The sequence below is a fragment of the Gossypium hirsutum genome, chromosome D07, assembly GCF_007990345.1.
Source record: "Gossypium hirsutum isolate 1008001.06 chromosome D07, Gossypium_hirsutum_v2.1, whole genome shotgun sequence".
NCBI classification, from domain to species: Eukaryota; Viridiplantae; Streptophyta; class Magnoliopsida; order Malvales; family Malvaceae; genus Gossypium; species Gossypium hirsutum.
Window position 1 is genome coordinate 54,950,895 of NC_053443.1, and position 69,541 is coordinate 55,020,435.

At 33.3% G+C, this 69,541-nt stretch overlaps 8 protein-coding genes across 16 annotated transcripts; 3 read left to right on the top strand and 5 right to left on the bottom strand.

The window, feature by feature from the left end:
* Positions 1-10,537: 10,537 nt before the first annotated feature.
* Positions 10,538-12,330, bottom strand: LOC107925714 (protein unc-80 homolog). Its single transcript, XM_016856434.2, has 3 exons — positions 11,144-12,330; positions 10,891-11,063; positions 10,538-10,804 (listed from the first exon to the last, which is right to left on the bottom strand). Exons 1-3 carry the CDS (start codon positions 12,005-12,007, stop codon positions 10,678-10,680), a joined length of 1,164 nt encoding a protein of 387 aa, XP_016711923.2. The 5' UTR covers positions 12,008-12,330; the 3' UTR covers positions 10,538-10,677.
* A 3,421-nt stretch (positions 12,331-15,751) lies between these two features.
* LOC107937643 (chloride conductance regulatory protein ICln) lies at positions 15,752-18,698 on the bottom strand. 3 transcript variants are annotated; one of them, XM_016870572.2, is made up of 8 exons: positions 18,439-18,698; positions 18,218-18,341; positions 17,424-17,544; positions 17,267-17,326; positions 17,100-17,162; positions 16,902-16,996; positions 16,579-16,661; positions 15,752-16,052 (listed from the first exon to the last, which is right to left on the bottom strand). In XM_016870572.2, exons 1-8 carry the CDS (start codon positions 18,603-18,605, stop codon positions 16,040-16,042), a joined length of 726 nt encoding a protein of 241 aa, XP_016726061.1. In that variant the 5' UTR covers positions 18,606-18,698; the 3' UTR covers positions 15,752-16,039. The 3 variants fall into 3 exon arrangements, with proteins under 3 accessions (XP_016726061.1, XP_016726059.1, XP_016726060.1); XM_016870570.2 differs by having other exon boundaries at positions 15,755-16,045; XM_016870571.2 differs by having other exon boundaries at positions 15,967-16,045; positions 16,902-16,993.
* Positions 18,699-23,497: 4,799 nt separating this feature from the next.
* LOC107937653 (homeobox-leucine zipper protein MERISTEM L1) lies at positions 23,498-26,579 on the top strand. Its single transcript, XM_041097930.1, has 10 exons — positions 23,498-23,579; positions 23,840-23,889; positions 24,014-24,493; positions 24,580-24,696; positions 24,782-24,982; positions 25,064-25,235; positions 25,322-25,560; positions 25,636-25,758; positions 25,853-26,183; positions 26,267-26,579. Exons 2-10 carry the CDS (start codon positions 23,875-23,877, stop codon positions 26,332-26,334), a joined length of 1,746 nt encoding a protein of 581 aa, XP_040953864.1. The 5' UTR covers positions 23,498-23,579; positions 23,840-23,874; the 3' UTR covers positions 26,335-26,579.
* Positions 26,580-30,757: 4,178 nt separating this feature from the next.
* LOC107937655 (cellulose synthase A catalytic subunit 4 [UDP-forming]) lies at positions 30,758-35,216 on the top strand. 2 transcript variants are annotated; one of them, XM_016870583.2, is made up of 12 exons: positions 30,758-30,892; positions 30,963-31,161; positions 31,262-31,362; positions 31,454-31,520; positions 31,599-31,761; positions 31,840-32,452; positions 32,564-32,701; positions 32,789-32,914; positions 33,022-33,234; positions 33,319-33,834; positions 33,912-34,262; positions 34,358-35,216. In XM_016870583.2, exons 1-12 carry the CDS (start codon positions 30,860-30,862, stop codon positions 34,937-34,939), a joined length of 3,102 nt encoding a protein of 1,033 aa, XP_016726072.1. In that variant the 5' UTR covers positions 30,758-30,859; the 3' UTR covers positions 34,940-35,216. The 2 variants fall into 2 exon arrangements, with proteins under 2 accessions (XP_016726072.1, XP_016712109.2); XM_016856620.2 differs by having other exon boundaries at positions 30,781-30,892; positions 30,984-31,161.
* A 123-nt stretch (positions 35,217-35,339) lies between these two features.
* Positions 35,340-39,459, bottom strand: LOC107937657 (homeobox-leucine zipper protein ROC7). Of its 3 annotated transcripts, XM_041097931.1 has the most exons (12): positions 38,384-39,457; positions 38,215-38,262; positions 37,907-37,969; positions 37,558-37,785; positions 37,384-37,476; positions 36,908-37,304; positions 36,554-36,822; positions 36,378-36,470; positions 36,014-36,280; positions 35,838-35,915; positions 35,676-35,756; positions 35,340-35,589 (listed from the first exon to the last, which is right to left on the bottom strand). In XM_041097931.1, exons 2-12 carry the CDS (start codon positions 38,230-38,232, stop codon positions 35,470-35,472), a joined length of 1,707 nt encoding a protein of 568 aa, XP_040953865.1. In that variant the 5' UTR covers positions 38,233-38,262; positions 38,384-39,457; the 3' UTR covers positions 35,340-35,469. The 3 variants fall into 3 exon arrangements, with proteins under 3 accessions (XP_040953865.1, XP_040953866.1, XP_040953867.1); XM_041097932.1 differs by lacking the exon at positions 35,838-35,915 and having other exon boundaries at positions 38,384-39,458; XM_041097933.1 differs by lacking the exon at positions 35,838-35,915 and having other exon boundaries at positions 35,434-35,589; positions 35,676-35,763; positions 38,384-39,459.
* A 1,114-nt stretch (positions 39,460-40,573) lies between these two features.
* LOC107937656 (glutathione gamma-glutamylcysteinyltransferase 3) lies at positions 40,574-43,919 on the bottom strand. Of its 3 annotated transcripts, none has more exons than XM_016870586.2 (8): positions 43,648-43,919; positions 43,403-43,559; positions 43,080-43,318; positions 42,795-42,958; positions 42,491-42,542; positions 41,805-42,032; positions 41,125-41,628; positions 40,574-40,813 (listed from the first exon to the last, which is right to left on the bottom strand). In XM_016870586.2, exons 1-8 carry the CDS (start codon positions 43,720-43,722, stop codon positions 40,745-40,747), a joined length of 1,488 nt encoding a protein of 495 aa, XP_016726075.1. In that variant the 5' UTR covers positions 43,723-43,919; the 3' UTR covers positions 40,574-40,744. The 3 variants fall into 3 exon arrangements, with proteins under 3 accessions (XP_016726075.1, XP_016726076.1, XP_040953868.1); XM_016870587.2 differs by having other exon boundaries at positions 40,574-40,829; positions 43,648-43,879; XM_041097934.1 differs by having other exon boundaries at positions 43,653-43,844.
* A 5,794-nt stretch (positions 43,920-49,713) lies between these two features.
* LOC107937662 (protein NRT1/ PTR FAMILY 5.2) lies at positions 49,714-54,067 on the top strand. The gene is made up of 4 exons (XM_016870597.2): positions 49,714-49,878; positions 49,958-50,175; positions 52,421-52,992; positions 53,071-54,067. Exons 1-4 carry the CDS (start codon positions 49,737-49,739, stop codon positions 53,966-53,968), a joined length of 1,830 nt encoding a protein of 609 aa, XP_016726086.1. The 5' UTR covers positions 49,714-49,736; the 3' UTR covers positions 53,969-54,067.
* LOC107925947 (BRCA1-associated RING domain protein 1) lies at positions 54,041-58,509 on the bottom strand. 2 transcript variants are annotated; one of them, XM_016856711.2, is made up of 12 exons: positions 58,117-58,509; positions 57,978-58,031; positions 57,819-57,886; positions 57,108-57,439; positions 56,567-56,899; positions 56,337-56,437; positions 55,955-56,141; positions 55,693-55,835; positions 55,367-55,457; positions 54,891-55,056; positions 54,651-54,769; positions 54,041-54,562 (listed from the first exon to the last, which is right to left on the bottom strand). In XM_016856711.2, exons 1-12 carry the CDS (start codon positions 58,209-58,211, stop codon positions 54,215-54,217), a joined length of 2,037 nt encoding a protein of 678 aa, XP_016712200.2. In that variant the 5' UTR covers positions 58,212-58,509; the 3' UTR covers positions 54,041-54,214. The 2 variants fall into 2 exon arrangements, with proteins under 2 accessions (XP_016712200.2, XP_016712201.2); XM_016856712.2 differs by lacking the exon at positions 57,978-58,031 and having other exon boundaries at positions 58,117-58,304.
* Between the last annotated feature and the right edge of the window lie 11,032 nt (positions 58,510-69,541).

Below are 69,541 nucleotides of genomic sequence, written 5' to 3' on the forward strand. Positions count from 1 at the left end.
TAATATTAAATTATTAAAATAATATTATTTTTGGACTAATTAATATGAAATCAAATTCTCCGGTAGAATTCCAGTAGGAGTGTAACTCTTCCACTGCTCAATCGCCGATGACCAATCGCTGCCGGCCACCGAGATGCCGTCGTCATAGCCGCCGACACTGTTGTGTCCGGTTATGCAGGTGTGACACCCTTACGGCACCCCGAGCTAGTTCGGTCCGAGTTAATGACGACCCGGTCGGTCTGATTTAGCCACCGATTGGACCGCTGGCTCAGTTTGATATACCGACTTCTTATTTTTTAATTGATCAACTATGGATAATCTCATACATATATATCAAAATTATTATATAACATAATATAAAAATTATAAAAAATTATAAAACAAATATATAAGGATATGTGTAATTAAAATAAAATTGTCAGCCAAGGTTCCCAGGGTTTTATTTTTAGAAAATAAATGAAAAAAAGTTACATAGTTTTCACCAAAAGGCATTCCTTGGGTCTCCAACCGTCATCACTCCATCTTCTCCTCGTTGTGAATTCCTTTTGGATAAATTACATTTAAGTCCTATGCCCGTTTCCAGCTCATAAGAATTTTATGAATTTAAAAATAGAAAATTGTATGACTTAACTGATATAGGAAATTGGTATGAAATTGAGTTGAATTATATTATATTATATGATAAATTGATGTTTAATTGAGAGCGATGGGATGTCAACTAACTATGTGATGAAATTGGAATTGGCTACTCTATTAACTGTAGAGGTTTATACTTCGGTATATTCGATGATGCACTTACGTGTCAGTATATTTACTTCGATTTATCTGATGATGCACTTATGTAACACCCTATACATGACCCAATTGTCAAGTTCGGGTAGCAGATGTCACACTTAAACCAAATTACTTAACAGTATAATTGACTTGACTTATTTACCAACTCATACAACGCCAAACTTAATCCATATTTATCACGTGACTTTATTCCAATCTCTTAGCTATCAATCATGTTTTATGAATAAACATCCAAAATAACTTCTTATTATACGAGTAGAAGAATAAGCTGATTTCGATTTTTACAATCGTTTTGTTTACCAAAATTATGTATATACATATTTATATTATGCATCCTGAACTTGAATGTTGCTAATTACACTTAATCCAATCCCCGAGGCGTAGCCTCTAAGGGCCCCTTATATATGTATAATACGACATCGAAGAAACCTATATGGATTCCACAAGGCCTGGCATGTCCCATCTCATAATATCCCTATCAGCCTTTGATCCTACAATCAAAGGAAACCCCTCATAAGTTCAAATGAACTTAGTGATATTTCTCACATTAATTATTAATGAATAACTCATGTTATCACAAGTATAAATATTTGATGCGCGTAAGTGAACTCCCTAAATTTCCTATAAGCTTCTGCAATTTAACTGGAATAGTTGATGTTTATACGATCTTCTTGAATGAATCGTGGAAGGATATAGTGGTGGTAGATTCAGAAGCAATCATACTCTTTCGGACAACCCTTGATTGACTTTATTGGTCAAGCTTCATCTCATACTTTTATTCTACATTGCTGCTTTAACTCTTCAAAAGATAGCCGCAAAAGCAGATACCTAGATTTTTTACTACTTTGGCAGACTTGTAGGCGTTCTGTTAAAAAGGCAGAACCTCAACCTGGTTTCACTTCGAATTCGGCATCAATCTATTACGTTATATAGACTTCCCCTTCCTTATAACTTAGCTTGTGCCTATACCTTTTTTTTTACAATAATACCCATTTACTGACATCCTCGTAGGTGGCCTTTGAATATAAGATTTGGTTGGTAGTTAAGCACCATTATTCCCTTACGGAATTGTATTTGTAAGATAATCTTACCGGGCTTTCCTAATTTAGACCATCCGAATAGATATTCCCAGCAACAGATAGTCCCTAACGGACTATCTCCTCATTAGATTGGATAAGGCAAACTTCCCATTTTTAAGATAGCCCTTAGTAGATTTCCCAACACTAGATAGTTCTAACAGACATCCTTTTTATTTGTTAGTCTTAGGCGGGCTTTATAGAACAGATAGTCCCTGATGGATATTCCACTTAAGATAGTCCTTGGCAAACGTTCCACTGAAGATAATCCTTAGCGGATTTCCCTTTTCTGGCAACCTCTTTGCCAATAAATACTTAGAACTAACATTTGGAGAAAAAATTCGTTTTTTCATAAACAAAGTTGGCTTTTCCGTTACCTCTGGCATACTCTCAATAGAAAATACATATTTGTAAATACTTTGAGAGAAAACCCCATTTCTCCACTTTTATTCGCGTACAAGATGCCTTCACACGTTCCTCTCGCCTTTGCATCTTGGCGGGGCCTCTTGTCCGCACATTTGTTGACGTTCCTTGATGCATCATAACTATTATGAAGAGCTTTTCATCATACGATTCGCATTGCGGTCTCCGCGAGTATGCCCTATCGGGCTTCCATATTTATTGTCCTGGCGAACTTCATTTTGCCAAAATGGAAAAATCTATCCTCAATTGAATCATACCATGGCTAGCCATTGACTTTCGAATCTGAGGAGTTAGTAAACCATTTCCATGGTGTCGCTCCGTAGAGCTAGTAGATCATTTTCATGATGTCTCTCCATAGAACCAATATATGTTTATATAAAGATGAAAGTGTTTTGGCATGAAATGGCAATAGATTAGGTCATGAATTGAATTTGAAATGAATGTATGCATTTGTTTAATTTGTTTTAAATTGACTTGAATCATAGAAATACCATTGAATGTTTCCACTTAGTGTACGATTTGTTTTCTCTTTGCGCAGGTGTAGTCGATCCTCGAAAGTACGAGTAGTAGATCCAACATTTAGAAGACGATCCCTGACTCAGCAAAGTTTGTATAATTTCATTTCGTTCTAAGTATGACATGTACCTAGGTTGAGTCAATTTTAGTATAATACTATGTTTATATATGCTTATGAATTAGAAATTTGATGTATGAAATTAGCCAATTAAATGAAATGTGGATATGAATTCCATATATGGTTTGAATGGTATTAAATAATACAAATGTCAATGGCTTTGGTGAATAGGTATATATGCTTAGGATTTTGAATGAATTATACTAGATAGTTAACTTATAAGTGATATGACATTGGAATGTTGTTGAATAAAGTGTTGTAGTTCATGAATGGATACTTGAAAATTTTTGCTTGAAATTATAAGTTGAATGTGAATAATGTTTGTTTTCTAAATTGCAAGTTGATGTTTATTTAACATTTTGCAAAAATAATGTGTCACATCGTAACGAGATCATGTTGCCATGCCACAACGTGACGCCGGGCTTAGGTCGTTGCAATGATACCTATTCAGTATGTTACGTCGTGATGAAGAACCTCCTAATGTCGCGATGTCAGCCCGACATTTTGAAATTCTTACAATTTTGTCCTATTTGACCTCGAGTTAGTATTAGAGCTTTCGTAAGCTCGTTTAAGACTTGAAAATAGTTATATATGGTATTATATGTATGTATTTATTGATTAAAATTAATCATTTAATGATATAATTTGATTTTAATTAGATCGTAATTACTCTGGCAACGAATGCGACAACCTGTAGCTTGAACCTGACGATCGGGTCAAATATGGGGTGTTACAAACTTTTCCTAAAAATAAATTCATTTTCTAAAATTTATTTTTCAAAAACTATTTTCAACTTAAGTTTAAGAAACAAAGATTTACATTTCATATGAATGATCCGATCCTATCCATATATTTACCTCCCGACTCCTCAGTTGAGTAGTCGTAACATGTATAATTTCAAAGCTTTGAAAATAAGTTCATTTAAATATATTTGTATGGTTCACTACAAAACATAATAATATTTACATAACATCATCACAAACCTATTCAATAATAATAGTAATAGTTGTTATGAATATCTTATTAAGTGGATGTCCATCATGATCAAGATAAAGTTTTAATGTACTTTAAATTCTAATAGTTATTAGAATTAGATCCCTACTTCTTTTATACTTCTTGTGCCTATAAATAGAGACTCTAATAAAACATTGTAATCATCCCTTTTGATCAATAAAGTACATCCTCTATTTCTTTCATATTTTCTTTATTCTCTATTCTCTCCATCTCTCTTTATTTTATAAACGTTATCAGCACAATGATTTTTTATTTTTTTCAAAATCTTTCAAAGTAGTCCCATAGATCAAATTCTTTTTCACCTTCAACTTTCACCATTACAACTTTATCTTCGGGATGTTGAAAGATTCAATCTCAAAATGGATTGTGGTTCTTATTCTCGATATTTGATTTATTGTACAAGCATGAGTAAAGTATAGCTTTGGTAAGAAATTTTTATATTTCGACCATATTTTATGTTTTAATTAAGGTATGACTACTATTAATTTTTATTTGACATAAATTTCACATTCTGATGGTATTTAATTTTTGCCTTTTTAGGTTAAAAGTTTTTTATATAAAAGACATAATTATTGATTAGACATGTTTGCTATTAATATGATATTATTTTTCTTTTTTTATTTTTTTAATTAAGTTATATTATGCGTAATATTTTTATGTTTAAATTTTTTTTCTTGTTATTTATTCTTGAAATTTTATTAAAATTATGGTGGAAAGTGTTATAAACCTATCATTGTTGATTAAAGGGAAATTTGATAGGATCTATTGAGTCTTATTAACTTGCTATTGTTGAATGATTGTACAATATCTTTTAAATTGAACTTATAGATATTTTATTAGCAAGAAAAGATTTTATAACATATATGTGGTATTGAAATTTGGTTCTATGTGTACCGGATAATTTTCAAGCATCGTACATGAAAATTTTGGTTATTTATTAAATGATTTTTACTATTAGATTATAAATGTTATTACGAAAACAAAATTGTTTTACTACTCGTAATAGTGCTCGTGATAATAGTCAAAGTGATGACAATGATGTTAAAAATCTTCAAGTATATTTTACTATGTTTTATTTATTATATCATGTTTATTATAATTGGAGACAAATCATGACAACATGAATAGATAAATTATGATTTGAAATCTTGCGCTTGTTTGCGATTGTGATTATGTAATAAAGAATCTATTGGGATGTTTATAAGTCCGTCCTACTAGATTTGTTGCATTCCCTGGAATGAATGTAAACCTAAATAAAATAAAAGATATATACTTATGGACCACTAAAAGTGGGAACATAGTAATAAATAAAATATCAGTGAGAGTTCTCAAGATAGCTTTTCAAAGGGTAAAGATAACTTATGTTATCAATATGATATGAAAGATTATTGGTCACGTATGTGGTGTATGCCCAAATATTTTGTTTCATATAAATCAAAAGAGTATTGGGTTATTTATATTCTGAATCGAACTCAAGACCTCTCGCACTTTAAGCAAGAATCATACCACTAGACCAAATGCCTTATGTTTGAAGATTTTGACATATTCCCTTAAGCGAATATTGCATATAATTGTTTGGAAATTTTTTTTTGTTGTTGTTGACTTAGTGACATTATAATATTCACATTGATTTAGACATTTCCAGTAGTAAATGTCACAATTGCACTTATATGTGGATACAAAGTTAAATGAATGATAGTAAAATTATTATTTTGTTACAATTTAGTACAATTGAAACATATGTTAAAGTAAACCAGAAGTTTACTGATACAAATGCATTTACTACTTGGCGTGACTAGTAAGACCATCTAGGATCATATATGATGCGAAAATTAATTAAGAATTCATATGGACATTCATTAAAGAACCAAGAGATTCTTTAATTTAAAAGAATTCTCATATGTTGCTTGTTCTCAATGAAAATTGATTATTAGAAACTCAATAGCTAAAGTTGAGATTTAATGTCTTGCATTTCTGAAACGAATATGGGTCCATTCATCCACCAAGTGGATGGTTTTGATACTATATGATTTTGGTAAATGCATCTACAAAATAATCACATATGTGTTATCAATTTGCAACATGTCTTTTGCAAGATTGCTTGTTTAAATAATTAATTTCAGATCATGCAATTAAGAAAATTCATCTTGCTAATATTGATGAGTTTATATCTCAATCTTTTATTGATTGAGTTTGAAAAACTTTTGTAAAAGTTTGTGCATAATGGTATAGAGAAATTATTGATTAAACACCTCTGATTAATGTCTAAACCATTACTTGTGAGAACTAAACTTCCTATTTCAACATGAGATTATGTTGATTTACGTGTTGTACACATCAAGCTAATAAGTTATAAAAACTCCCCATTACAATTGGTTTTTGATCAAGAGCTAAATATTTCTCATTTTTGAATTTTTGTATGTGCGTATATGTTCTAATTGCTCCACCACAATGCAAAAAGATGAGTGAATCCTCAAAGAAAGTTGGGAATATATATTAATTACAAGTTCCTTTATATTATTAGATGTTTTGAATGTATTCGAGATTCAATTATGACATGATTTGTAATTACAATTTTGATTTGATAGTTTTCTCGACATTAGGGGGAGAGAAATAATAACTTGTAATGAGTTAAGGGGAGAGTAATTTGAACCAAAAGTTCAATAATGATAACTCATTACAAGTTAACTGTTAGATGTATTTACAAACTTAATGAGAATAACCAAGTGTTATATACCATCTAATATTTTAATTTAAATCAAAGTCTAGTAGAACAATCAGTTAGAATAAATAATATATTGATCGGTTCCAAAGATGAAAATTCTTCTAGATGGTCATATAGTGGAGGTGGGTGCTCTAGAAGAGACCCAAGACATAACTAATAAGTAAAACTCTAGAAGAGATTCAGGAACCTAAAACTGAATTTTAAAATGATAAAAACAAGATATCTCGATAAGTCATGTCAATTCGAGAAAATGTGGAACCGAATAATAAAAGTGGTCAACAATGATTTTGCATGCAATATTATGATTGAAATAATGAAATAAAAGGAGAATCTTGAATAAATCTATTGAGAAATATAGATATGGAATAAATTGATCAAAATAGAAAGATGCAACTTAAGTACAATTAAATTCGTGGAGTTTTTGGATCAGTAGTCCAAATATCTAAAGGTATAAAGCCAGTGAGGGTGCAATTGAAGTAGTTTTGCAAAAGTGGAATAAAAATATGAAATTTTTCGCTAAGTCCTGGCATTGATTATAAAAAGATATAATATTCTTTTGTGGTGTATGCAATAACCTTTAGATATATTATTAAATTGACAATTCATAAAAGATTTAACTTGCGTCTAATGATTATTGTTACAACCTTTTATGAATCACTATAAAGTAAAGTTTATATTAAAATCCTTAAAGGGTTTAAGATGCCAGAAGCATTTTGAAATTCTCGAGAAATTGTTCATTTATATGAATTGAAATAATTTGAACATTGTGGTAAATTTGACTTAGTGAATAGTAGTTGAAGGATGATCATAAAATTATCCAAAATACCTATTTGTGTTTTTATAAAAGAATCATGATTAAAGTTTGTTATGATTATTGTTGAATCTCCTAAAGAGATCAAAATATATTTCCCCCAAATTTCCCTCACTCATGACTTTTAAAAGAATGGTAATATAAATGCTTATCAAATACATTCAAATAGTCATTTAAAAAACTAGTATTCAAGATTGAATACATAGAATATGAGAAAATACGTGATGCTTTCATGAGGGGGAGTAAATACGCGTAGCACTCTTTTTCCCTTAACCGAGGTTTTGTTCCATTGGGTTTTCCTAGTAAGGTTTTTAATGAGGTAACATATTATGCGTATTATAGATCGTGTACTTTTTTTCCTTCATTAGGTTTTTATCCCATAAGATTTTTCCTAATAAGGTTTTAACGAGGCACATTATCTACCAATGAACATTCAATGAGAAGTGTTATGAATATCTTATTAAGTGAATATCCATTATGATCAAGATAAAGCTTTGGTGTACTTTAAATTCTAGTAGTTATTAGAATTAGATCTCTACTTCTTTTATGCTTTTTATGTCTATAAATAGACGCTGATGAAGCATTGTAATCATCTCTTTTGGTTAATAAAGTACATTTTCTATTTCTTTCATATTTTCTTTGTTCTTTGTTCTTTATTCTCTCCATCTCTCTTTATTTTAAATTAATATATTCATTTTTTTACATTTATCCTACATGCATGCAGATATATATTTATTAGTCAAATCAAATCAATGAGCATTAATTTAAAGAGATTTTATTAAAGAGATTTTAATTTTCGAACAAAACAGATACTTATTTACTGTTGTCGGCAAAAGCCATCAACCATTAATTTTTTGTTTTTTAAAGAAATACTATCAATTTCTCTTCTTTTTCTCTTCCTCCCTCCTTCCCAAGTCTTTTTTATTTCTTTCAAGTGTCTTTGGTTTTCATTTTCTAAAACACGTAAACCATCATAAGTCTTCTTCTTTTTTTGCTTTCTCCTAGCCCCCCATTTAAATCATCCTTTTTCGAAAAACAATCAAAAAAAAATTTTTGGTGCCAATAGAGAGAAAATCATTTTTTTCTTATTTGCTTCTTTTGCTTAACGTTCTTTTAACTCATTTAAAACTTATTTTTCTCAAGACCATGTTAAAGATGAAAGTAGATTGTTGAGAAGACCATCACAAAAGGAAAAAGAGCAAGTTATTTTTTTTACTGGTCGACTACCGCAGTCGCGGCACCCCAAAAAAATTCAAAAATTTTGAAAATGGATGTCGGCCACCTGGTACACAACACCTAAAAAAATTTATTTTGTTATACTCGTATAACATGTAATTTAGAAAACACGTATGAAAAAAAATACACATAGATGCCGGCCATTGCACTACCGACACCAAATTTTTTTTTTATGTTTGTTCCAATCATTAACTAATGATTTGGGGAATTTTTATATGGGTGCCGACTATGGGGTGTCCAAAACCCCTAAACATTGTTCATTTCAGGTCATTCGATGATTGTTTTTAACCTAGATTATTATTGTAAATATTTTATTGTTTTCGGTTAATTTGGTAAAATAGCCCAGAAGCTCCTGTACCAATTCAGTCTGAATCTGATAAGGAATTTATTGTTTACAGTAATGCTTCACTTAATGGATTAGGTTACGTAGTAATACAAGAAGGCAAGGTTATTGCTTATGCTTGAAATCGCATGAAATAAATTATCGATCTTAAGTTAGCCGCTATTATTTTTTGCTATGAAGATTTGTTGACACTATCTTTGCGGTGAAAAATATCACGTGTTTACCGATCATAATCTTGAGATCCATGCTGCAAATTGTTAAGTTGCATTTCATTTATACCGCTAAAAATCCAAATATAAAGCACAAACAAAAACTCACCTTTAAGAAAAACATTTTGCAAGAAAGAAATCTTCTATTAATTCGATTGAATCAGAACTCAATCAAGTAGAACAGTTGATTAATTCTAGTATAAAGCTGCAATGGAATATGACATAAATGCACCCAAAAGGAAGCTTACCCATACTGAATTCCAAACTTTTTAGTCCTAGCTCCCATTTCTTAACCACAACTGGCTTACTTTGGATATGCCAAGGACTATTCTCTAGAACCTAATCCCTAGCCTCCAAAGATGAAAATTGAGCAATATTGACAAATCCAATTTCCCCCCGCCGGGTTAATTTTGACAAATCCAATTTCCCACCTATAACATGGATACCAATTTTTGCAAAGCTCCAAAATTAGGGTACTTGTCAGGAAATTGAACCACAGGAGAATTTTCTCATACCTGAGCACCAACGTTAGACACTTCTTTTGGTGGCTTCCAATGTAACCACACCATTGTTAATATAAGTAGGAAAATAATCCAATGTCTAACTTGTAGAAGGGGTAAAAAGCTTCCTTTAATTAAGCATTCTTCCCTCAATGTTCTCATCTTCATTTTCCAAACACATCCTCAATCAAACAATCCCACAAACAATAGTCCTCATAGAATCACAATCAATAGTTCAATCAAGAAAACAAAAAGAAATCAAGGTCGAAACAACAAATATCAGAAGAAAATATCCTAGAATCAGCACAATTCAAGAAAAAAGAAAAAGAAAAAATCAATCAAGACGCAAGAAAAATCTCAAATGTGATATTCTTGCTATCATACGCAGAGAGCTTCTTACTGAGCTCCTATTGTTATCTCTGCAATAGTTCCATCACAGAGCTAAAACTTTGATCCAAACTTGAAAGAAAAAAAAGTCACAAACGAGCAAGGCTTCAAGTTGAGCTCTACTAACTCTAGTTTCACTGTGCCACCAAGGTTTCATGGGATCTTCCGTGTGCATTCATCACGGGCTTAGATGCACAGCTCCTCTCAACTAGTTATAGTATTCTTTCTCAAACTTGTTAGATTAGAAAGTTGTTGATTTATTTGGAGCATGTTACTATGAGTATCCTCCACTCACTCTATCACTAAGATAATGCACTTGCATTACAGGCTGCGTGGTATGAGAAAAGACGATCTAAATATCCATGATTTAAAAAGTAGACAATATTTGAAGATTTGTACTTTCATCATTATATTCATATAGAGAGGTTGAACATAAATATAACTAAAAAAAGACACTAAAATATTTCTTGTAGATGTACAATTTTACTGGAAATGTTCCCTTATTGTGCATTGAAGCGAGTTGCTTAAGCACTTGCCAAGGTTCCTTGATGAAATTGTGTGGGAATTGTATCAATTTCGCTAGGCGCTGCACATTCATCTCCATCTTCCTCCGTTTCCCATAGGAAACTAGCATAAGCTGCATGCACATGGCTGTAAAAAAAAAGAGTCCCATAAATGAAAGCTTTCAAGCATACAAATTAAGAAACAAGAATGAAGGAAAAGCGCATTATGATTACCTATCTTGAGGAGAGACTTGAACTGCTCGTTCGAAGTAGCTTGAAGCTCTTTCTTCATCACGATGTAGCTCCCACACTAACTTTGCATATTGTGACAGTGTTTCGCCGTCTTTGGGATCTACTAAAATGGCTCGACTGTAATATTCTTCTGCTCCTTGAAGGTCTCTCTTTGACTGTTGAAAATGCTCAGTGATTATAAAAGAAAGAAGATGAAAAGGTCAATTGACTGTAAACTAGTAATGAAAACTCTCACCTGATACAAAAACTGAGCATAGTTCCCCAAAAACAAAGGGTTCCCAGGATTTTCCTCCACCATCCTCTTGTAATACTCCTCAACTTCATGGTTATCGCCACCATCTCCGTTTTTGCCTCCCGAGTTAAACTCACCACCGCCACCGCCACCGCCACCGCCACCACCCCAACCGCCACCACTGCCGCCACTGATACCGCCATCCGTGGTTGTCCCAATCCCAAGCCCTCTCGGAAGAAACATTTCTTGACCCACACCAACATATTCTTTAACCTGCTCTTTCAACAATACATTCTCCATGCTGATAGCGTTGAATCCATGGCTACCACTGGCAGCCATTACCCTTTCTTCATTTTCGTTCAACACCTCTTCCTCTTCCTCGAAATCACTCTCTTCTTCTTCTTCTTCATCTTCTTCCTCACACCTTGCGCCCGATTTATAAAACGAAAAGGAAGGGATGGTTTGCAACATCAAGCACTTGTTGTTGTGCCTCGCAGAAAACTTCTTAGGTTGGTTCCGCTCGTAGAATTCATCATTGCCATCGCAAGCAGCATGGGCGAGCCCTTCCAAGTTCCCTTCAGATTGAGCCCGACGAAACCCTTTAAGCTCAAAATCAGAAAACTGATCAACAACAGAAGGAGATACCGGGGATGAGCCACAATAAACTACAGTAGAGAGGTGGACGGAGCCTGGAGAAGGATGAAACGAGAGCCTGTTATGGTGGGTGTGACCATGAAAAGAGCTCGACGGGTAATGCCTAAAGGGGCTGCTGGTTTCATAGTAATGATTGTTGTTGCTGGGACTATCAGCAGCTATAGAGGATACCAGAGATCCAAGAACTGGTGTTGAAGAACTTCTCAAAAGCATTCTTTCTGTTTTTTTTTTTCTTTGGTGATGGTGCTTCTGTGGTGGTTGTTTGCTGCTTTGGGATGTTAAATTCTGTGAACAAATTAAATAGAGTGGGTGAAAAACTAAAATATCTTGTCTAAAAAACAAGCCAAAATGAATGAATTAGACATGCTCTTTTTGAGTTTGAAGAAAGACAGCAGCCTCTAAATAATTTCAGGAAAAGAAATGCAAAAATATTAACAAATTATTGGTTCCTCGCATAAGAAAGAGGAAGCAAAAATAGGAAATGAACATGCAGCTTCCTGTTTGGTTAATTAGAATTTGATAGGGGTCTAATTCTGCTTTCACTCCCTCCGTGCTTCAAACATTTGAAATTTGATCATTCTACTTTTAATTTTAGGAATTTTAGTTCTTCTACTCTTTTGATTTAATAATTAAAGCCCCAATTGGTAACATCGTCAAAAGAATTTTTAAATTGGATTATTTGGAAATTTTAAAATTAAAATAGTTAATATTACACACGTGATAAATCAAATAAGCAAATAAAAATATTGTGTCTACGTTATTAGATTCTCAATTATGAATTTGAAATTTTAAGGTTCTTACTCACTATTCCAAAGAATAGAGTAAAAGTCGATATTGCCTGTTTTATTTACACGGCTTTCTTGTAGCTTTGAATTCATCATATGATATTATTATTGAGAAAGGTAATCACGAATCCCAAACATGAAGAATAAAAAAATTACATAATCTAATTGAATAGAACTCCCTTTTATGGTATTATCAAATTAACTTCAATTATTAAATTATTGAAATTAAAAGTAAGGAAATTAAATTTGAAATATGTAAAGAATATAGGGATTGAAAGTATAATTAGATTTTTTTATAGGAAGGTTAAAATTAATTTTCCCAATAAAGTTCATAATCATTTGTGTGGTGGAGGTTAGCTTTCGATTTGATCTTTATAAAGGAGAAAAACTGAAAAACATCAAGTTGTTCTTTTTTTGGTTTTTGAAGTCATTGAAGCTGTTAAAATAAAGGGGTAATATTACTTTTAGCCCCTGAACTTGGCAAGTAAGTCCATGTTAAACTTTGAATTTTTCTTTTTATCCATTTTTGACCTTAAGCCCATTCGATTAATTACCGTGAAAAAAAATGGGGATAATGTAACTTTTAGCCCCTGAACTTGACAACTAGCTTCACTTTGGTATTTGTACTATTTTTTTTTTCATTTTGGCACTTTAACTTGACAACTAAATCCATCTTGATCCCTGAACTAAAAAATTCTAAATGTTTGGTGATCTGACACATATGAAATTGTGCCACATTATCACTTCGAAAAAAAATTAAATGATGATGTGGTACAATCTCATAGTGTCATATTCAATGTTTTAATAATCAAACTAATGGTTGAACAAGTTAGACCATTAGTTCTCGATTCAACCAATTCGACCATTAGATCAACAATAATTAAAAATTCATAAAAATATAAAAAAAAAGGTAATATCGGTTTTATATTTAATGTTTACAATCTCAAAGTGTCATATTCAGTGTTTTAATAACCAAAGTGATGATTTAACAAGTTAGACCACCAGTTCTTGATTCAATCAGTTCAATCAATTTAACCGTCGAACCAATAATAATTAAATAAATAAATAATCATAAAATCTATTAAAAAATTAAATCGATTTTATATTTTTTCAACTTATTTTAGATTTTTATGAATTTTTAATTATCTATTTAATTATTGCTAGTCTGACGATCGAACCAGTTGAATCGAAAACTGGTGGTTTAACTTGTTCAATTATCAGTTCGGTTATTAAAATATTGAATGTGACACTTTCCGATTGTATCACATTATCATCTAAACATTTATTTTATTTTTTAAACTCAAAGTGTCATATCATTAAACTTTTAGATTTTTCAAGTTCAGGATCAAAATAAATCTAGTTGTCAAGTTTAAATACCAGAGTAAATAAAAAAATACAAGTACAAAAGTAAACTTAGTTATCAAGTTTAGGGACCAATATGGACCTATTTATCAAGTTCATAGGTCAAAAGTTATATTATCTCTATTTTTTTCACGCTCGGCTAAATGAATAATGATTTTCAAGTTTAAAGTTTAAAAGTTAAAATAAATTAAAAAAAATTCAAGGGCCAAGGGCGAATGGCCAAAAATTATATTATCCCAAAACAGAACTTAAAAAACAAAAAGGAAACGACGTAGGCATATAGCACAGCTAATTGCATCCGCATTGAAAATTCACAGCTGGTCCGGTATTAGAGACCAAACCCCAGATGTCCATGTAATGAACACGTTTTAACAACGTTAGACACGTGGAGTTTTGAGGTCTTTACTCGGATTCATTGCCGGTGATACACCTAATCATGCTCTGCAACCTTACAATAATGTAAGCAATTTGGACCTTTCCATTTTTGGAATCTTTCATCATTGTGGTCGCCATTTACTTTATCATTACATCTGTCGCCATCATTATTTACTTATCATCAATTTTATTTTTTGAATTATTACTTCTTAAACCTTCCCACTTAAAAAAAATCATTTAGATTTATTTAATTTAATGTTAACTATACTAACATGACAGTCCAAGTATCAGCAATTAATTAATTTTACAAATTAAAAATAATAACTTTTTACATATTTTTTTTATTTTTTATATATGTCGCATCAATAAAATTAATGAATGTTAATTTTTTATTATTTTTAGTTGATTTGATAAATAACATAAATTTATGAATTAAAAGAGACGAAAAATTAAATGAGAATTAAAATGATATTTTTTAAAATTAAAAGGTCAAATAAATCATGCTACTTTTATTTTATTTTATTTTATTTTTGTAAAAAAATATATGCAATAGAAACCATTCCTAGTATAAAAAGGAAAAGATTGAAGCACGATTTAATAAATACTTTTTCCTTTGGCATAAAATTAATTCTACATTATTTTACATCTTTTTATATAATTAATATTTTAACGTAATTTTTCTGTTTTAGAGTGACTTGACAAATAACACAAATTCAAAGGTTAAAAGATGTGAAAATTTAAATGAATTAAATTAACATTTTTATAAAGTTAAAAAATCCAAATAAATCGTTATGCCATTTAATCCTAAAATATATTTATTTTCTTTTAAATTTTGGCATATAAATTACCAATATATTGATATTATCTTTATGTATATATATAATGTTAATCTCATACACTTAATTTTTATTAACTACAAAAGCTATTTCAACATTATTATTATCATATTTAAAATAAAATTTTATTTATTTAATTAAAAAACTAGATTTTTATTACTTTTAATTTATATAATTGACTTTATAGATTTATAATTTTATTAACTAATAATATACCCTGTTATTTTTAAATATAAATTTTTGGAGATATAATCAGATTAATATACAATCACATTAAATAATATTCAATTAATATTACTTTTATTATTATCACATGATAATACTAATAAATTATTATTTTAATAATATAATTAATCATAAAAAGCATTTCCATCGACTTAAAAATCATTTTAAACTCATGCTTTTATATATTATAAAATTTTGAAAATATATAAAATTCCATTTTAATTGATATGATTAATTAATTTCTTTATTCTATTTTAATAAAATTAATTAAATGTAAGGTAAAAGATTATATTAATATTCAAATATTTTATTTTGAATAAGTACACCTATGTCTCTAAAAACATTATCTTATAAATATTTTAAACTTTTCAACGTACGGAATAATTATCCATAAATAAATATAATAATTAAAAATTATTATTTTCATGTATCCAATAATTTTCATTTCGATTTTACAATAAATTTCAATTAACTTTTGTTTGACAATTGTATTAAAAATAATTTAATCAATTACCCAAAAATTCAATGAATTTGGTTCAACCAATTTTTTGATAAATTTAGCCGGTTCAAATTCCCGGTTCAATGACGGTTCCATGCAATTCACTCAAAACCCAATCCAATAGCGTGAACTAGTACACCGGTCCATTCCCGATCCTAAATATTTAGTCCTGTAAGCTGAGAAAGAGTTAAGTCATCGATGATGATTGATGACTATGGCCCAACAGAATTTTCTTTCCATAAAAAACCGAGCAATTACAACAAATATATCAAATCATTAACAATTACATCCCAATTAGAGATCATTCAAAAATTCTTTTTCTGGAAACATGCTGAAATTTAGTTGACCAGTTGATAAAAAATGTCATGGATGATAACATCAAGGAAATTCACTTTTTTTTCCTTCACAGAACGTTGACCAGTTTAAGATTCCACAATCACATTAACATTGACCAGTTTAAGGCTCAACAGAAATTTACTTGTTTCCCATACGGTAAGTTCATTTTCATGGGAAAATAGGATAGCATATTAATGCCCAAAGCAGCACATTCAAATCAAATGACTAGTTTCTTAGAAAAGATAAACATTCATAACATACAACAAAACTTAGGCCATGGGCGCAAAATCAGTTAAAAATTAACACATGCATTCAGTTCACTCTTTGCCTTACGGATTAACAGGCAAAAATGGTATGGGAACTTACTGCTGTGATTGATGATGATGACCGGTATCTGAATCTTGTTCCATCTCTTCGGCGTCCTCAAAGCGTTGATCATTGATTTGAAGCTGCAAGTTTTTTGCAGAAATGAGACAATCCCAAGAAGCAAAGCAAAAACGGAAGTAGAAAATGTATATAACAAAAAAACAGATATATACATAAAACAAAATTTGCAGTTCCAAAAGTTTTATTTGATAAAGTTTGAAGCATTAGGATTTGCTAGTGTTGGCAAAATTAATTTACAGCCAAATAGGAATGAATTTCACAAATGTTCCAGCACCACGTAGAATGAACAGTAACTAGCATACCTCAAGAACACTGCTAGCTAGGTCATGGTGACCATTTGAATGACCGATTGTGTTTGTTGGATTCTGGGAGAAATGCCATTCCACATCATCACCAGCTGGAGATACAATATGTGATTAGAGATGTAAAGAGCATGCAAGCATATAAGGAAACCATTGAGAGAGGCAATCAAGAAGGTATTCGTGTTGTCTATCCCATACCTCCAGCTTCATCTTCCAACTGATCAGCACTAAAAATCCAATTATGTCCCTCTTCTTCTCCTTCTAAATAAGGTATAAACAAAAACAGTAAATCGCCATTCAGTCACTGAAAGAAAAAATGTCCATACAACAGAAAATACATTTCCTGATTTATAACTGGAACTCACCTTCAATAGGCTCCGGATTTAGTTCAGCGCACTCACAGAATACTTGAAAAAGAGTATCCACTTTTACAGAACATATACATAAGTCAGTATTCATTATCACTAAAGACAGAAACAACAAACTAAGAACTAGTAGAAGGAAAAACTGAATCATACACACATTGGTTAGCATCTGAAGGAATAAACCTTATCTCTCTGATCTTGGACAAATCTAAAACCTCGCTACATTCAGAATCCGAGTCCTCAGACTCATCTTCAACTTCATCAGCTTCAGTTTCAATCTTCAGACAAAAAGACCTTAATCAGAGAACATATAAAGGGACAAAAGAAGCATGCTAATATCAGACCAAAAATAGTTCAGGGCATAAAAGCTTTATAATGGAGGAAAAAGAAAGAGAAAGAGAGGGCTTCTTTACTACAAGCTACACTGAATATCCCCACTGAAAATACACAGAAGTAATGAGTAATGACAATGCATTCTAAAGTGTAAAATTGAAACTTTATTTATGATAAAAAGTTGGTATTCCTAAAGTATAATAGAGTTTTCTGTATTGTTTAACTTTTTTCCACCCAGAAATTTAAAAAAGCAAAATGAGATAATTAGATATTTGTTACAAAATTAGGCTGGCAGCTAAATCCCAAATTGAACTCAATACCTCTAAACATCATGTCAGTTTAAAACTAAAATAACTACCAAGATTTAAGATTTGGAGCCACTGCATTGCTTGATTCATCAGCCTGATTGTACGTATCAACAATCCATAATAAGTTCTATTTTCCTTTCTTTGCACTAAACAACCAAATTTAAACTAGTACCCAAGCTATCAACCAGCCACATAGAAACAAGATCATGTTGTTTTATCCATGAGCATGATTAACAAAAAACGTTATCAGAAAATCAAAGACCATAAAAAAGAAAAAAAGAAATTCGAAAAAAGAAAAGCATAAGAAAACCTGAGTGTAAATACAGGGAGAAGGGTAAGCCTCGGGGTCCCTTGAAACGGCGTGCAGCGACAGAGACAGGAAATAAACGGCGTAGCCCTTTTCTCTGTCCAATTCACTCAGCCAAATCACTTGCCTGGAACCGCCCAAACCAAAAAAAAATTTATGAATGGTCAGTTTAAATACCATTGAAATGATGATGATTACATGCAAGAATTAGAGTAAGAAGGTACCTGGTGGTTATGTAGAGAGTGCCCGGGGATTCTGGGGCACGGTCACCGACTGCAACGGAGACGGAAGGTTGGACGTGAACAAGCTCCTCACCGTTATCTGTATCGAGAATCGGCTCTCCGGACCCGTTTCCAGCTCTTGCCGTGAAGTGCCTGAGCCCTACCGCCATTATCTCTGATGGCTTTAGCTTAATGTGGGTTTTTCTAGGGTTTTCGCTTTGGTGGGGTGGAATTGAATAGTTTTAAGATTTAGGCTTCGTGGGCGATTGACTGTGGTGCGGTACGTTTAGCTTACTTTTTATCTCATGCTATAGTATTACTACAGTATTTAATCTCACCGCTACCACTGTTTTTACACTAACCGCAACTAAACGCACTGCCTATCCAAACTCACCCTTAAAGATTATCGGTGTAGCTTTATCGGTCGTTATATTAAAACGATTTTATGTTTTTAACCCCCTTGTATGCTATTTAATTTTTTCTTCTTCTACCCGTTTTAAAAATAAAAACATTTTCTTCTTCTAATAATTATTCCCTAAACTTTTACTTATTTTAGTCACCTGGCTTGAGGATATTCAAACTTTTCAAAAAAAATAATTAAACCCTTTTTTTTATACTAATTTGAGTATTTGACTTCTCAAAATACATTCAGAAGGCCTCAAACTTTTTCAAAAAAAAACAATTAAACTTCTATTTTCTTTTTATACTCAATTAGTTACTTGAACTGTCAGAATGCATCAAAAAAATCTTTTGACCATTAATTTTAACAATTGATCGTTAAAGTTAGTTACCCCTAATTTTTTTCAAATAAAGCTACCATGTGTTACAACCACGGCGTGACATATGACAAAAGAATTATAAAAAATAAAATTTAATGCAAGTTATAAAAAATTAAATTTTATAAAAAAAATATAAATGTTAGAAAAAAATTATAAAAAACGTAAAAGAAAATAAAAAATTGCAAAATTTATAAAAAAAATTATAAAAAAATTATAAAATGCATCAAAAAGACCTACAATCATTAACTTTAACCATTGACCGTTAAAGTTAATGACTCCTATTTTTTCAGTTAAAGCCATCATGTGCCGCAATACAGAATGACATGTGGCAAAAAATGATAAAAAATGAAAATCAATAAAAGATATAGAAATATTACAAATTATTTATTTTGGTATGATACTTTTTATAATTTTTTTTACGATTTTTATAATTTTTTTCTAATTTTTAAATATTTTTATATTTTTTACTAAAATTTAATAATTTTTAGATTGTAACATGTGGTGCCTTTAATTGAAAAAAGTTAGGGACGGTTAACTTTAATGATCAACTGTTAAAGTTAATGGTCAAATACATTTTTGGTGCATTTTGACAGTTTAAGTACCCAATTGAGTACAAAAAAAAAAGGAGCTTAATTGTTTTTTTTTTTTGAAAAAGTTTGAAGGCCTTTTTTATGCATTTTGAAAGTTATCCAACTGAGTGCAAAAAAAAGGGACTTAATTGCTATTTTTGAAAAAGTTTGAAAGTTTTTTACACCCTTAAGCCTTATAAAAATTTTCATTTTAATCAGTAAACTATTTAAATATATTTTTTAGTCGCTATGTGGTTAACTATTCCCTTATTTGTTTTAAAAACTAGGGATCTCGTACTTTACATTTTCATATTATTGAGTATTTACCTGAAATAGTATAAAAAAAGTGCTTCAAATCATTGTTATATGACTCGAACCTATTCTAAAAAACCTCGAGACATTTCAAATTGTTTGTTAACATAGACAAAATCATAAAAATCTTTGAAATTATTTCAATATTGAACCTTGAATATATAATAGTTCTAAATCAAATCTCTTCGGAAAAAAGATCTTTGGTAGCATGTTTCAATCCCTAACTATACACTTCACATGTTTCTAAAGATTCACATGGCATATCAAATGATACAAGTTTTGGATTTGAATGGTCACTCAACGATATGAGTGCTTTTGTTTTGGTCACCCAACTATAATTTTTTTCAATTTAGTCACTAAAGTTTTTGAAATTAGATTTTTTATTGGTCTAATAACAAATTTAGTTCTTAATATTTATACATTCTATCAATTTTGTCCTAATTCTAAAAAACCAATAAAGTTAGCCTAAGAATTCTTACTTTTCAGTTTTTTAATTTTCAGTCCTCACTACATGGTAATTGTTAAATTCATGAAGTTATGTTATTTCCCAAATCTGGCGTGACAAACATATTATCATATGTGTAATTCCATGTTAGCTTATTATTTTCACATATTATGTGCTAAAAATCTTGCTAATGGATTAATGACTAACATTTTGTGTCAACACAGAAATTTAAAATTTTGAAAAGTAAGGGGATTTAGAATGATCCAATTGGAGAATATAGACTAAATCTACAACTGTGCGCGTAGTACACAAATAGCAATTGAATTTAACTAAATAGATTTAACTGCTATTGTTTGAGTCGGGACTAATATTAAAATTTTGAAAAGTACATGGATTAAACTTGATCATTTCAAAAAGTAGACTAAAATTAATCAAATTAAAATATAATGACTAAATCTATAACTTTCATAAAATAAAGGGACTAATAGTAGAATTTAACGTTTAAAAAATACAACACAATAATATTTGGACCCAATATCTCAAAATACTTATTCCTCTGACTTTACTATTTCAACCAAAACCAAGTTTTGTTTTCCTATAAACTTCTTTTTATAAATTTGTTACTATCCACATAGTGTGCCACAATTTAATTTTTATTAATTATTTTTAAAATGTTACCACTATTTTTTTATCTATCTATCTATTGTATCTTTTATATTTATATCTAAACTTATACTAAATATTAGATAATTGACTGATTTGCTATCATTCATCAACTAAATCCCACTCAATTGAGAAATTACCAAAAGCACTTTCATTCTATAAATTAAGAAATATTATTTTGAAGATATAAATTACCAAAGTTTAGGAACAAAATTGAGAAAAGTTGTCAACAACTAAATGTTGTCCTATCACGTATAAAATTTATAAAAATCAATAATTAATGTGCCTTGAACCTAATACTAACATGGTTTCCAAAACGCTCAATTTTACCATTTCAATCAAAATATCTTTGTTTTATTTTTTTTTATTTTGTTGCGTAGTATGCTTTTCACCTAAAATCGTGATTGTGTTATAAATTGAAATACTAAATGTATTTACAAGTAATTACACTCAATTTTTTTTTTCTTTCATAGTATGTTTTCACCCAAAATCATGATTGTTCTATAAATTGAAATACTAAGTGCAATTACAAACAATTACACTCAAATTTAATTACTAAGTGGCTTTACAAACACTATCTAAGTGTCTAGAAGTGAATCTCCTAAGAATTTTTTTAGGCTTATAAGTCCAAAAAATCCTTAAAAAATCAATTAAGCACATTAAATATGCATCCAATTAAACCTTTTTGATCAAAATTAAATACAAACATTAAATCTATAATTTACACAAAATAAAATTTCTAATAACAAAATTTAATCTTAATAAATTTGAAATAAATAGGATATTATGATTATATCCAAATGAAGTGTAACATCTCTAACCCGAATCTGTCGCCGGAACAGGGTTACGGAGCATTACCGGAGTTCACAAATTAATTATTAAACATTTCATTTCATCTAGCATTCATATTAGAAACCAATCAAAATCATATATATTGTCCCTTAAACGAACCTTCAAGGTCCCAATTATGCATTAGAAACAAATAGGGACTAAGTCGAAAATTCAAAAAAAAATTTGGAAATATTTAAAATTTTCAATACTGCAGGGGTCACACGGTTTGGAGACACGCCCGTGTCTCAGGCTGTGTGGGCATTTGAAATCGAGACACACGGCCGTGTCTCAGCCCGTGTGAGTATATTGACTTGGGTCTCTGTTTTGTGTAAATTTAAGATACAGGAAACACATGGCCGTGTCATCTGGCCGTGCGTCACACACGGTTGAGAGACACAGGCGTGTGATTTAAAGTGTGATAAGATTAAATAATTTTGTTGGGATGATGGGATGCAGTGAAAGGAAACATGGTCAGATTTTATTCTTTATAGAGTTTAAGTATTTAGTGTATTTGATCAACATTTTTTGTGTTGATTAATGAAATTAAAAAATAAAAGAAAATGGTTTCACATAAAACTTATTTAGGATATGGTTAAGGAAATTAAAAGTTGCATTATTATTATTTTTAAAATTAAATAATAGAAGAATTAATTGTTTTTTAAAGGATAATACAAGAAAAAGAAAGCAACAAAAAAATAGTTTTTTTGCCGGTCGAGTTTTAACTTGATTAATATGTGCATTGTTATAAATACAGGAAGAGATGAGGTCGAGGGGCTATGGGATCAAAACCTATAATAAATAATGAGATTGTTAAAATCTTTTACAAAATTAAAGATAAAAAAATAAATGAATATATATCGATAAATACAAAGATAAATAAATTATTTATCTTAGATAAAAATAGAATGACTTATCTCCCATTAGAAATAATCACAATAATCTATATTATTTATAACAAATATCTCATTAATAATTTAAAATTTTAAATGATTACTATTTGATATATTAATGGAAGCGAATAATTATCAAGAAATTGAAATTCGAATAAATTTTTTAATTAATAGTAAATTAAATTATTAATTTTTTTGGTGAATTATAATAGGATGGCAAAGTCTTACCAGTAACACGACTAATATGACTCGAACCCAAACTATACTTGAGACGATGATCACCTTAACTATCAGGTCAACATATGAATTCAAATTAAATCAATAAATTTTCGAAGGGACCAATCTTTGAACTGAAAATGAAAATAGCATCAAATTGAACAATTACATGAAAAGAGGGGACAGAATACCCAAACAAAATAGTGTTTGTGTGGTCATAAAAATTATTTATTAATTAATTAATAATGTATGATTGGCAAATTGGAGAAACACACGTGTCCATTTATATAACTGCCTTAAACCCTTCGGAACTTTTAAACTTTAAGCGGGAATGTAACTGAAAACAGAAACGATTCTTTGTCTCTCTCTCTATATAAACCCTCTCCCTCTCTCTCTCCCTTCACTGAAGAAAGATTAGAGTTTGTTCTTCTTTTGCAAGGTATTTTCTCTGCTTTTTTAAAAAAAATTATTTTAGTATTTTCCAAGGTATTTGATTTTGAATCATCAATATCAGAGAACAAACAAATTTAAGTTTTTTTTTTTTTTTGCTTTTTTAAGTTGTTGATAATCTTTGAAAGATTTTCATTAAACCTGCTCTTTGTTAATCCATCTTCATTTTTTTTTTAATTTTCGTTTTCGTTTGCATTTCTTGATAATGTTTTGTATGTATTACATAAAATTTCAATTTTGATACATTAGGTCGTCCAGGAAACCAAGGTGTCGAAGATCTAACAATGAACGTTAAACCGGTATAGTATAAATTTCCCCCTGTTTTCATTTTTAGTAAACCGATAAAAAAGAAAACTTTAGCATTTAATTATGATAATTTATGGGATTTTTAACATACTTTTCTTCTTTGGAGTCGTGGTGCAGTTTCCTGGACCTTCGTGTATTCGCTTATATGCATATGAGGATAATGAAGACTTTGTAGATGAAGGTTTTGCAGAGAAGAAAGGAAAAGACAAAGGTAAAGGCATTACTGAATGCAAATACAAGGGAACTTCTTCAGCTGAGTTGAAAACGTTTGGAGGACAACAAATGCTTTCTGCAGAGCAAACAATTCCCGGTAGAGATCTTTCGGTTGCGTTCAAAACATATAAACGACAACTCAGTAATTACCAAAGATTGCAATTGGCGAACAATTATTGTAAGGCAGCTTACCTGGAGGTCATGAGTTTGGCAAAGGAAGCGGGAACTTGGGTACGAGCGAAGCCCTGCTTAGGTAATCTGGATGATCTCGTAAACGAGTTCCGAACCCCTCCTTTGCCTGGACGGAAGATGGAAGTCTCTGTCGCAACCGCAGTCATTCCGGATGTCTTGGCATCCGAGATGGCCGAAATGATGACGCTTTCAGTGAGTATTTTGGATGTTTCTTAGACTCCTTTTTCTTTTGTTCTAGTTGCCCCTTCTTATGTTATTGTTCTATATATGTTTCACAGAGCAATCTGTGGTCTAAGTTACTGTTTCCCCTTGTCAAACATGTTGAGGGGTCTAATGTAGTTGGTAGTCTTCAGTATTTAAGCTATGCGGATGTATCCATCAAGGCTGCAGTACAGGTAAACTGATCTTACATGGAGTTTACTTGCCATTTAGTTAGTGTCACTTGTTAGTCCATCAACCAAATATATGTTTGTTCCATAGATGTATGCAGAGCTTCAACTGCCAACAACATTGGTACCAACAAGATATTTCGAGTTTTTGCGATATGGGAAAGAGATAATGGATGGTATTTACATAATTGTTGATGTCTCGAGCCGTTATTCCGATCCTTTTGCAAAGCGTAATAGTGAAAGAAGACCATCAGGGGTCATAATCAGGGAACATGGACCTGAAGATTGTGAGGTTTTACTCTTTTGTAACTTGCTTTTTTTACCTTACTGTTGCTTCAATCATTGTAATGGAAATGCTTTTTACCTTAAACAGATTATATGGATTGAGAATGTGGAAGTGGATGAAACCAGAGAAAACTTGTACTCCACAATAATCGGTTCAAACTTGGCATATGGTGCACACCGTTGGGTAACCACACTGTTATGGAATCTAAAGCGTGACAAGAGCTCATTTTCCGATCTCAAAATCGATGTGCATCCCGGGGGTAATAAAAAGTCTTGTTCTCTTTTCAGTTTTTTTCTTGGACATTAAACTGTTTAAGTCCATCATTTGTTTAATGTTGTGGTGCAGCTGGTTCTTTTCTCTTGGCTTTAACCCAAGCCATGAAGCGTTTCTTCATGGAATGTGTTTCTCAGCATCCTGATGAAGCTGCACTTACTGTAATAACTAGTGGTGAAGATCCAATAAGGATTCTGCATAACAAAAAACTTACTGAATATATATCTTTTGTCGGCGTAAACAGTTTCCGGGTTCAAGCTAAACCGCTCTCAGTTTTTCAATTTTTAATGAAAAAGGATCTCCAGTTGGAGGTATGAAATATCTATATACATATATAACTCAGTTCTTCAATTATTTTTCACTGATGAAATATAATATATGTATAGCAGTTTCGTGTGTTTGGAGGTAGTGAGACAAATGAGGTCCATGAGGAGCCTGAGCTATTATTCACATTTGGCGCTGATGATAAAAGCAATATCATCTCTCTGCACAAAAGGGTTACAAAAGAGGTCCAAGTCTGCTCACAAATTAAAACCCAAATTTTCCTTTTTGTTTAAGTCTTTGCTTACATACTTTTTTCCATTTTCTGTTTGTGTGCGGCAGGGAATTGTATACGGCTTACAAGAAGCTTCAATGGATGAATATTGCTCCTTTATCCTATCCAAAACATTGACGGAAGATACGGTGAATGCTCACATTGTTTGTGGGAATAAAAGCATTTATGAGGACAGTAAATCTAGAATGGCTAACATAACTCCTTCTGGGTTTGCTATAATGCCTGATGGTCCTGGGGGACTCCATTGCGATGCTTCTCTTGTAACCTTTCTCGTGCAGCTATATTATGATCCTTTAGGAAATCCTGTTGATGTTGAGTTTGTTAGAAAAGATTTTCTTAGTGATTTGAACAATATCATCAGAGAGTTGAATGAAAAGGGTAAGTGTTGAAAATATGAGAATATTGTTACAGAAATTACTTAATTGGAGGTCTCTTCTCACAGCTTTTTTTTGGTTTTGCAGTTGTGGGGGAAAAAATGACTGGAATTGAGATCATACATTTGACACAAGGCAAGGCTAGCTGCATCTGAACCTGGCGAAAGCATACATGGAAAAAAACAAGAGATACTTTTCTTGCAGAAACCAATTGTAATTGTTTTTCTATACTTCTGATATAGATATGGCTATAGAGATATCTAGATACTTTTCATGTTGGTGTTGAGAGCCTGAATGTGGATGACAAATAGAAAGAGAAATTACAAGCAAAACTCTCCTGTGAATGTGAATGTTGATATAGATACTTTTTAATGCCAAAAAGTTATGACCTTTTGACTCCCTTATTTTTAATTTAGGGACAATTATGGAGGCATGACCACCTCCTTTATCCATTCAGAGATCAGCTGCAAAGCAGCTCAGTAACCTAGGGGTGTGTGCAGGATTGTCATCACCTTTGCCAGCCATTTCAAGACATTTGGAACTGATGACAAGGCCTCTTGTCCACGCAAGTGTGGGTAGTTAGTTGGTCACATATTCTCATCATCCTCAGTATTTTCGACTGATCTTCGTTACTCATCTGCATCACCTCAAGAAATGCTCCTTTCATTTCTCAGTCACCAACTAATGCCGCAGCTTTGCCGTTTACCACAATCATCTAATCAAACGCTGCCTCAATCCACAATATCAAGTCACTTCAACAATGAAAATAGTGGTTCTTGGTGTATATGTTCGGGTTTCCTTGATTTTCCTATAAGCAACCCTATCTGGAGCAGTCAAGTAGCAAGCACTAGTTCTAGTGGTAGTCATGACATCAAAGGACTTGTGCATTGGCCACCAATAATTTAAAACTTATTGGTATTGTTTCATATTCCCTTCATGTTGCTTGACATGGCATGTCATGTGGCAAAACCATGCACAACTATTTCTGAACAGAAACCCCAAGTACACTCAGCACCTTCCATCCCCATCTGTAGCTAGTCGTAGTGTTGCATACTCTTCATCAGCAAATAATGCCCCAGCAAAGCCACGAATGCAGTAGACGCTTCATGAAGCCTTTGTTTAGGCTGTCAACCAACTAGGTGGTGTGGACCTTTTGGCTCTCATGAAATTGCTTGCCAACAACTGTTAGGCTTTTGTTTCAACCTGTTCAACTTGCAGGAGCTACTCCAATGTGCCTTTTGAAGATTATGAAAGTTGTTTTCTCACTTTTCTTCCGTCCACTTTTGGACTGATGGTAAATTGCATGATAAGAAAGAAAAGCTACGTCCTATTTTTTATTCCACCTAGCAATCTTTAAATCCATTTTCCTTCCAACTTTCCATCCTGCAGGTACATACACCTCTCTTTTAATTATTAAAGAATTTGCTTATGTATGTGTGCTCAAAGGCACTGGAGTCATAAGAAGGTATATGCCATGCTCTTTTTTAATTTTCTTCTATTATCCTATCTGTGTTACTTCTCTGCATGCATTTATCTATGGTGACTTGTGTTGGGGTTGGCGGGATTGTTGAGTGCTAAATATTCCACCATGTCCTTATCAATGAAGTGATCATTGTTTCTTTTCATTTGGTTCAATTGGTTTCAGAATCTTTAGCTGTCCAGTGAAAATTTATGATGCATGTCTATCGTGCACTCAATAATCCTATTCTCCCATACTGATTTATGATGCAAGCTCTCTTGTGAGATTGGGGTTGTCACTCATCTCTGGATTTGAAAGCGTAAGGGTCTTCTAAAATTTGCAGGAAAGCTACTAATTGGAAACACTTCATCTTTAAATGTTGCAAATCATCTAATAAACTCAACATATAGAAAATGCTGATCTGAAACCATGAAATCCTTTGTAATTCTTTTTGATTGGGAGAAAGGATTTGATTATAGACAATTTCCTAATGGAACCTGTAAGGAGCAGTGTACTTAATATTCAAGGTCTAATAACGCCTCACTGTGTTGAGTTGTTTAGTTTAATTCGCCGTATTAAGTGAATTTTTCACTTTGAACTGGAGCAGGGGTATGGGGATCACTGAAGCTTTGAAGTTACAGATGGAAGTCCAGAAGCGGCTGCATGAACAGCTTGACGTAAGACAAGTAGAAATCATGTTTCTGGTGTGTTCTCATTCAGATGCATGGTATATTTCCCTTCTCTGCAGATACAAAGAAATTTAGAGTTGCAAATGGAAGAACAAGGGCGGTACCTCCAAATGACGTTCGAGAAGGAAAAGTCAGGTTTAGACAAGCTGAAGATGTCACATACTTATCCGGAGAATCCGCCCACTCCTACGGATTCCACCAAAGAGTCACCTGCAAAAGGTGAACCGTAAGCTTCCCGCACAAATCAATTAAAATTCAGGTTATGATGTCAAGGCCATGTTGGAGAGAATGTGCTGAAACCTGTGTTTTAGAGTCGAATGAAGTGTTCGAGAATCGAAGAATAAGTTATGATGGGTTTGAACTTAAACAAAAGCTTAAAAATAAAAATTCCCATTTATTTAAATAATTAAAAAAACTTAAATTAAATGATTAATATTTAAGAGGGAGGATTAATGAGAATTTCCCACTAACCAACGTCTGAGGTTGTTGTATGAAAAGATAAATAACTAGGCAAGTAATTAAAGTTTCCTTTTAAAGTTGGAGTTTCAAAGTAAATGTATAGTGTATGAGAGGGAAATTGTGGAGGCGTTTAAAGTTGAACATGCATCATTACTGTATATTTACGTGACTAAGAAATCTCTGCATTTTATTATTTATAATTAATTATTTTAATTCATCAATAAAAATGTACGAATTATATTTGTATGTATTGTTATTATATGTTAAATTTTTTATTTAAAATTATGATTACTGATTATTGGAATATATAACACTTTTTTAATCCTTGAAATGTAAGTATTTTTACTTTTTAAATAAAGATAAAAATATTTTATATGAAGTGATTTAAAATTTCAAAAATTATATAAATTACTTCAAGGTTGACCTAACCATATAACATTTATTTGATCCAATTAATATTTCCATTTCAAAAGAGATAATTTTGATATTTAATGAACGGTTCGGATAAAAATGCTAAAATTTGGCCCAGTTTGATCTGTCCGCATTAATTTATATATATATAATACACTAAAAACATTAAAATAAATGTTTCCCAACAAATTAAAAATAAATTTTAAAAAAATATTTATACTTAAATAACACTAAGATAAATGCAACTTAACAAGCAAATGCTTTTAAAATAGTAACAAAATTAACAAAAAAATAAAAGTTATACAATATCCACACAATAATAACAAAATAGTAGCAACATAATTGTAAAATGACAGCAAATCAATGAGAAAACAACTGCAAAACAGTAAAAAACCAACAAGAAAACAACTTTTTTTTACAAATTCGGGTCGGGTCGAGCTAGACCCAAACCAAAAAAGCCTTACCTAAGACCTGTAAACGAACCTTATTTTTTTGTTCAAACCTATTTTTCAAGTATATATTTTTACTCAAACCCTCCCACTTTTCAAATACACGTTCAGGTCCATCATGGAACAGGTCTACTTACAAATCAACTAAGTACACATGATTTGTAAATATTTAAATTAATTTAGTATCATTATTAATTTTTTATTTTTTCACTTTGACATTATATTATCCATCTTAAATTTCAAAACTATTAAAATTTACCGTACATAAAAAAATATTTGACATAAAAAATATATATCAAAATTAATTGATATTTTTAAAAAATAAATTTTATTTAACATAATGATATTTATCAAAAAAATTTATTATATAATTACATTATTATTTATCTATATAAATAAAGAAGTTATTAATTAAAAAATAAAATAAAAAACTTAAAAATATGTTTGGTAATTAAAAACTTAAAAATAATATGCTTATTAATTAAAAATATTAATTAAAAAAATTTTAAACATTCATTAAAAAATAGTTAAATAAACATGGAAAAAGATTTAAACTTCACTCAAACATTTAACTAACCAACCTAAGAGTTAAGTTGTTAAAAAAAAAGTATGTTTAGTTTAGGAAAAACGCTTTTTAAAGGACTTGTAAGTTTTTTCGACATATTTTCTTAAATAATGTAATAAAAAAAAGCCTAAATTGCTAATTTTTTATTAAATAAAAGGCAACATTTTTCACTAATTTTTCCTATATAATGTGTGATGCAGTTCCAGAAGCATGTATATTTTGATATTTAATGTGCAACCAATGGTTGGTTAATGGGCATGGTGTGGGGTACGTAACACATGCTCCAAATGCATAAATATCATAACATATACAGCTTTATCAACTAAGTTCCATTTGTTAGGAAGTAGAGTCGCCCCTGCCTTTGAGTCGAAGCTAGCTTATAGCTTAAGCCATTAGCTATGCACAAGCAAAATGGCAGGCGTTTGGCAGAGTTCCAGCTACCAAGCAATGCTTTCCTTATTTTCATTCCTCCCTTTAACGTCTCTTAGACTCAAACCTACGACTTCTCAACTCACAGTTTGGTAGTCTCTCCCTCGCATTTCACTTTATTAATTACCTTATAATACCACATCCCCTCTAGCCCTCATCACATCTTTGTCTCTCAGTTATTATCCTATTCATCTCATCTTTGTTTGTTTTTGGCTTGCCATGGCTGGCTTTGGTTCACTTGCAGTTGACGAGGTACTTTCTTCTTCTTTTCTTTAACTTAATTACTTCTCACTATGAGCCTGATGATGTTATGGGATAGCAGAACCGGCCTCCGACACGGCAGTCTTCGGGAAAGGTATGCAAAGTTTGTGGGGATAAGATTGGTCGCGATGAAGACGGGGAGTTGTTTGTAGCTTGTCACGTTTGTGCCTTCCCGGTTTGCCGGCCATGTTATGAGTATGAAAGGAGTGAAGGAACCCAGTGCTGCCCTCAGTGCAATACTCGCTACAAGCGTCAAAAAGGTTCATTTTTTTTAATCTCTCAGTTTCCAGCTAGAAAAATGAAGTGTTATAGACAGAACTAACATGTTTCATTAACTTTGGTCTTTTGCTTATCTGACAGGTAGTGCAAGAGTTGCAGGTGATGATGAAGACAACTATGACCAAGATGATTTTGATGATGAATTTCAGACTAAGAACCGTAAGGATGACTTGGATCAGCATGTAAGTTCATTATATATAATAGTATATATATAAATAAATAATAATCATTAAATATTTATCAGATTACTAAAGTTGATTGTCAATTTTGCAGGAAAACGGGGACTATAATAATCAGCAATGGCATCCTAATGGTCAAGCTTTCTCAGTTGCAGGAAGCAGTAAGTGCAACTTTTGCATTCCTTTTAAAACTCTGATTTAGCTTTATACTTATGGGAGGGTTTGTCAATGGGGTACAGCTGCTGGTAAGGATTTTGAAGGGGACAAAGAGATTTATGGCAGTGCAGAATGGAAAGAGAGAGTTGAGAAATGGAAAGTTAGGCAAGAAAAAAGAGGTTTGGTGGGCAATTATGGTGATGCAGGACATGATCAAGCAGAACAAGAAGAAGAAGAAGATTACCTGTATGTTCCTCTGACATGATCCGTCTCTCCTCCATTTTTAAGTTTCAACACTTGTTTTACATTTCTTTGAATTTGTAGCATGGCGGAAGCTCGACAACCCCTCTGGCGAAAAGTTCCGATTTCCTCGAGCCTGATCAACCCTTACCGGATAGTCATTGTCCTACGTCTCTTCGTCCTCATCTTTTTCCTCCGGTTTCGTATTCTAACACCGGCCTACGATGCTTTTCCCTTATGGCTTATCTCTGTTATATGTGAAGTATGGTTTGCTTTCTCCTGGATACTCGACCAGTTCCCCAAATGGTTCCCCATTACTCGTGAAACTTACCTGGATCGCCTCTCCTTGAGGTTCGAGCGTGACGGAGAGCCTAATCAACTAGGTTCAGTCGATGTCTTCGTGAGTACTGTCGATCCTCTTAAGGAACCGCCCATCATAACAGCAAACACGGTTCTATCAATCTTGTCTGTTGATTATCCTGTTGAAAAAGTGAGCTGTTATGTATCCGATGATGGTGCTTCCATGCTTCTTTTCGACACACTATCGGAAACTGCGGAGTTTGCCAGGAGGTGGGTACCATTTTGCAAGAAGCATAACGTCGAGCCAAGGGCGCCCGAGTTTTATTTCTCCGAGAAGATAGATTACTTGAAAAACAAGGTTCATCCTAGCTTTGTCAAAGAACGTAGAGCCATGAAAGTGAGTTGCCAAATTTGTTCACATTTTTGGTGCTACCAATGTCCTCATCTTGTTAAAACATGTAAGTTAAACAAGGTTTTAATATATACTTTGCTTATGGTGTACTTGTAGAGGGAATATGAAGAGTTTAAAGTAAGGATCAATGCACTAGTGGCAAAAGCTCAGAAGAAACCAGAAGAAGGATGGGTGATGCAAGATGGCACCCCGTGGCCTGGAAATAACACTCGTGATCATCCCGGGATGATTCAGGTGCCTTGATATAAGATCATCAAATATCATTCTATCCGAAATTAAAGCCCATATCATGGTGGAACTTAAAAGCTTCTTGCTTTACAGGTCTATCTAGGTAGTGCTGGTGCACTTGATGTGGATGGCAAGGAGCTACCTCGGCTTGTTTACGTATCTCGTGAGAAACGGCCTGGTTATCAGCACCACAAGAAAGCCGGTGCCATGAATGCTCTGGTGAGAACTGTTTGTCTAATTTCTTATTTGTTTCCATAGGAAGAGGATGCAATTTAATGGTTTGTTGCTGATCTTGCCTATTGTTTGATCATGAATGTCATTGCCAGGTTCGAGTCTCTGCTGTGCTTACTAATGCACCCTTCATATTGAATCTGGATTGTGATCACTATATTAACAACAGCAAGGCTATAAGGGAAGCAATGTGCTTTTTAATGGATCCCCAGTTTGGAAAGAAACTTTGCTATGTTCAATTCCCTCAGAGGTTCGACGGCATCGATCGTCATGATAGATATGCTAATCGGAATGTTGTCTTCTTCGATGTAAGTTATTGTACAAAATATTTACTTTTTTTGCTTCTTTGTAAAATTAGTACCTAATAACTACAATGTTGTTTTTGGTTATAGATTAACATGTTAGGCTTAGACGGACTTCAAGGCCCTGTATATGTAGGCACAGGGTGTGTCTTCAACAGGCAGGCATTGTATGGTTATGATCCACCTGTCTCCAAGAAGCGACCAAAGATGACATGCGACTGCTGGCCTTCATGGTGTTGCTGTTGCTGTGGAGGGTCAAGAAAAAAGTCGAAGAAGACAGGAGAGAAAAAGAGTTTCCTCGGAGGTCTCCTACACTCCAAGAAGAAGAAAATGATGGGAAAGAACTATGTGAGAAAAGGGTCCGTACCAGTCTTCAATCTTGAAGAAATCGAAGAAGGTCTTGAAGGATATGATGAACTAGAGAAATCATCACTCATGTCACAGAAGAATTTCGAGAAACGATTCGGGCAATCACCAGTTCTCATCACTTCAACTCTGATGGAAAATGGTGGCCTTCCTGAAGGCACCAATACCAATTCACTCATTAAGGAGGCCATTCATGTAATCAGCTGTGGCTATGAAGAGAAAACAGAATGGGGCAAAGAGGTGACCACTATTACATTAATACTATATTGAGTCATTGTAGCAACTTTGAGGAGATTACTGAATTGTTTTCTTTACAGATTGGATGGATTTACGGGTCTGTCACGGAAGACATTTTAACTGGTTTTAAGATGCACTGTAGAGGATGGAAATCTGTTTACTGTGTACCGAAAAGACCGGCATTCAAAGGGTCGGCGCCAATCAATCTATCAGATCGTTTGCACCAAGTTTTAAGATGGGCTCTTGGTTCGGTGGAAATCTTCCTCAGTCGTCACTGCCCACTTTGGTATGGCTATGCTGGAAAACTGAAATGGCTGGAAAGGCTTGCCTATATAAACACCATTGTTTACCCTTTCACGTCCATTCCTTTACTCGCCTATTGTACAATTCCAGCTGTTTGTCTCCTGACAGGAAAATTCATCATCCCAACTGTAAGTAACATTGCGGATTGCTTTATTAAAACATTCTGAAAGTGATTGATTTATTAGGCCCTGGAAAATTAAACATATTTTTGTTTCCTTGGCAGCTAAGCAACCTTACAAGTGTATGGTTCCTGGCACTTTTCCTTTCCATCATAGCAACCAGTGTTCTCGAACTTCGATGGAGCGGAGTTAGCATCCAAGACTGGTGGCGCAATGAACAGTTCTGGGTGATCGGTGGTGTCTCGGCACATCTTTTTGCTGTCTTCCAAGGCCTGCTCAAAGTCCTTGCTGGAGTTGACACCAACTTCACTGTAACAGCAAAAGCCGCTGAAGATGCCGAGTTTGGAGAGCTTTACCTCTTTAAATGGACCACCCTCCTAATCCCACCAACAACTCTAATAATATTGAACATGGTGGGAGTTGTTGCCGGGGTTTCTGATGCAATTAATAATGGTTACGGTTCATGGGGTCCCTTATTTGGCAAGCTATTCTTCGCCTTCTGGGTCATTGTTCACCTCTATCCTTTCCTCAAAGGTTTGATGGGAAGGCAAAACAGGACTCCAACCATTGTTGTGTTGTGGTCTATACTTCTTGCATCAATTTTCTCACTGGTCTGGGTTCGGATCGATCCTTTCTTGCCCAAGCAAACAGGTCCAGTCCTCAAACAATGTGGAGTGGAGTGCTGATCATGCCAACTCCTCATTATTATCACCATTCATTGTTTTGAGTCCCCAAATCTCCAAGGTTTTGTTGGTATTGCAAGCAAGGATGTCATTGATCACCAGCGGCAAGTAAGATGTCAATTAGGAACAAATTGACCACTCATTACATACATTGTACAACTTGATACCTATTCAAAACTTCATTGTTATAGCAGAGAAAGTTTGTTATGCTATAAGCTATATATACTAGGCTTGTTATCTCAGCTTTAATCCACAATAAACAGATAAAGCTTCATGATGATATTCCATAGGTCATTTGTTTTCAATCAGCCTTTCATAGCTAGGCTTAAAATAAGAAGGGAAAATTCATCCACAAGGATTCAAATCATGCTTAAACTATATATATGATGCAAGACTAAAAGTATTAAAAGAAACCTACAATTTTATTCAATTTCTAACATCTTGAAAGACAAAAAACAACTGCAATAAGGGTTCTTTCTTGTCCCTTTTGTATTTATTACATCTTCAGTTTATCAATGGCTCCTTGGATTAGCTTAATTTTGGCTATGGTCCTCTCTTCTTGGGTGCTTACCTTTGCAGGTTGCAGAGCAAGAACATTTCTCAGCCCTCTCTTCTTGGATGGATGACGCCTCATCATTTTCTGAAGCAACACCCTGCGAAAATGGCATCAAACTGTTACTTAAAAAAGCTGGGGAAAAAAAAACAAACAACAGAGTATGCAAAAATTAAGAAAACATACTGAAGTTGTAGCCAAAACATAGCTTGGATGATTGAAAGCACACTTGGAACCAAACTTGCATCTTCCCGTTTTCAGAAAGTACTGAAAACTTGAAAAAAATAGTAAATCATAATGAAAATAATGGAAAGAGGAAAATAGTTTGACATTTGGATCAATGCTTACAGCACAATCAGGTTTTGCTTGCTTAAAATAATCACTTAATGGAATCTGTAAACCAGATTGCTTGGGAGGGAAAATTTCCTGCGGTTAGGAGATATATTTCTATAATAAGTTAATTTTCCGTTCAGTTGTTTGCTCAAACAGCTAGCATAGTGTACTATATATACATATATATATACCTGCTCTATTTCGGCGATGAGATCAAGATGAAACTGTTGCATAGCCTTAATAGCATCTTGTTGAGTGCTGTCCATTAATTGCAAGGAAATGCTAATGCACAAGTTCATATCTGGCACTATTGTAAATCCAGAAGGATACAAGAGCAGCTCAGACCATTCTTTTTTGCTTAGATTCTTATCAAAATCGGATTCTTTGATCGGAGATGATATAACAAAGGAGTGAAATCCATCAGTTGAAGCTTCTTGCAACACATACCCTTCGAATGGCTACATCAGAAGCAGAAGCTACATTAGCTTCATATATCTTCTCTCTGCAACTCTTTGTAATAAAAAAACTAGAAAAAAAATAAAATAAAATACCCACATCCTTATTTAGAGTAATGCAGTAAGTGTCACCATCTGGGGAAGCAACTCTAATTACTTCATCAGTCCATTGTGTGATTCGGGTGTGGCACCACTGCATTAGAAAAAAAAGTCCTACATGTGGCCTCAATATCACTTAGGCAAAAAATATCATGTATGTATGCAGAAGGTACATACATCTATGTACAAGTTCTTTTCCCTGAGGTAACTGAAAACTGGCCGAGACGTTTTACTTTCGACATTAAATTTGACAACTGCAACAAAAATGCATGATCCTGCATATGGTCCTTGAGAGTTCAACTTATGTTTCAACCAGATTTCTTTGTTTTCTTGACGATGACCACTCCATCCGTCCCTGTCCGCAGATGCAACTATGCTATCCACATACTTGATTCTAATGTTTTTGGCCATTTCCTTAAAAACTCCCAGTAATTCACCTCTTGATCCTGTTTTACACAAGAAGCAAGTAAAAAATAGTTCCATTTTACCTTAAAGAAGTTAAGTCATAGCTAGAATAGCAGAAAATACAACCTTCATTTTCTGTTCCAAGTTCAAAACTTAAGAAATCTGAGGACATCCTCCTGTAATCATTTTTCAGAACACTGATCCAGCAATATGCTTTGAAAGGCCAATCGGAGTCGATCGGAAATTCCATAGTTTCGATCCATATGACCTTGGATTTACTATCATCATACTTTGCAATGATCACCCCTGATGGTTTTCTCCTGCATGCATTTTCAACCTTGGGTTTACTAGCAACAGACGTTCCAATGGTCATCCTCGATAGCCTTTCGCTGCACTCGTCAAAGTCTAAATCGACTACTGCCCACATATCGTGTCTAATCTCTTTTACGAATCTAAGGAAGGTTAATTTTTCTATTGTACTAAAAGGTACAACAGATATTGGCTTCAAAAACTCTGCAGTCACCTGCCATTCAATTATACCCTTTGAACTTTGAAGGCTTTTTTTTATATCATCTCAAGTGAGGATAATATCAGAAGCTTACCCTTTGTATATCCAGTATTTCAAGAGAAGTTCCACTCGGTTTCTCACCCTTTCCACTGTAAACAATGTGGGAAAACCTTGAAGCCCATGTCTTCTGCAGTAATGTTTGGAATATTTTCAGTATACATACGTACATTAGCTTCTATAGTAATCAAAGGGCTGAATATGAACCTACCACATCTGTCATCATGGAAACTAAGTCTCTTGGAGGAAGCGGAAGAATCGCACTGTCAATGGAGAGATCGACGCTCATTGTAGTAGCATTTGGCATTAAGAAAAATTTCGGCAGTATCCTCTCGGAATGTAGGCCATGTTCTTTGAACCATGGGTCTTTTTCAGCAGCAATATTCAAGATTAACTGAAGAGCATCATTGCAGAAGTACCCTGACAAGGGATGAGAAGGCTGCAACACAAGGACACAAGCTTCATTACATTCCATACAAGTTCAATTGGGTAAAATTCTATCAACAAAAGTACTGGTGACAATTCATATTCAACATCATGAGTTACTGCAAATCTCTTACAGGAGAACCAGGTGTTTCATCTGGCTGGGTAGAATCAAGTTTCTCATCAGGCAAGGCATTGTCCTGTAGTAAGGAGCTGATTATCAGGATTCAACTTAGTAATTTGAAGTTCCTAAAGTGATTTGTTTCGGTATCATACAAGTCCACTTTGATCCGTCGTTAATGTCAATCCATTAGACATATGTTTGATCATGCAATACGAAACTCTTTTATTGCTTCTACAAAAGGTCATTTTTCAAGATAAATTATGAATCACTTGTAACTTGATTAGACAAGTAAAGGTCATGGGAAGTGGGAAACTTTAATACCGGTTTATCACCATCCATTTTAGATCTTCAACACCTTGGTCCCCAAACCTGTAGGACATAATGCATCAACATTAAAAGTAAAACTTTCAAACTTATAGTTACCAAGTTTCTCATTTACATGCCAAACCCACTGGAAAGAAAATTAAAGAAAGAAAGAGAGGAAAACAACCTGAAAAAGATTAGCCGTCCAAGGATGAAAATATACTGATTGGGACTACAAGAAAAAAAGCAAAGACTTGACCTGAAAGAAATTCCTATTTCTTGGAAAACTATGTAACATACAGAATTTTTTTCAAGAAATTGAAAAGAAAAAAAAATGGGTTTTCAATGATTGATGACAAGTGAGAACTTTAAAAAAAAAGAAAAAAAAAGGTCCCTTCAAGCTTTTATCATGTGAGTGATGCTTCAAAACCAAATCCACTCTTTGACTTTCTTTAATGAAGAATGTGATAAAGAAAACAAGAGAAACAGAAAGAAAAGATGGATTAATAGAGATTACAGAGAAGTAAGAAAAAGAGAGTCAAAAAGTAGATTGTTGAGAAAATGAGAAAATATATAGCTTGGAAACTAGAACAAAGTCTTAAATCTTTCTTCAATGGAGATAACCAGAAAGAGACAGAGAAGGGAGAAAAAGAGGGATTTTTTTTATAGAGGAACAAAGAATCATTTCTGTTTACCATTACATTCCCGCCTATACTTAAAAAAGGTCCCCAAGGGTGAAGGCAGTTATATAAATGGACACCCTTTGAGGTTTTGACTCACATTCCTTTATGCACTTTAGTTTAGTCAGTGCTTATTCATTAGTTCATGGTCCCCAATGGGGTGCTCGCATTGTTCTTTGTTCATGGCCAGTGCTTAGCTGCATATTCATCAGTTCATTCAGCTGGCTCCTGCATGTTTATCAGTTCTTAAAAAAAAAAAAAAAAACTTCCTTGATGGTAATCTTCAATTTACAGTTATCATGGAGTATGATTATGACAAACTCAGATGGGAACCAAAGTAGTTGCCACCAACACGATTAATCCTTAGAGTCTATTAGTTTCGAGGTATTTTGACCATTGTTATTGGCATGCCGATAACAACGCCTGTCCCTTGATTACACCTTTGGTTGGTAGCAGCTCACATGACTGTGGTTGTATCATGATCTTAAATAAATGTTATAAATACCATATCGACTTTGTATGTACTAGTATTGGTTTTAAGATATAAGTTTCTGTTTGTTCCAAATGAAAATGACTTTTAAAAAATTATTTCCGAAAATGACTTACTTTTTTGGAAAATAAATATTTTTTAGTGTTTGAAAGAATCTATGTAAAATATTTTCTGTTATTTGAATACATTACATGACTAAATTGAAAATTGTACAAAAATTAAAGTATGAAACAATTTATGTGAATAAGGAAATTATGATAAAAGCTTAACGAATGTGTTATGAGATGATAAAATATACATAAAGTATTGTAAAAATGAAATTGTGAAAACATTTGAAAATTTTATGATGACAAGGACTAAATTGTTAAACTTGAGAAAATATGTTGATGAAATAATAAAAGTGTAATAAGATATTGAGATAAATTATGTGGTTGAAGTGAAACAAGAAAGAAAATTAATTTAATATGATTAATTAGTGGATATTGAACTTTTATGATAAAAAAATTAAATTAAAAAATTATGAAAATTTATTAAAAAAATATTTGATAAGTAAAGAATGTGGTAGAGAATGTAACATTTTAGTGTTTTGATCCGATGTTCGAGTCAGGTATGAGAATGTTACAATGTACATACCCTTAGCAGTTTTAAAAATGTCTTATGGAACAATATTTGATAAAACATTTTACGGGAATAAAGAGATAATTTAACATTGACTGAAAAATCTTTTACGTTGACCATCTTATTTTACATGACAAAAACATTGGAGAAGACTGAAAATATTTTCAGTAAGCCTAAGGGTGAGTTTGGATGGGCGTTGTATTTACTTGCGGTTAGTGTAAAAACAGCGATGACGGTGAGATTAGATATTGTAGCAATACTATAACGTAAGACAAAAAGTAAGCTAAACACACCGCACCGCACCTAATCGTCCATCCAAACTCACCTTAAATGTTGAATCCACCTATAATAGTGAAAAACCTTGTTTAATAGACGAAAGTGGATAATAAGGGTAGTGGCCCTGTATACTTTTATATAAGCGCTTAGCGTGAAACTAGATCGAACATGGCTCAATCCGTTTCATTATTATTTTTTCCCTCCTAAACAGAGTGGTTCAAAGATGAAAAAATCAGTTGTCTGCAGCATTTATCAGATGAATTTAACTAGGATGCAGAATGCAAGGAATCACTTCCACACATGCATAAAAATATATTCAACAATAATAATAATAGAAATTCTATTTTGCATGTTGAATGTTCACAACAAAATGTGGTTGATGTATAAATATTAGTAGTAAATGACACAAATGACTTTCATAATGAATCCAATACAGAAGTTTGTCCAGTGTTGTTATTCAACAAGATTCTCTAAGAAGAAAAAATCAAGAAGATGAGGGTGAGATATTGAGATCAGCCTTGAGGAAATAGAGCTGCCGTTGCAAATGCAGAACCTGTCAAGCAGACATCCTGAGATAAACTTTTTACTTCTAATGAAAAAATATATATTACGACTGAATAACAAGTATCAAACAGGAAAAACCATGAAAGATTATTGAATTCTTAGCCAAAAGCCTATGGACTATTTGTTAGGATATGTGAAAAGCTTTAAGTGGCTACAGTAATTGTCTAAAATGGGGATGATATCCAGAAGAGAACGGAAACTGGTGTCTAAGAAAAACTCATAAAGTCAATTCCTAAAAGGAAATACGAAGAATTTGATACAAAAAACAAAGAAAAAAAAATATAATAAACCAGACATTACCTCTTCTTGGAGCAAAGTTGGGAGACAGTCTGCAGATGTAAGGCCTTTCATCTCTGCCTGTAGCTTCTCCTCTTTAAGGCCCAACCAGGTATATTGAGGCAGTGCAAAAATAAGTACTGTCAGACCGTCCCCTATTGATGGAGGTATACCAGAACAACTATTTTGGTCAAAATCACATAAACAACTGGGCTTTGTTTCAGATGACGGAATCAGCATATCAACCATTTGTTCAGTGCCATCAGTAGTTACAGTACCAGAAACCACTGTGACAGGCTCCTTACACACAGAGTTTAGAAGTTTTATATCTTTACCGCACCCGTTTAACAACCTAATTTTCCCAGTTAGAAGTCCAGCTCCTTGACAACAAACATTTGCCGCACTGTCAGCCAAGCTATCTGTGTAACCCAAAGGTGCCTCACTTTCGCACAATGAACGCTCAAATCCCAAATATCCCGTCACATTTTTGAATAGTTCAGTCTCTCGTATTTGTTTCAATACTTCTTCCTGAAATTTCAAATTATTCTTTCCATTACTTTCTCTTCCAAGCCATGGAAAGAAATCAGAAAAAGAAATATTTGAACAAATGAAGCTGCAAATTGAAATTCACTCTTTGAAAGGAGGAATTAACGACAAAGATAAATGGTAGTTGACTGAAAGATAAACAAATATGCCCATCATACCTTGAGTGCAACCCTTCCTTTCTCCTCTTCACTTAAAATGGTACTGCCATCATCCTGTCTCCGAACCTCTGCAATCCACTTGATGAAATCCCTCAAACTGGAAGGTGCTGATCTAAATACCACACATAATACATCATTAACATCTTTTAGATTCTTGGAAGTGAGCAAAAGGGGAAGATCTTCTGTTAAGTACTTAGCGACTACATTCCAATTCTCATGTTTACAGCTCTGCATTTGATACACAATAGTAGTACCAGTTATCACCTCTTTGAACAATAAAGCTCTGGCAAACATAAAGAACATATAGAAAAAATAAATCCAGATTTGAGAAACACTTAGAGATGGAAAGGAGCTCTACTATCAACATCAATAATGAAATACTTTATCATAATACAATAAGTAAATCTTAATTTCAATATTCCCATATTCAGTTTGAAGATTTTAAATTCCCCTGCATCTCCCAGGTTCAAATTGCATGAAAAATAAAGAGCATAATCAAAATTCCAATGCCACTTTTAAGTTTCAATAATGAATCAGATTTTGCGATTTGATACTATACTCATTCAACAGTCATTATATAGTAAATTGACACTTGAGAAGGAAAAAGGAAACTAGTAAAACGATTTATATCAAGACATAAAGAAAGTGTTACATGGGACTGATCTGCCAAAGATAAATTCAAGTACCATAGTGTAAAGAACAGATGTTGCTTTCTGAAGCTTAGACATAACCATGAACCTGAGAAAAGCAAGCATGAATTGCCATTAGGACACAACCAGGTAGTTGCCACTAATAACAAGCTGGCAGGTTGCATAATTTACTATAATACAATCAACCAATAAAAGGTATATTTTAAAATCAAGTTAGAAGCTACAAACGAAATGCGAATTGAAGCTGAGCATACTTGCAGAGAAAACAAAAAACAATTAAAGTAACAAGTAACAACCATTAATAAGAGCCTAAATATATGAAGAGGAGAAATCAGATTACCCCCTACAATGTCCAGTTGCTTTATCAATAGTATTCATGGCATCCCAAAGAAGCGAAAGAGGAACCCAATGAGGAGGGTATTTGAATCTAGCAACATCCAAAATCAGAACCATGTCCTTTCCAGCATGGTAACCCCCTATCGGAGAAAAATGGCCCGATCCTGTCTGCAACCAATCACATTTTCAAATTGGCAAGCACAAAAATAGAAAGGTTTTCAAGAAAAAAATAAAGGGTCAATTAGTAGTTGTATATACATGTTGAAATTCGAGTCAATGAAATGATTACCTGCTTGAAAACCGCTCTATTGTAGGAGACAATCAAATGGCAATCCTCTGATGAAGTACAAGAGACCACGCGTTCCCGGAAATCTTCAATGCTAGATTGATCGGTCCTGAAAGGTTCAACTTGAGCACCATTGCAAACAGCCAAACAAGCAACTTTCCCAAAAGTGATGCCTTGACTTTTGATTTTCTCCAGTGGCTCGCAACAATCTAACATTGAATCATCAAACCATCTCCAAGGTCCTAATTTAAAAAAATAATATTAATTAATTCAGTTGGATAGTTCGAAATTTAAGTAAATTATGAAAAAGGGGGGAAGAAAAGTACCTTTCCAGGTTCTACCAGGATCGATAGCGAGGGCGTTTAAGACCATGGCGAGAGTGGCGAGTCCGCAATACGCAGGCTCCGATTGCGTTTGGTAGTATGATATTAGTTTGAAAAACCCTTCCGCCGTTCCTCCCGCTAAAGCTTCCGTGAACAATTGCTGGTAAAAAGAAAATTAAAAATATTTGAAAAGATTAGAGAATGAGAAAGAGATAAATTAGGGTTTATGTTCATTGGTTTCCAGCTACCTTGCCTTCGGGAGAAGAAAACTCGATGGCAGGAGGAGAGGGAAGAACTCTTCTGTAAAGACCCGCCACCGCCATTTTCTGTTTTTTTTCTTTTTTTTCTTTTTGGTCGTTTTAAGTTCTGACTGTCACCGTAGCGTTATGACACGGCGGAGGTAGATATAAAGAAACGATCCCAATTGCCAGCCCACCACATTTCTGTAATCCGCGTATGGTGAACGCAAAACTCAGACTTGAGTCAACTCTCCGAGTCCACTTTCTTTTTCAGAAATTCCACTTTTCTTTTTGGGTAAATTCCAAAATAGTCACTTTTGTTTACCTCATGTTGCAATTTAGTCACTTATGTTTGAAATGTTACGTTCTAGTCACTTACATTATCGTGTTGTAACATTTTAGTAACTGAGCTGCTACTTACTGTTAACGGTGTAATTGTAAGCTGATGTAGCACGTTAAATCATCATTTCAAATGAAAATTTTAGGTTAAATTATATAATTGGTCCCTATATTTTTTCGTTTTGAGCAATTTATTTTTTTATGTTCTTTTAACTTCTTCTTTTTTCATTCTCTTCTGCTTCTCTATTTCTTTTAAGGTAGTTTTTTATGTTGTCCATTTGTTAAAACTAGTAAACATAATCTTTACCCACCAAATAAACCAAGTCCTTGTTTCTTTTACATTACTCCTAAATTGAATTTCACTCGAAAACGAATAGCAATTATTCTTAATCAAATTTCGATTTGAATAACTTAATTTTGAAACTAAATCAGATCTAACTAATCAATATAAAAATCATATCTTTAATCAAAGCTAAACATAAATTGAATTATTTAAATTTAAAACTATTTTTTTCATTTCTAGATATTTTACAGAATCGTGTAGATTATTCATTTCCTTTTATTTTATTTTCTGATGAATAAAATTAAGCAAATGATAGAATTAATCTAAACCTTCTTGGATATTACCAAGCAAGCTTGATTGGAAGCTGAGCATGGATGAACTGAAAAGAGAAAGGGAGCATGGAACCAAACTGGTTTGTGTAAAGTTGAGGGTAAGTTTCATATGGTGGTCATTTTAGTCATTAAGAGTGTAGAGCTCATTTGAAGAATCCGTGAAATAGCATAGTCATTAAGATAGATAAGGTGGTCGTAGGGATTGGTTAGGAGGCTGAAGGAATGAGCTCGAAAAACTTTGTTGAGGGTAGATTGACATAAGTCACGGTTGGCGAGGTCTTTGAGTGAGGCGAAGTTGTGGACTAGGTCATTGAGAGCTCCAAATTAGTTCGTTAAAGCAGTGATGAACGATGAGGGTTTGTAATTGTGGGGTAATAATATGTGAAGCAAACTTTATTTTGGTTCCATCTTTCACCTTTTATTTTTCCATAAACATAAAAAAAAACTTTAACAAATGGAAAATATAAAAAAAAATAAAAAAATAAACTAAGTTAAAGGAAATGGAGAAGGGAGAAAAATAGAGGGAGAAACATAAGAGAATGGGAAAAAGAAAAAGAAAAAAAAAAGGATAAAGTTAAAAGAATATAAAAGAAAAAAAATTAAATTGCTGAAAACAAAAAAATATAAGGACCAATTGTTTAATTTAATCTTTTTTTTTTTGAAATGATGATTTAGCGTGTCATATCAGCTTACCATTACACTGTTAACAATAATTAATGGCTCACTGACTAAAATGTTATAACACGATAAAGTAAGTGATTAGAACATGCCGTTTCAAACATAAATAACTAAAATATAAGTTGAAATAAATACTACATCTAAACCCTGTTAGAAGTCGTTACTAGAAAAATATGGGATTATCCATTTTGTATTATCAACATTATTTTCTGAGGTATTTATTTAAAAAATTTTATTTTACACATCTGATTTTATTTTTTACAATTTTCAAGTGCGAAAATCTGAATTAACTCGAAGTTTTTTTATTTATTTTATATTTAAAAATTTGTAGCTAAACATTTAGAAAAGTGGTATACTCAAATTAAATCGAGAAATTCTTCTCTATGCTCGAGAAAAAAAAATGTGATGTATCAAAACTTTTTAAGGGTGGGTTTTGATGGACGATGTGGTTCCTTGCGGTTAGTGTAAAAACAATAGTGGCGATGAGATTAAATATTATAACAATACTGTAGCGTGAGACAAAAAATAACCTAAACGCACTACCCATTCAAACTCACACTAAGTTGTATCAATGCCAAAATTTCTAACATTTTAATTAAAAAAAAGTTTATATACACTTTTTTTTCTAAACTCGTCATAATTTAGCATTACTTAAAAAAATAGTGAAAAGTTGTTTTTGAGAAGTGTGATTTAAGTTTTTATGTTTATTAAAATTATTGTGAAAAATAAATAAAATGTCTATTTATGATATAATATTGTAAATTAAAGATAAAATTAGCTTAAATGATATTTAAATTCGCTATTATCATGATATATAAAATTTTAATTTTAAATAATTTTAAGCAATTAATATATTTTTTTGTAAAAATTAATTTGAGGATATAAATCATATTTTAGATATTAAAATCACACATAAACACAATTCTAATTATAAATTAATAAAACTTCAGAAGTAATGGAATAATGGATTTAAATGCAAAATATCTTTCATTTATGGTATTTGTGATACTACCACAATGCCATGTAAACATTATTTTAGTATTAACAAATATTCAGTTTAAATTATAGTACAAATATAAAAATTATGGTAATTTATTGTTAATACTGTGATATATAAAACACAAATTTTAAATATATTTTAAAATTATATTATGGTAAATTTAAATGCATAAATTTATTGTTTTTCGATTTAAAATTTTAGGTTAAACACATTTTGGAATTTAAATTTGACAATTTTTATCATACTGAGGCCTCGATTTTTTTTTCAAGTTAAGCTTTCAATTTGACAATTGTTTCCACATTGGGACTTCAGCTTCTTTTTTTATCCAAGTTAGTCTTTAAAAACCTTAAAGTTCATGCCTTAATATGAGAATAATTACAAAGTTCAGTACCTAGCTTAGATCATAAAATGTTCAGGCCCCAATGTAGAAAAAGTTACCAAGTTCAAGTCTTAAATAGTGATTTAACCCCAAAAATTATATTATTTGAATGAGCGTTGTTGTCGTGATTAGCCCTGAACTTTTGTGTACTTGTACCAAAAAAAAAATTTGATACTTATACTATTTTATTATGTATCAATTTAATCAGATATTTTATTTGTACAAATATTATATTGCACATTAAGTGAAAGTTTAGATGGTACTTGAAACATTAACATTTTGGATAATGATATTAAATTCAAAATTTTCTTTCTTATTCTAAAATTATGATTATTTTAATAAAATATGTGATGAAAATGAAAACCCCTTTTCATAGTTTAATGCTCAACTCGTGGATGACCAAATATATATATAAAGGGTCATAAGCTTAAGTACATGTAACTAGTTAAGCCACAACCCCCTAAAAGTTAAAATACAACATTTCCTTAAATGAGCCAAAGCCCCACCATTGACCTCTATGGGTTAATATACTATTTGATATTTTAATTTAGTTTTAATATTTAATTTAATTTTTTTTTGTCTTTATCAAGTATTTATGTTCTTTACTAGAACACACATGTCAAATATTTATTGGATCTAAACATGTTCATGGGTCAAGTCACCCATCCAGACCCAAAGGCCTACTTAAAAAAGGGAGGGTTTGAACAAAATACGAGGCTTGAAAAATAGGCTTGGTCTTTGGGCAAGAATTTTTGATCCGAGCCTAGCTCAGCCCGAATGTTATGTTATAAAATAATATTATATTAATTATATATGTTAAATAATAATTATATATATATATTAAATTACCAATTAAACTTATTGCCCAATACCCTAAAATAAACTTACCCAACCCAAAATATTTAATACAATAAAATATTTATTATATTTATGGTAGTTTTTTTTAATATAAATACTTTTTAATGTGTTAAAAAAATTATTTTAGCCATTTTCTAATGCATTTATTGTATTATATTTTTTAAAAATTAATTTTAAATAAAAAATATAAAAAAATTAATTTTGTTGGGCTGGGGTTGGACAAAAAGTAGGCCCATTTTTTTGTCCGGACCAATCTCAAGTTTTAAAAAATAATTTAAATACCTTGCATTGGCCTAACTTAAACACAGCCTAACTTATGAGTAGTTCTAATTAGACTATATAATATCATTTAAGTACCAAATTGAGAAATTGTATATTAAGCCTATCAGTTTAGGGCAGGCGAAAAAAGCATATACCATAATTGATACATGTCCAAACAAAGACAAGAACATGTGTGGTTTTACATGAATGTCCCCTAACTGGTATCATCAAACTAAAATTCGAGGGTGGAATTTTTCCTTTCATTTTAGAAATTTTCATTCCTTTCTTTTGATTCCATTCATAATACTTTTGTCTTTAACCCTAAAGCATCTGTCTTTGTCACTGGCTCATTTTTTGCCCATCTATTTTTGTTTGTTCATATCCTAGTTGCGACACTTTGTCTCTCCCAATAATATTTATATTGTCGATTGAGTCTTAATTTTATTGACATAAATATTATTATCAATGCAAAAAGATATGAGTTCGAGTGCGTTAAAATATATTTTCCTCCTATTTATGGATTGGGAATAAATTATGAGTAATTCTAGACATTATTTTTTATTAAATTATAAGCTTAGATTGGAATTTTGCAAGGTTGTTCAAGGACAAGGGGATGAAATCAAATGGAAAAATCCATGCAAAATTGATATTTACACAGTAGTTTTTTTATCCAAGTGCCTCTTCATTGTTTCTCAATGAACCATGTTGAATATAATAAATAAATGAAAATGAAGGATCAAATTTTATATAAAGTTGCATTCTTGAAGGGTTTAATGTTAATTTTCTATAAATATTGGGTTATTTCTAGTTTTACTATTTTCCAAAATATGTATCTTTTATTATTATCATTAATTTCTTAATTAAGTATAGTGTCACGAGACAAAAATGACAATAACTTAAATGAGAAAATTTGAAAAATAACTTTACACATTTTAAATGAATTATATTATTACGGTGCCATTTTCTTTTTTTAAAATTAATATGTTTTGTTCTAATTTTATATATTTTGTTATTAATATTAATTTTCAAATAATATGTTTATTTATTGGATGTTATTTTTAAACGCACACATATATTCTAAATATATGATTATTACATGCATATACGTGTATGTAATAGAATTACAATTCTATCAACTTTTTCAGTTCGAAATCGAACTTTTCTGATAATTTAGAAAATATTTTGACATAATTTAATTCCTTTTAAACATACGATCACATGACATTTATATACCTTCACATTTTTTATATAATGAAACAATTTTTTTGAACATGAAAAAGGAAAAAAATTGTATAATATTTATCCAACTCTAATAAAAATGGTACGATGTATATGCCACATCATCAAAAATTTTTTAAAATAAACCACATAAAATTATTTTGACAAAATTCACATTGAAAAAATTGGTTTCACCATTGAAAAGTCACATTTAAAAATTAAAAAAAATATTAAATTATAGTAAAGTTAGATTGATTTAATTAAAAAATTATTAAAAATTAAAAAAAAAAGTTCAACTGTAAATTCAATTGGTTTATACTGATTTTTGGTCCAATCGATTTAATGTCATTCTCCGAAATGATTCTGGCGGATTAAAACATCATTAAAAAAATTAAATAAAGAAAAAGGACATGCCATAAATTTTACCAAAAATGAAGACTCGGTGAAAAGAAGTGATTAAGAAAGAATAAATATAAGATTTCTCTTAGGTTATTTTTGGTGTCTAATCTAAGATCCATTCGGCCATGTCAGTGTCACTACCACAGTGCTCTCAACCAAGATGGAGATTGGTGAAAATAATAGTTTTAAAATTCATTACTACTGATAACGTTGTTAGGTTGGCAATTACACATAGCAAGTTTGAGGTTGTTGAACCATCTCCCCTCAGCTAATTAACTGTCCCCTCAAACGAACCTTTATATAAAGTGAAGGGTTGTCACAAAGGACAGTACTTAATAATATCTCTTGGTAATGGCAAAGGTATTAGCAGAAGAAAAAGGATCAGCAAATGGAAGAGATGATGACTATACTGAAGATGGAAGTGTGGATCTTAAAGGCAGGCCTGTGTTGAGATCTATAACTGGAAGATGGAAAGCTTGTTCTTTCATTGTTGGTAAGTATTATAAAAACCAATGCTATATATATATATACAGTGTTGGAGAGAAACCCAGAAGCTATGTATGTATTTGCAGGATATGAAGTGTTTGAGAGGATGGCATATTACGGAATAGCATCAAACCTAGTGGTGTATTTGACGAGGGAGCTGCATGAAGGAACAGTGAAATCTTCGAACAATGTTAATAACTGGGTTGGAACAGTGTGGATTACACCAGTTTTAGGGGCTTATATTGCGGATGCTCATCTGGGTCGTTATTGGACTTTCCTTGTTGCCTCTGCCATTTATCTCTCGGTAACTTCTTTTTCTTCTTATCCGACATAATGCTTAGAATTACTGTTGAAATGCATAGTAATTTTTATAACTACTCATAAACCTTCTCTAACCAATAAATAAGAGGATAATACATTTTAGTACACTTGAACTCGCATCCTCTTACATTGACAACAATACCCATGCCAATTAAGCAAAGATCAATCGACTCCTATATATCTCTTTTAAACACTCACTAACTATGAATATTTATATGTATCTATTTGTATACTAAAATATGAAATTTAGTTCATCTTCGTCCCCTCAAAATAAATTTCATATATTTATATTTATAACACCAAAAGAAAATTGAATATTTTTCTTTTAACATGTAATTATATGTATGTGTTTACTAAATAAACTTAAAATAAATATTGATTTGATCCAAATCTTACAAATAATTGATATAGATATAAAATCATTTTATGTTTATATATTCCATACAGATATAATTATTTTTATCTAATATAAAAATAAATTGATATATTTATTTCTTTAAATAAATATATAATAGAATCCAAATTCGTATAATTAAACCAAATCAAACTTCGTTTATCTTGCTCGTTTGTTTATAACATAAATTTAAGTATAATTGGTTTTTTTCATATCAACTGATAGCATTGAAAAGTAAGTTATTTCTATGTTTAATGTCTTTATGACCAATATTTTCATAATCGGATCGGTCGGTTGAATCGGTTGATTCTTGAATTGGTACAGATCAATTGAACTGACAAAGCTAGTTGAACCGAATACTTTTAAAGTAATTTTTATTTTATTTTATAAATTTTCAATTATTTATTTGATTTGAACCGATAAAATCAAGTATCAGTAATATAATCGGTTCGATCATAGTTTTGATTCCAAAATTATTTTTTTTTTATTTTGAAATTCATGGTTTTAATTTTTTTTATAGAGGAATTCATAGTTTTAATTGAAAGTTCAGAATTAACAAAGGCTACTAGGTGAAGCCTAGGTGAGTAGGTCCTTTGCCACATGAAAAATTGTAATTTAGGGTGCAATTGATAAATGGATGTTTGTCTCATTCTTTACTTATAAAGTCGAGGGTTCAATCCGTACTTACGAAATAGAACACATTTCATAAGTAATCTTTTATTATCTTAAAAGAAATAAAATATTCAAATTATTATATTTAATTTTTATTTGAAACTATCTAAAATAATATAAAATATTATATTAATAAGTTTAACTTTATAAAAATTAAAATTTATTATCATTAATTTTTATTAATATAACAAATCATTTTTATGTGTAATTTTTCGATTTATCGAACAATACCTTAATCACTCTTAAACATTAATTAAATCCTTTTGTAGCCCTTTGACTAAAGGCAAATTACGATTTTTGCACTCACAATTAATAATTCAATTTAAACTTTTTTAACATAAATTCTTTGATTTTAGCCCTCAAAATTTTATAATTTTATAATTGTATATCAGTCTCCCAACACAAAATTCCTAATTTCCTTAAAAATCTGTATCAGTTTATTTATAAGTGAAGAAGAAAAAAAACTATGACCTTAGTGATTGGTATTGGTTGTCCATATCCATTTTACTTTCATTGTTATGATTTTTTTTCAAAAATCTAGACTTGTTATAAAGTGATGAAATTTTCTCATTCATGTTAATTCAAGATAAGATAGTTTTGTTCCTATTATGAAATTGCTAAAATATTGTTAAAAAATGTGCAAAGATAATTTAATCAACATAAAAAGAGAAATTGCTAAGTGTTCTTTTATACATATTTTTGTACTTACATAAATGTATATACATCCGATATTTAATATCGTAGTGGAGTGTAGTTGGCCAATGGCTAAGCTCGATCCATGCATGATTGGCGACATGAATTCCTGATATCATGGGTTGTGGGGAAGAACTATTTAATGATAGTGAGACATGGTTTTAAATTTTAATTGTGAAACCAGACACTGTTTGATTATCAGTTTAATGCAGTTGACTTGACATGTCTTCCTCCATGTCCCATCCCATCCCCATAGATGAATCTTTTGATGTCATTTCAGTTACCTCTTTCCCAAGTAATCCATAAGTTTCAAACCCAAACAGTGAGATAAAGAAAGCATTTACATGTGCGTATACACACCATTCTCGTGTTCGATCCAACGCCATGCTTGCACTGATGAATTTTCATTTTCATTTTAGTTGGGATAATGATAATAATTTTGTTTAAACATGTATGGGAAAATAAACAGGGAATGTGCCTCTTAACCCTAGTAGTTTCAGTGCCTGCCTTGAGGCCTCCATCATGTGGTCATGGCTACAAAGCAATAAACTGCAACAAAAGAGCCTCGGGTTTCCAAAAAGGCATATTCTACTGTGCACTATACATAATCGCAGTAGGAACCGGTGGAACCAAGCCTAATATTTCCACCATGGGTGCCGACCAGTTCGATGACTTCGAGCCTAAGGAAAGGGTTCAAAAGCTGTCTTTCTTTAACTGGTGGATGTTTAGCATTTTCTTTGGCACCCTCTTTTCCAACACTTTCTTGATCTACATACAAGACAATGTGGGGTGGAGTTTGGGTTATGGCATTCCAACAATTGGTCTCTTGGTCTCTGTCTTGGTGTTCTTAGTGGGAACTCCATTCTATAGACACAAATTGCCTTTGGGCAGTCCTTTTACCAGGATTTTCCAAGTGCTTGTGGCTGCTGTTAGGAAGTGGAACATGCCGGTCCCGACCGACCCAAAAGAGCTTCATGAGCTTAGCTTGGAAGAGTACTCGAAGTCTAAGCAATTCAGAATTGATTACACCCCTTCTTTAAGGTTGGTTCTCTCTGTTTTTAGTAGCTTATTAAGAACTTCATTAAGGTTTGACTGATTATAACTGTACTTTCTCTGTAGATTCCTTGACAAAGCTGCTGTAAAGACTGGGCCAAACTCGGCATGGAAGCTGTGTCCGGTGACTCAAGTCGAAGAAACTAAGCAGATGGTAAAAATGGTCCCCATTTTGGTAGCAACATTCATTCCAAGCACTCTAGTAGCTCAGATGGGAACATTGTTTATCAAACAAGGAACCACCCTCGATCGTAGCATGGGTCCTCATTTCCAAATCCCCCCGGCTTGTCTCACAGCATTTGTTACGATCTTCATGTTGATCAGCATTGTTCTATATGACCGGTACTTTGTTCCAATAGTGAGGCGTTACACCAAAAATCCCAGAGGCATCACATTGCTTCAAAGAATGGGAATCGGCATTATCTTGCAGATCATCGTTATGATAATTGCTTGCTTTGCTGAAAGGAAAAGACTCAGCGTCGCTCGAGAGCATCAGAAACTGGGTGCATATGATTCTATTCCTCTCAGTATTTTCATACTTCTACCCCAGTTTGCCTTGGTAGGGGTGGCTGATGCATTTGTGGAAGTTGCAAAGCTAGAATTCTTCTACGACCAAGCACCAGAGGGGATGAAAAGCCTCGGAACCTCATATTTCACTAGCAGCATTGGGATTGGGCATTTCCTTGGTAGTTTTATTTTGACGACAGTTTCTGATATGACTAAGAGGCATGGTCATAGAGGGTGGATATTGGACAACCTCAACACCTCTCACCTGGACTATTATTTTGCCTTCTTGGCTGCACTAGGCTTCTTAAACTTCCTCTTCTTCTTGGCTGTGGCCAAACTTTTTGTTTATAATGCAGATGTGAAAGAATCAGACACAGGATTGCAGGAAGCCACGGATGCTTCACAGAACAAAGCTTCAAGTAAAGTCGAAGCATTAAGGGCTGGTACAAGTTACTAATATCACATGTAATTCCAGTTCATGGCTGTTATAATGGTATTGTACAAGTCAAAAATAACTTTGCTCATGTAATGATGAAAATGCCCCATCCAAGTTCAATTAGTTGCTGCCAAGCTCAAAAGAGCTCATATGACTATTACAATACAGATATACAGAGAAAGAGCAAGTTCTACCTTCTAAAACAGGACTAGCCTATTAAGTTACTGGTCATTCTTTAGCTAAAAAAAATCAATCATCATTATTTAGTTAGTTGACAAAAGGCTGCAACTTACATGCTGCAATTGATTCTAAAAGCCATGTGTGACCAATGACTTGTCCACCTAATTTTGTGGCTATATCCTGTGCTTCACTAACCCTCTGCCAAATAATTGTTACTTCTTCTCCTAACTCAGATCCTTGAGGTGCATCCAGGTTATACACAACAACCATCTTTGTTTGAGCTCTCTGTTCACCATTTTTGTGTGCCACTAGTTCCTCCATTCTTCTCAAAACAATACCCCCTGCGGTGACAACTAGATTTTGAAGATCTTCCTTGTAACCAGACACAAAGTCACCCACAAAATAAAAGCTAAAGCCATCAAAGAGCTTTGGTGCCTGCAAGAGAAAGAAGTTACTTATTTGCAAAAGTAACATTACCAACTTGAAAAACTAGCACACTTAAGTTCATAAGAGTAAGACTCACATTATCCAATACCCTGAGTCTGCCAGTTTTAGGACCATCACAACACCCATGGTTGTCAAGACTAACTTCATAAGGTTCTTCATTCAAAGGATACATTGCTTTCACACATTCCTTTATCCCTGTAGAGTCAAGCTTGCATATCAATTTTTGGGTAGTGGTTGAACTTTAACCAAGCACAAATGGAACAAAGGAAAAGAAAAATGAGGCCCATGGATGGTGGAAAAAGAACAACGAACTCACAATTTAATTTAAGAACCCACTTCCCGTCTGAAATGGCCATGAGAACTTTAAGTGTCCTAGTGCATGCACCATTCTCATCTGTAGAGGCAATCACATGAGTGACATCCGGCCTCCAAAACTTGGATACAGTTACACCAATCATTTTTGCAAACTTGACCAGAAGAAACTGCAATAAAATAAAACAATAAGTAACTAAATAAATACCACATGAGAGTCAATTGTTGTGAAAAGAAAAGCCCATTAAGGGTATTCTATCAACGAAAGAATTTCCAAATTAGATTTTGTGTATCCATTTCATCAATCATGAAACTTTTAACACCAAAAAGAATCAATTAACGAGAAATTTCAATACTTGCAAAAATATCATCAGTATACAAGTTTACCTTTCAGCACAATAAAACACATACGCAAGTCAAAGATATAATTATTAAAAAAGATAACTACTCAACAGAAAAATGGGTTTCATCTAATCTAACCTTCTCCTCAGGAGACAAAGCAGATCCACAGAAAACCCAATCTTTCTTATTCTCTGGCTGGCCCCAGAAAGTGTTGGATTTCAGCTGGCCACTGCATGCAGAACCACAATCAGTTTACTCTCCAGACAATTCAATAACCAGTTAAGATTCCATAACTGGAAACAAAAACTAGAGAAATTACAACTTCAAATAATTTGGCCTTTTTTGCCATTTCTTTCTTCTTAAGAGAAAGTAAATGAAAATGAAATAGTTAAGTCCCTCAAAAAGCATGCAAAGGAGTTATACACCTGCGTAAGACGTCTAAGATATTTTAATTGATTAATTACCTTTCAGTTGGCACTCTATCATCAGCAGATAGACAGTTTCCAGGCTTCTCATTTGGGAACTTGGCTGCAGAATGGGCCTTTCTAGACTTCTCACTTGGAAACTTGACTGAAGAATGGGCAGGACAAAGCACAAGAAAGTCCTCCTATAAGAGAGGAAAAAATTTGTAAGCAAAAAATTGAAATTGCAAAGCATACAAAAGGAAAAGCAAAACATCAAAGAATCAAAGCATATCTCATATAAAATATGGTACAGCAGAATTACATAGTCCCATCGACATTTTGGAATCTCTTTTGCACAAGGGAAATGATAGCTTCTGCGGCAAGACTTCACATAACAGCCAAGTGCAGCACCCTTCAGTCCACATCTGCTGCACTTCAGCTTTGCACCCCTTGCCAGTTCTGGTTTAAGGTTCTTAACATTGTCACCAACAAAATACACTTGAGGTGCCCTGCATTTGAAGACAATATAAGTGTATCTCTAGCAGCAAGAAAGCTACAACAAAAAGAAAAGGCTAACCGTGTCAAAATAAAACATGACCATAATATATAAACAAGGTACACTGAAACTACCATCTTCCCTAACAAAAACCCATAATTTCCCTTTCACTTAAACATTATACAATTCAAAGTCTCCAATAAATTACCATTCAATACACGAGCTGTGAACATGTATAACATTTGAGCCAAATGAAGCATCTCCTGTTACCGGTTTTCCATTGATATAATGTAACATCATTCCAGTGGCCTGCGAAATTTATAAGAATACAAGCTCTAGTAACTTCCTTATATGAGGAAAGCCAAAAATTTAAAAATATTATCTTAAAGATAAATTTTAATAAAAGGGAGAATCAAGTAATGCTCAACAGGACCTTACCTCAGAGATTTTAGAGGACTGGCAAAATTCACAAATAGCCCTATTTACATTCATGTTCTCTGATGTCACAAGCAAACCAGTACCAGCAAGAGGTGCTCCATTTTGAGATCTTAATTGACAATCAGAAGTCACAATGTTTTGAGCTTGCAGATCTGATTGACAATCATCCATGGTTTTTGCACCCCCATCTAATGTCCCATAGTTCAACCTCTTTTGTCTCTTGGAATCACATAAATGACCATCAATCCCTAAAACAGAATCATTCTGCTTCAGACCTATCATATCATCAAAATTTCTCTTCCCCGCTCCCTTGGCTGGAAAGTTTGCAGGACTCTGAGAAATCATTAAGAGACTGTGAGCAAGTAATATTATAAACAAACAGATGGAACAAAATTCAAAATGCTCCACAAGAAATAGTATAAACATAAGCAGTCTAAAGACCGAGGGAAGTGTTATACAGCTACAAACATAAACGGTAGAAACAAAGTTAAAGAATTTATACATCCAGCTATAACATAATGCAGGAAAGGTGAATTCTTACATGCTCGCTATCATTGTCAGAGACCTTTGTATCACCATAGGAAGGCGGGCTGAGGGATGCTTGATCAGCTTGGTTCATGATGATCTGCCTATTCCTAGACTCTTGAGATGCCCCTATTTGTTTATGGGAAACTGATCGTAACAAATCAACTCCATCTTTGTTAGGAGTCTCGTAACCTACATCTGTAGCACGCCTTTGCATGCTGCACTTATCAAATTTTTCAGTTTTGCCAACCCCATCTTCAATGGAATGAGAAAGGTTGGCAGAAAATGCAGAATCCAAACTTCTATAGATTCCTACTATATTCTCCATGAAGGTCAAAGGCCTTAGATCTGCATCCAACACAGCCATTTGTCATCCATAAAATGAAACTCATAATACAAAACAAAAACAAATTTCCAAATAATCATGGAAAAGCAGAGAGACGTTCATCCTAATACCTACCAATAAAATTAAGTATTATCTACTTAAATTTTAATTTAATTTGTTTTTAAAATTAATAGACTAAAAATTAAACTCAAATTAACTAAACCAAAAATAATCCGAAACATGAAAACGATATTAATCCAAAAATTTTTAACCACAAATGGACTCAAACTAAATCCGTCAACTCAATAAGTCCAGAAATAAGATAAACCTAAATATTAACCTTCTTTAGCTCCGCCGCCTTTTTTCGGTAATGAAAAATCAAAGTAAATAAATGAAATCTACCTCGATTTGCGCATTGAACTTTGCAAATAGGGCACTCTAAACCAAACTCAGTTCTTGCTACGCACGAACTGCAATATTTTTGGAAAGAGAAAAAAAATTAAAACCAAGCAATGAATAATCAAAACTCGAAATGGAGATGGAGAAGGAAAAGACAGTAACTCGCAGAACAAATGATCACATGGGAGCAACAATGGCCGCTTAAACAAGTTCAAGCTGAAAAAAAAACCAGCATTTAAAATGATAATAAATCCAAAATCCGAAACTCAAAAAAAAACGGCGAAAATAACATAACACGAACCAGAGAGGACACTTAAGCTCGAGACCCAGTTTTTGGAGATGAAGAACCCAAGGATTCATTGCTCTGCTACTATTCTGCTTAGTCGAAAAGCTCATTCTTTGAGAACTCTAAAACTAAACCCCAAAATGCTCTCTCCTGAGAGTGAATTAAAATAAAATAAAAAGGAAAGCGAGGGGTTTTCAGGGATGGGATGGGACTGGTTAAGAGGTTTATAGAGGAAGCTCTAAACGACAGAGAGATCTTTCGCATCTGATTGACGTGGGTGGATATGTTTACACGTGGACGGCTGAGATTTGTCAGGTTAGAAAAAGGCGGCCTTTGAGATTTGTAGTTGGCGGAACTGAATGGGTTTATGTTTTTGAAGTTCGCCCGCGTGTTTTTCTTTTTTGTGTTAATGATCTCCCGCGCTTTCGTCGTTGATTTTGAAAGGATTCCTCACATTTTCCCGCTTATTTATTTATTTTGTTTTTCAATTTTAGAAATCTATGTTTGTTAGCACTTTTTGTAACGACTCAATCTTTACGGCATTAAAAAAGTACATATCAAGCCTCCGTCTTAATGAAATGAGTTTATAAATAATTATTAGTAATATTTATGAGTCTAGTAGTGAATTTAATTAGATCTTAATTAAGTGAATTTAGCTTAATTAAGTGAAAATAAGAAGAATAACTAGATTGAATAAGGGGTAAAAATTGAATTATAAATTTAAAAAAATATAAAGTACCAAAATAGTAAATATGCCACTAAGTAATAGTTGAGGCGGCAAAATAATGAGAAAAATCTAAAGATTTTTAATGATTTAAGTTATTATTAATTAATATTAGAATATAATAGTATAGATTATTATTTAATTGATATTATCTTATTAAATTAATGAAATATATATATTAAAGCCAAATGTATACATGTGTAATAAAAATAAGCGTATAATTGTAATTCATGAATTTAAATTACTTATTATTTAAGTAAATAGATCTTTATTATCTATTTTTAAGTAAAAGATATTTATTAATTAAATAATTATATTATAATATTTCTATGTGGTAAAAAATTTAAAACATGAAAAATGTATGATGATGATATAGTACATGTGTAAATATAAGTAATATTACACTTGTAATAAATATATTGATTATTGTTGGCACCATTTTTTGTAAAACGGGGTCAATTTGATTTTTGAAAATGAAAACGGAAACGGGAGTCGCCACCGATCCTTTTTATTTAGGTGTGATCAGGTCACCTCAAAAAGTAGTTGTTTTTAATAAGCGATTTGACTTTATTAAAACAACAATTTTGGTCCACGAAATTCAGAAAAAATGAGTTCGGGAGTCGATTACGTACAAGAAACGGTTAGCACCCTCGTAACGCCCAAAATTGGTACCTAGTTGATTAATTAACGTCTTACTGTCGAAAATTAAAAACTTTGAAGAGATTTAAAATACGATCCTTTATTTTAAAAAACTTATATAAGTCAAGTTACTCGTTAAGACCCTCTCATTTTGGAAAAAAATGTCACACCCAATGAGTTAGGGCATGATATTTCACTTCCTAAAAAATAAGTTTGTCAAAAAAACTCGCAATAAAATTTAAAATGATATTCAATTGTTTAAGTCAGATGAAGAAATCGCAGCCCAATACGTTATGACACAATTTCTCAAAATTCTAAACATCAAATATCACTTTTATTATTTTTTTAGGAAAATCCTCATCTCGGGAAAATAACGTGTTATATCCAATACGTTAGGACATAACATGTCAAATTCTCGATAATGAGCTTTTTATGTTTTTTTTTTAAAGAGTAGTCTCGATTATTTAGATTCAACGAAGAAAATCGAAACCCAATACGTTAGGGCTCGATTCTCTCGAATATCTCAAATACCGAGTATTACTTATATTTTTAAAATTTCTTCTTTTTTTTTGAATCTGGGTAAAATTTGACATAATGGAATGACAATTATGATGATGTAAGTAAAATAATACAAGCAAGGGCTACAAAATAAAATAAATACAAGGACAAACTAATATAGTACACAATAGCAAGCGTATACGCAATAAAATTAAAACATTCATTCTAAATAACGTGAATACGAATAAAGAAGTAAACAAATAAAATGAATAAAATTATGGAAATGTAAAAAGATATATATATGTGTGTATATACATAAAATCATAGAAATGTAAAAAAGAAAAATACATATATGTATATCTTTTAAAATTATTATATAAAAAAAGTAAGTAAGCAAATGCATACATATACGTGCGTAGAAATATGCATACATATATATATAAATTATAAAAGGTACACAAAAGTATGTTTTTATATACATGTTGTTGACACCATTTTTTGGATGAAAAACGAGGTCGACTTGGGTTTTAAAAAATAAAACGGGAGTCGCCACTAATCCTTTTTTATGAGGTGTGATTGGATCACCTCGAAAAGTGGTTGTTTTTAACAAACGGTTTGATTTTATTAAAACAACAAGTTTGGTCCACGAAATTCAGAAAAAACGGGTTCGGGAGTCGGTTACGCACGAGGAAGGATTAGCACCCTCGATACGCCCAAAATTGATACCTAGTTGATTACTTAATGTCTTAATGTCGAAAATTGAGAACTTTGGAGAATTTTAAAAATACGATTATTTTATTAAAACGTTAAAAATTTTCAAGAAAAAGGGGATATTTCACGTTATTCGAGAAAGAAAAGCATATCCAGTAAGTTGGAACACAATGTCTCGAATTCTCGATACGCGAGTAAAAAATGCTTATTTAAAAGATATTTAATTATCTTGGATTTAAAAAGGGATCACGACCAGTAAGTTAGGACACAATCCTTTTTTAATTCACGATATTGTTTAAAACTTGAGTTTAAAAAGATTCATGTTTAGATTTATTGTGAAGATCGAAACCCAGTAAGTTAGGGCACGGCTTTCTCAAATCTAATTACAAAATGCTACCTTTATTAATTTTTAGAAAAAATCCTCATCTCAGGAAAGCAATGTGTCATATCCAATGCGTTAGGACACAACATATCGAATTCCCGATAATGAGCTTTTTATTATTTTTAAAAGAGTAATATCGATTATTTAGATTTAACGAAGAAAATCAAAACCCAATACGTTAGGGCTCGATTCTCTCGAAGATCTCAAATACCGAGTATTACTTATATTTTTCAAAATTTCCATTTTTTAATAAATCTGAGTAAAGTGGATGCAAAATAATGATAATGATGATGTAAGTAAAATAACATGATCAAAATATAAATAAATAATAAGACTAACATATAAAAAAAACATCAAGCAAGCACAATAACAAATAATAAATAAATAAAAACTAGAGCATAATAATAATAGACATGTAAATAAATAAATAAATAAAATGAGTAAAATTATAAAGATAAAAAAAGATATATATATATAAAATAATGGAAATATGAAAAATGTATGTAAGTATATATTTTAAAGTTATTATATGTAAATATGTATGTACATACATATATACGTATATCACAATTATCAACTATAAGAAAGTATATATATATAGGTACGTGCATATATGTAATAAATTATAAAAAAATATGCAGATGTATATATATTATAATATATATGTATACATACGGTTACAAAAATAAGAATAACACATGTATATATATACTTCAGGTTTATAAAATATAAGAGTATGTAAGTATGTATATATATGCATATGAAAGTAAAACTAAAATGATAATAATAATAACTAGTTAATAAAATTGCAATGACTAAATGAAAGGGAAATAAAACTAATAAAAATTGATAATAATAATAATAATAATAATAATAATAATAAATGATAATACATTTAATTAATGAAGAAAATAATAAAAATGCTGAAAAGGGGACTGAATCGAAGTAAAAGCCAAAAAACGGGGCGAAACTGAAATAAAACAAAACAAAAAGGACTAAATTGTGTCGCGCGCCCAAAGAGGGGGATCAAAATAGTAAATACCCCAAAGCCCCAAAACGCAGCGTTGAAACGGATCAAATTGAAGCAAAAACAAAATTATGGGGATAAATTAAAAATAAAAGAAAATAATGAAAAAGGTCCAAATTGCAACACGCCGCAAAATGGGAGGGACTGCGCGCGCAAATATCCCAAAAATTAAAAACACGCGGATCCTCCCCCTGGGTCGGGTCACCGCGCGGGTCAGGGCCAAAACGGCGTCGTTTTAGCACCTGAACCCTAGTTTCAAAACGGCGCCGTTTAATTAATGATATTTAAACCGTATTTTCTTAAAAAAAAACATTTTCAGCCATCTTTTTTTAAAAAAACTTCAAAACCCCTCTTATTTTCTCTCAAACCTCCGGTCTTTGGTTCTGAGACCTCTGTCGCGCCGTCGCTCTGCTCGCCGGACCGCCACCGCCTCCGACGGCCGACGAAGCGCAAGAACAGCGTTCGAAGATCTATCCCCGGTGAGCTTTCCCTCTTTTCCTTTATATTTTATTTTCGTTTAAGAAATAAAATAAAAATAAAAAATAAAATAAAAACCACGATAAAAAAGAAAGATTGAAATAAAAAAGCCAGGAAATCACTTATTTTTTTTTGCTTTTAGATTTCTAATGAATGTATAAAAAGGAGAGAGCCCCCTATTACAATGATTTGAATCGGTTTTTATACTGAAAACAAGAAACAAAAATCCCCCCTTATTATAATTCCGTTCTGGCTTTTTATGGCCATTTACAACACTTTTTTTATCTATTTTCTAATGTTTCTCTTGCGTACTTGTTCTTCCTTGCAGGGAGTGGTTGGCCAGTGGCAAAGTTTGTGACATTGGTAGGCATGGCAGAGGCTAGGGCGGCGGCTAGGGTTATGGAGGCTAGGTTTTTGTTTTGTTTTTTTTTTCTGATTTGGTTTAGGGTGTTTTAGGCTAGGGTTAGGTTATTGGGCTTGTGGGTATTGGGTTAGTGTTAGGTTTTGGGTCTGCTGGAAATGGGTTGGGTATTGGGTTCTTTTGGTTTTGTTATTGTTTTATTTGTTGGGCCCGGGCAAAATTTGGGTCTTACACATGTATTTATAAAAAATAAGTATGCGTATATAGATATATATAAATGTGCATATATCATTTATGAGTATACACGTAGTCATTTATGTATATAAAAACATAGAGTATAAAAAGATGTATAAGTATACATGAGTCATAAAACAGAGAAAATATCTACAAGAAAATATATATTTTAAAAGCATAAAGAATATATAAGTATATATTTATGGAAATGGGGCATGGGTATAGATCTATAAGTATATAAGTTATGAAATATGAAGAGTATATATAAGTATATACATGTATATAGATATGTGTAAAAAATATAAAATATAAATATATATATAGGTACGTGCAAAAAAATAAATTATAAAACATACACATGTAGACACATATATACATAAACATGTATGTGTATGTGTCATGGGTTGCGCATGGGAACACGCAACCATGACGAACTTGTGCGATCCATCGTATTTGAAGGAGGTCATTTGGCCCAACCAAACAGGCCCGTTGCCTGAGGAGATTAAAAGCCCATCCCAAGGGCCTGATAAATAAGGGAAGAGACCCAAAAAGATATGATTATTTAATCTTAGAGTTCTAATTGTATACAGCTTCTAATTATGTCTTAGAGTTCTAATTGTATACAGCTTTTAATTGTAGCCTTTGATTTACTTTGAGGCTCAACTATAAATAGAGACCTCTTTACTCATTGTAATTCATTGAGTTGTGAATAAGAATTTTGAGAAGTATTCACTCAAACTTTTCTCTCAAGTGTTCTTGCTTTTGTTCATCTTTCAAGGCTCGTTCTTACTTCGTTATTCTGCTGTTCTTCGTGAAAATCTTAAGGGAATTCTATTGAATCCTTTATTGTTGCGAGTTAAGCTGACTTGGGCATTTTTGCTGTTGAATCCTTTTTTTGTTTCAAATTAGGCTGACTTAGGCATTTTAAGCAGAAAAACTACCTAAGGCCGCACGAATCGTGTGGGAAAACTCTAAGTCCGTGACAGTTGGTATCAGAGCTAAGGTTCTTAGCTACCTTTGAAAGATGTCGAAAGAAGTTGAGGGAATGGAGACCCGTGGGAGGGTAAGGAAAGCTAGTCGCTCGAGGGACATATTGTCAGCTTTAGAGGATCGTGTCGTCACTCTCGAAAATTCGCGGGGGATATCAAGGAGAGGATTGATGATGTCGACGATAGGCTCCATGATGGATTGCAGTCCATGCAGGAGCAGCTCAAAGTATATGTGACTGATAATGTGGAACAGTTGACTGGTAGAGATGATGCCATTGAGGCTATGGTAGCGGCCTTGAAGGGAGAGATTGCGGAGCTCAAGGGTGAACTCACAATGTACAAGGTTGCTTTGGGCAATGGTGGGTTAGCGGCTGTCGCACCCAAGCCCAATATTGATGTTCCCAAGCCCAAGGAGTTCAAGGGAACAAGGTCCGCAAGAGATGTTGACAACTTTTTGTGGGGAATCGAGCAATACTTCTGTGCCAAAGGCATCACAGAGGATGTCACTAAGGTAACTACTGCTGCAATGTATTTATCTGACGTTGCTTTGTTGTGGTGGCGTCGTAGGTCTACCGATGTAAGACGTAGTGGGACCGAAATCGAAACATGGGAGGAGTTTCGATGTGAGTTCAAAGCACAGTTTTACCCAGAGTATGCCGAAGATGAGGCTCGGGGAAAGTTGCGTCGGTTTGCGCAACAAGGCACTGTAAGGGAGTATGTGCAGGAGTTTAGCGAGCTTATGCTCCAAATCTCAGATATAGGGGAGAAAGAGGCATTCTTTTCCTTCATGGATGGATTGAAACCGTGGGCGAAGCAAGAGTTGCAACGCCGAGGAGTTCAAGACCTCACCAAGGCTGTGTCAGTAGCAGAATCGCTTGCTGAATTTGGTGGAAAGAAAGATAGCCCCAATTCTTCAAAGCCTAGATTTAACCAAAAGAGTAATAGTGGGGGAGATAAAGAAATGCCCACTAGGAACGGCAATGGTAAGAAGCCCTTGGACAAGAGAAAGAGTGGGCCAATAAGATGCTTTCACTGTGATGGTCCACATATGATCAAGGACTGCCCAAAGAAGGCCGCTCTCACGGCTATGGAAGCAAATGGGAAGTCCGACGTGGAGGATAACTATCTTGGTTCGATACTAGGGGGTGTCGAAGATAAAATGAGCCATGGTTTGATGTTTGTAGATATCATAGTGGCTGGCAGAAAATTGAATGCTCTCATTGACACAGGTGCTTCTGATTTGTTCATGTCCGAGGAGGCTGCTTGTAAACTAGGCCTCAAGATAGATAATGAAGTGGGTCGGATCAAAACAGTGAACTCAGAAAGTGTTCCAATCAAGGGGGTTGCAAAGGGAGTGGACCTTCAGCTCGGCAATTGGTCAGGGAAGGTATCCATTAAGGTAATACCACTGGATGACTATGACTTTGTGGTTGGACTAAGCTTCATTGATCAGGTTAATGCTCTTATTGCCCCTTCGAGCAACTGCATCGTGATTTCAGACGCGAAACATCAATGTATGGTGAAAGTGACAAGGAAGAGAAGCTTTGAGGGAAAAACACTGTCAGCAATTCAGTTTGCTAAAGGTGTACGGAGAAATGAAGTCTCATATTTAGCCACCTTGAAGATCAAAGAGATCGCTGAGTCTGTTAGTGAGACCCCGAAAGAAGTGGGACAATTGTTGCAATCATTCCGAGATGTAATGCCTGCTCAGTTGCCTAAAAGTTTGCCACCCAAGAGGGAGGTGGACCACAAAATCGAGTTAGCATCCAATGTGGTGCCGCCAGCAAGGGCCCCCTATCGTATGTCTCCGCCAGAATTAGAAGAGTTGCGGAAATAATTGAAGGAACTTTTGGATGCGGGATTCATTAGACCATCTAAATCCCCATATGGTACGCCAGTGTTGTTCCAAAAGAAACACGATGGGTCCTTGAGAATGTGCATCGATTATCGAGCTCTAAACAAGATCACTGTAAAGAATAAGTACCCTATTCCTCTTATTGCAGATTTGTTTGATCAGCTTGGTAGTGCAAGATGGTTTACCAAGTTAGATTTGAGATCGGGGTATCATCAAGTTTGGATAGCCGAGGGGGACGAACCAAAGACAGCTTGTGTGACACGGTACGGTTCGTATGAGTTCCTTGTAATGCCTTTCGGACACACGAATGCTCCAGCTACATTCTGCACCCTAATGAATAAGGTACTTCAACCCTTTCTTGATCGTTTTGTGGTTGTTTACCTTGACGATATTGTGGTGTATAGCAAGTCACTTGAAGAGCACACAGGACACTTGAGGGAGGTGTTCCAAACTTTGAGGGAAAATGAGTTGTTCGTCAATGAGGAGAAATGCTCATTTGCCCAACAAGAGGTGTCATTCCTAGGCCACATTGTGGGAAGTGGCAAGATCCGAATGGACAAGAGCAAGGTTCGAGCCATTTCAGAGTGGGAGCGTCCAACCAATGTAACGGAGCTGAGATCTTTCCTTGGGTTGGCAAATTACTATCGACGCTTTGTCAAAGGCTACTCCAGAATTGCCACTCCCTTGACAGACATGTTGAAGAAGGGGAAGGTATGGGATTGGAATCCGGAATGTGAGAAGGCCTTCAACCAATTGAAGCAAGAAATGACGAGGGAGCCCGTACTTGCCTTGCCGGATTTTACGAAGCCTTATGAGGTACGTACGGATGCATCAGATTATTTTATTGGGGGAGTACTGATGCAAGATGGACACCCAATTACTTTCGAGAGTCAAAAGCTTAATGAGACAGTACGTAGATATACGGTCCAAGAGAAAGAGATGACCGCGGTAGTACATTGCTTGCGCACATGGAGACATTATTTATTGGGTTCCAGGTTCGTGGTCCTTACCGATAATGTTGCCAATAGTTACTTTCTAACCTAGAAAAAGTTGTCTCCCAAGCAGGCTCGTTGGCAAGTTTTACTAGCAGATTTTGATTTCACAATGGAATATAAACTAGGAAGTGCCAACAATGTGGCTGATGCACTTAGTCGAGAGATGGAATTCGCAGCAATCAATCAACCCGATGGCTCTTTTTTGGAACGCATTTGAGAGGGATTGTCCCATGATCATACGGCTAAAAATTTGATTGAGCTTGCCAAGGAGGGAAAAGCAAGAAGATTTTGGCTTGATGGGGAGCTAGTATACACTCATGGACACCGCCTCTATGTGGCCCATTATGGGAAACTCCGTAAGGAAGTCATGAAGGAGTGTCACGACTCGAAATGGGCAGGCCACCCAGGGATTCATCGTACTTTGGCCCTTTTGGAGGAACGTTATTACTGGCCTAACATGAGTGGTGATGTGGAAACTTATGTAAAAACTTGTCTAGTATGCCAACAAGACAAGGTTAAGTTAAAGACTCCAGCCGGTTTGCTTCAACCCTTGCCAGTTCTGGAAAGGCCATGGGAGAGTTTATACATGGATTTTATTATTAGCTTACCTAAGTCTGACGGGTTTGGGAGTATTCTTGTTGTGGTGGACAGGTTCTCAAAGTATGCGACTTTTATTCCAGCGACCAAGGAGTGCCCTACTAAAGAAGCAGCTCGGTTGTTCCTTAGACACGTAGTGAAATATTGGGGAGTGCCACTGTCTATTATCAGTGATCGAGATGGACGATTTACGGGCCAGTTCTGGACGGAGTTGTTCAAGTCAATAGGCTCAGACTTGAACTTCTCCACGAGCATGCACCCACAAACCGATGGGCAAACTGAAAAAGTAAATGCATTGATGGAGACATATCTTCGACACTACGTAAGTGCCACACAAATGGATTGGCCAAAGTTGTTGGATATCGCCCAATTTTCATACGACTTGCAGCGAAGTGGGGCCACGAATCAAAGTCCATTTGAAATAGTGACGGGTCAACAGCCACTCACACCCAACGCTGTTGTGACCCATTATACAAGACCAAATCCGGCAGCCTATCGTTTCGCCAAAGATTGGCAAGAGAAGAATGACTTGGCTAGAGCTTGTTTACACAAAGCAAGTAAGCGTAACAAGAAGTGGGCTGATAAAAAACGGAGGGATGTGCAGTTTCAAATGGGTGACTCAGTGCTCGCTAAACTACACTTGATTCTGCGATATACTGGCTTGCACAAGGGTCTTGTACGAAGGTATGAGGGGCCGTTCAAAGTTGTGAAGAGAGTAGGCAAGGTGGCCTACAAGCTTGAGCTGCCAGCAAAATTTAAAGTCCACCCAGTCTTCCATGTAAGCATGCTTAAGCCCTTTCATAAGGATCAAGAGGATCTAAATCGAGGCAAGTCCGAACGAGCACCGATGGGGGTAAAGGTGTCATACGATCGTAAAATTGAAAACATTGAGGTAGATCGGATAATTAGACAAAAGTACCACCGACCACGGCATGAGTACTTAGTTCGATGGAAGGGACTTCCTGATAGTGAAGCAAGTTGGGAACCTGCCGAGGCATTATAGCAGTTCCAAGAGAAGATTGACCAGTTCCATAAGGAAGATGCGACGAGGGTGTCGCTAAAACAAGTGGGGGAGAATGTCATGGGTTGCGCATGGGAACACGCAACCATGACGAACTTGTGCGATCCATCATATTTGAAGGAGGTCATTTGGCCCAACCAAACTGGCCCGTTACCTGAGGAGATTAAAAGCCCATCCCAAGGGCCTGATAAACAAGGGAAGAGACCCAAGAAGATATGATTATTTAATCTTAGAGTTCTAATTGTATACAGCTTCTAATTATGTCATAGGGTTCTAATTGTATACAGCTTTTAATTGTAGCCTTTGATTTACTTTGAGGCTCAACTATAAATAGAGACCTCTTTACTCATTGCAATTCATTGAGTTGTGAATAAGAATTTTGAGAAGTATTCACTCAAACTTTTCTCTCAAGTGTTCTTGCTTTTGTTCATCTCTCAAGGCTCGTTCTTACTTCGTTCTTCTGCTGTTCTTCGTGAAAATCTTAAGGGAATTCTATTGAATCCTTTATTGTTGCGAGTTAAGCTGACTTGGGCGTTTTTGCTGTTGAATCCTTTTTTTGTTTCAAATTAGGCTGACTTAGGCGTTTTAAGCAGAAAAAATACCTAAGGTCGCACCGATCGCGTGGGAAAACTCTAAGTTCGTGACATATGCACATGGTTACGAGAAATATAAAAATGTATATACATATATATATAATTCATAAATACAAGCATATATCTACATTTATGAAGAAAAAATAAAATAAAATAATATATATGTATAAGTATGTACATAAACTAAAAATATAAAATAAACATGATGATAGATAACAGAAAAAGTTGGACTAAATCGAATATAAAATAAAACTTGGGGTTGAATCACAAGTAAAATCAAAGGGGAGGGATTATATTGAACGTGCGAATAACATAGAGGGGCTGGAAGGGAAATTTT

Bases quoted from the DNA above. Each gene is read 5' to 3' on its own strand.
- LOC107937653 (XM_041097930.1), top strand. The intron at 24,697-24,781 runs GTAAACTGATCT...TTTGTTCCATAG, and splicing joins CCATCAAGGCTGCAGTACAG to ATGTATGCAGAGCTTCAACT. The intron at 25,759-25,852 runs GTCCAAGTCTGC...TGTGTGCGGCAG, and splicing joins ACAAAAGGGTTACAAAAGAG to GGAATTGTATACGGCTTACA.
- LOC107925947 (XM_016856711.2), bottom strand. From the start codon at position 58,211: ATGAGCTTTTCGACTAAGCAGAATAGTAGCAGAGCAATGAATCCTTGG. The intron at 56,900-57,107 runs GTAAGAATTCAC...ATGATTTCTCAG, and splicing joins CTGACAATGATAGCGAGCAT to AGTCCTGCAAACTTTCCAGC. The intron at 55,057-55,366 runs GTTAGATTAGAT...ATTTTATTGCAG, and splicing joins CTTTGTCTCCTGAGGAGAAG to TTTCTTCTGGTCAAGTTTGC.
- LOC107937655 (XM_016870583.2), top strand. From the start codon at position 30,860: ATGGCTGGCTTTGGTTCACTTGCAGTTGACGAG. The intron at 30,893-30,962 runs GTACTTTCTTCT...ATGGGATAGCAG, and splicing joins GTTCACTTGCAGTTGACGAG to AACCGGCCTCCGACACGGCA. The intron at 31,521-31,598 runs GTAAGTGCAACT...AATGGGGTACAG, and splicing joins TTTCTCAGTTGCAGGAAGCA to CTGCTGGTAAGGATTTTGAA.
- LOC107925714 (XM_016856434.2), bottom strand. From the start codon at position 12,007: ATGCTTTTGAGAAGTTCTTCAACACCAGTTCTTGGATCTCTGGTATCC. The intron at 11,064-11,143 runs GTGAGAGTTTTC...CATTTTCAACAG, and splicing joins ATGCTCAGTTTTTGTATCAG to TCAAAGAGAGACCTTCAAGG. The intron at 10,805-10,890 runs GTAATCATAATG...TTTTTTTTACAG, and splicing joins CAAGTCTCTCCTCAAGATAG to CCATGTGCATGCAGCTTATG.
- LOC107937643 (XM_016870570.2), bottom strand. From the start codon at position 18,605: ATGGCGGTAGGGCTCAGGCACTTCACGGCAAGAGCTGGAAACGGGTCC. The intron at 16,662-16,901 runs GTATGCTAGTTA...AAAAACTTGCAG, and splicing joins TAGCTAGCAGTGTTCTTGAG to CTTCAAATCAATGATCAACG. The intron at 16,046-16,578 runs GTAAGTTCCCAT...CTCAGCTTACAG, and splicing joins CATCATCATCAATCACAGCA to GACTAAATATTTAGGATCGG.
- LOC107937657 (XM_041097931.1), bottom strand. The intron at 37,786-37,906 runs GTAAGAGATTTG...CTTGTGTTGCAG, and splicing joins ATGAAACACCTGGTTCTCCT to CCTTCTCATCCCTTGTCAGG. The intron at 36,281-36,377 runs GTGGGTATTTTA...CTTCTGATGTAG, and splicing joins GCATTACTCTAAATAAGGAT to CCATTCGAAGGGTATGTGTT.
- LOC107937656 (XM_016870586.2), bottom strand. From the start codon at position 43,722: ATGGCGGTGGCGGGTCTTTACAGAAGAGTTCTTCCCTCTCCTCCTGCC. The intron at 42,033-42,490 runs GTACTTGAATTT...TATCAAATGCAG, and splicing joins CATCTGTTCTTTACACTATG to AGCTGTAAACATGAGAATTG. The intron at 41,629-41,804 runs GTATGATGGGCA...TTGAAATTTCAG, and splicing joins AAGGAAGGGTTGCACTCAAG to GAAGAAGTATTGAAACAAAT.
- LOC107937662 (XM_016870597.2), top strand. From the start codon at position 49,737: ATGGCAAAGGTATTAGCAGAAGAAAAAGGATCAGCAAATGGAAGAGAT. The intron at 49,879-49,957 runs GTAAGTATTATA...ATGTATTTGCAG, and splicing joins AGCTTGTTCTTTCATTGTTG to GATATGAAGTGTTTGAGAGG. The intron at 52,993-53,070 runs GTTGGTTCTCTC...CTTTCTCTGTAG, and splicing joins GATTACACCCCTTCTTTAAG to ATTCCTTGACAAAGCTGCTG.